We start from the raw sequence: 68,073 nt of genomic DNA on the forward strand, positions 1-68,073 counted from the left end.
ATAGCCTTAGTTTCTAATGCTCCATAAATCCAAAAACACACATGCTTAACACGAATCCATGGTGCTGCGCTGCACCATGCCTCATTGCCTGCTCTGCACTGGCATGTTTCACCCCATAATTTCAATATATGCCAGTCAGACTCTGCATACATTTTGAGTGTATGTGTCTGTTAAGACATTTTTAATTAAAAAAACACATACTCTGTGTGCGTGCGTGTGTGTGTGTGTGTGTGTGTACGTGAATAAACAGCTCTTGTCAGAGCTGCCTGTCGATGAGAGGGCACCGGGGTGAAAGCAGTTCGCTTTTTAACTGCGCGCTGAATATTAGGGAAGTTCTTCTTGCAGTTTTTTCAGTACACCGACAATGGTGCTGCAGAGTTTCGTTGCCATACATTGCAGATGTAATATGCGGTATTATTCGGTGGGTTTACAAGACAATGGTGCTGCAGAGTTTCGTTGCCATACATTGCAGATGTAATATGCGGTATTATTCGGTGGGTTTACAAGACAATGGTGCTGCAGAGTTTCGTTGCCATACATTGCAGATGTAATATGCGGTATTATTCGGTGGGTTTACAAGACAATGGTGCTGCAGAGTTTCGTTGCCATACATTGCAGATGTAATATCATATTAAAAATGTATGTATATGTTTGCATATCAAGAATATGTTATGTGATGCCGCCACTCTGCCAAAATAAGGGATTGTGGACCCGTCAAGCTGTCCAAGGACAGCTTTTTTTCCACAACCCCCCCATCTGTATTTGATGGCAAATAAAGATTTCATTTCATTTCATTTCAATATGCGGTATTATTTGGTGGGTTTACAAGACTGTTAGGGAGCGTGTAGTATGCTTTTCAATAGAGAGGCTGCTATCATCTTTGTATGCAGGCTTCATGAGGCGGAAAACTGAGTGTAGTACTCCCAGAACAGTGCCTTCACTTCACTGCTGTGTGCAGCTGCGGCATCAGCACTTTAAACTGGGCAATTGTGCTCGTGCTCGGTGCCTCAGCTCTTGACAGCATAAAGAGAATGAGGCTAAGCAAACGAAAGTGTCATTCTTTTTTGGTGCTTTTGTTCATCTTCTTGGCCTCAACTTGCACTTAGTGTTGCGTCAGCTCACCACCTTGTTCGAGTCGGCAAGGTGACATCGCTTTCACGGCACAGCAACCTGCCCGAGAGAAGCAAAAGAAAAATTTAAGATCTCACTTACATTCTGTACCACCTCTATAAGAAAACTGTAGCTGTGCTCACCGTTGACGCCGGTTTTGTGGCCGCGATACTCGGCCGAAGAAATCTCGAGCCTTCCGGTACTCCGGACGTGCGCGCCGGGTTTCGACAAGCGCGCCCGTGGCCCAGCCAAGGAGCGCCGGCGGCTGGCGTAGAGATGGCGCTACGCACGCAGGCGATTTATATAGTGAATTGCTCGGAGTAGCGTCTTTCCGTTTGCCCGAAAGTGCAGCAGCGGAAGTTCCGGTTACGTCACTTCAAACATAAATAGTAAGAAAACAAAAGTTACATCCTATATGTTTGTTAAAACGTATTGAAATTATGTTAAAACGTATTGTAATTATATGTAAACCAAAAACTTTTGTTTATAAAATGTTTTTGCTGCAATAAAACTTGCTCCCAGCAATCGACTTCCCACATCGGCTGCGTTTGTCGCGCCGCCTTTACTGCGTTGAAAAATAAAAGAAAAGCAGCAAGCAACTCGCGCGCGTTGTGGTGTGATTCACAAGGTTGGACCTTCTGTTGACAAAAAAGTTACTTTTACTATTCCTAGGGCATTTTCAGAATAAAGGTGGGAACAGCAGGCAGTGTTTGCAAACATCATAGGGGGCGTTCTAGAGTTGTCACTGTCGTCTGCTGCGGTACGCGTTTCGCTTTCGACCGCGCCATTTGTGAACTTTTCGCGTATAGATGTGTAGGTTGTCTAATTTGAATGATTGCATTAGCGAGTAAATCTGGCATACGCGGCAGCACTGGCAGCACGTCGGACTTTGAGAAGTTTGTGCAACACCCTGCAGGTGCAGGCGCCTGTTGGGAGCATGCCCGCAATCGCCACACATTCATCGTGACGTTTTAAAAAAAGATAGCTTCTAAATGACGTTACATACTCCGTAAAACTCTTCTCCAAAGCACTCGCCAACTGCTAACGAACGAGCGCCTTGATAGGTAGGATGTGAAATAAGAAAAATATCCCTGCAAGTTTTGTCTAAATGCGTCGCACTCCCGCCCGGTACCTCCTGCCAAAGCTGACTGCTGGGTACCGCTGTTTTAAAAATACATGCCAATGAAAATGAAGTTTCATATTTTCACGTTCATGTGAACTCGGGAGCGCTGTAAACATTTCTGAAAGCAGTACGTACCTTGTAGCATGTTTTCGATGCACTCGTGCAGGCAGGGCGCATTGATCGCCCATAACATTATTTTTCTGTGTCAATGTGATCACAGAATCGCTCAGGTATAGCCTACCTGACAAATGATAATTTCCAACCATGCTAGAAATTTAGCATAAGTAACCGCTGTGTTTTGCGTTGCAATAAGCCAACCACTGTGTTCCTATACATATGCACAAAACGAAATTTTTCTTTTTAGGCAGAGGAGGAGGAGGATTTATTGACGGGAAAGGCAGAGCCTATACCCTATTAATTCTCCTTTTCCTCTAAAGCTCCTAATCATTCCAACAGTTCACCGCCTGTGTCTTGGCCACTCCCCCGTAGTGGGTATGTGCCATTCTACTTGAGGCCAACCAACCAACCAACCAGAGAGGTTGGCCGGAAAAATGAATATCTGGCCTGCTACTCAAGATGAATGAATGAATGAATGAATGAATTCCAGAAGAGGGCAAATACGGGCTGGTTGGTACATGTTTTACGAATTGGAAAAACAGCGCAATCAAAGACGAGACACAAGAGAACGACAATCAATCGTCTTTGCGCTGTTTTTCCAATTCGTAAAAATGAATGAATGAATGAATGAATGAATGCTCCCGATGAAGACCTTAGCTTCGGTTGACAATGCCTCCGGGACGTTTCTGCTTCGACAACGGGCACTGTCGTTTTGCGAAGCGACATTCCCAGCGAAGAAAGGGCCTTGGAGTGGGTGAAATGTTACAGCGGTGCTACGAACACATTATGGATCATCTGCAGCGCCCAAAAGGAGGGAAAATGTCAAAAGTAGGTCTGCATTGTTTACTCCGCGCTTTCAGCAGTTTGGCACATTTTTGTGCGCTTATAGGTTAGCCGGTAAACGCATTAAAAAAAAAGAATCTCTTTAGCAGTTCATGAAAATCCTCTAAGGTAACAAACTGCCAGGCAATTTAATTGCTGCTCTCTGCAAATTATTTTAGTCAACGTTAACTGTCCAATCCAAACCTGAACAGTTAGCTAGAATCTAAATGTGCTGCCTTGCCCCCCCCCCCCCTTCTCAAGGTGGGGGGCATCGAACCGCAAGGTAGTTTGTATACACACTGCACATTTGTGGGCGAGCTACAGCTTTGCAGGAAAACAAGCTTGAAGTGACGAAATATGGTCTAAACAGCAGTAGTTCACAACCACGAGCTACCTTTCCCACAATTATTTCCCCATCTTGGTCGAATAGCATCTCAAGAGGTGCATTCCATAACTTCAAGGTACTTTTTGTTCAAAGAAAGTTCTCGCGACACGAAATCACGGTTAACATGCGATGCAGGAAAGCTACCTTATCTGGAACGAAAGTGCTGTTCAGAAAGAGGTTAATTATAACGTGGCCATTAGCATAAATTTGTTGCAGGCTAGACTTCAAACATGATTAATGATTTGTAGTTATATTCTTTTGACTAGTTTTTTGTGTCCTATAATTTAAGTTTGGAGAAAGTCACATGCATTGCCAGAGCGGTGTGGCAGGATACATACAAAAATAGCTTACACGATGCAGTTTTCAACAATGCTAGTGAAATATGCACACCTAACGTTAGTTTAGTCCACTGTATATCAATGTGCAGATTAGAAAATTGAAGAAAGCGGTGTGTTATAGGATGAACATGTGTCCTTTGCAGAATGGTGTGTCACAAAGTTTGGAGGTGCCACCTCCATCACCTCAACAAGAAAAAATCCTCCAAGCGAACAACAAACCGCAGGGCAATGATCGACATAAAGATAAAAAAAGTCAACTATAACACGCAGAAGAATGATGCATATCTGTGGAGAGACCTCCCGCTGTGTGCAGTGATCAAGTTGCACACTCTGCACAATTACGCAACACCAAGTGCAGCTGCTCTTCGCCTTCTGCGATGCAGTGAAGGCAACAAACAACTTTTCCATCAGTACTTCGCCGATGGACTTACCCCGGCTGATGCGATACGCCTTCACGAAGCATCTCTGTGTGTTGAAGGTGACACTGGAAGCCTGCTGAAACTTGCCAGTGGTGCACTTAACCAACCAAAAGGGTTGTTTACCGTATGTACGAGAGCTGGCGACAGGAGCATTACGGCACAGTTTCCGAACCACTGGGGAGGCTGCAGGAGAAAATTCCACAGCACGGGAGCATCCATGCACAATGCTGCTAAACTAGCAATACAGCAGGACCTCTTGTCTCTCATCACTAAAAGCAGGCCGAGTTGTGATGTCCTCCAGCAGTCTCTTATTCTGTGCCACTTCAACACAAACTGGCACACTCAGCACAAGTGCAGAGCTGAACTGAGAATCAATAATTGTGGACACAACATTAGACCATATGAGAACAAGAGAGAAGGTCGTCACTTTTGCCAGGTTGTGTTGTTGTAAGCAGACACATACTTAAAGCTAAATGCATTATTACTGCCCTGGAAGAAGTGAAACAAGTTCAAATATGTGTCTCATTAGCCTACTGAATGTACTGATGAGAGTGGACAATTAACAGCAACAATGTAGAAAGCATGATCGCTTTCTCGATTGCGACACATAGATACTGCTTAGCAATACCCCAGCTGGGAATTAAAAGCACCTATTAATAAAGAAGAGAACAATTTTCCAGCTCTCACCTTGTTTACACAAAGATGCCAAGAATGTTGCCTACCATAGAGCACCTTTAGCAATCTATTTAATGCCAAAAATTTATTCAGGCCTGTAATGTCAGGAGATAGCTTTCTTTAACACAACAAGTTAGAGACAAATATTTGTTCTGTGCACTACAAAAGCAATATGCCCTAAACTTTTGCAGCCAATTATTGTGCTTAGAGAAAACTACAATGTAGCACATCCACCTAGCAGGCAGTGAGCATAAATATGTGAACAAGCATATCTGGCTTGCATGGCTGAAGGCCCGACTGAAAACGAGTCCTTTCATAAAATGCTAGGATGACCTAATACAGCATGAAAATTTTGTTAGGGAAGTGGCCAGAAAATTTTAATACATGAGGAATGTTTTTGATGCCAAAAATGCAGTCTTGATTATAGGTGATAAAGCCATCACCTGAGCAGAGGCCACGGAAATGGCAACTTTAAAAAATATTTGCGCTGGAAAGGAATATTGCACGGCCACCAAACTTAGAGAACATACAATAGAAGTATGTTTTTTGTAAAAAAAAAAATTAGGAGTTAACAGTTGAGTATTTTTTGAGCATTTTGATAAAAACTTGCAACGGTGCTGATGACAATGTGTTGAGAGTTTTTAGTTTTATTTTGCACATTTAGCTGTCTTATTTTCCTGGTGAGATGAAAGTGGACAGCTAGTAGCGATACAAAAAGTTAGATTATTCAGGCACCTAACCCTTTGTTCTACAGAACAAAAAATCTCACCAGACAATACCCATCTCTCATTTTATTGTCCTTCCTACCACATACATATTTTGTTTTCATTGAAAATATGCTCTACGTCCACATAAGAGTAATCCATTGATGCAGGAAAACTTTAATTTGCTCTCAGTGTCTCATAAAGGTGATAATTTGTTTTGCAACACCAACTATGCTTTCATGTTATGCCATACTAAACCGTCAAAACCCGCTTTTTATGCAGGAGTTGATGTGAAGGTGCACTCAGAGGGAGGGGCAGGAAGCTGGGCAGTTCTCCTGGTAACTCCAATCATGAGGCGTGCCCAGCTGCTTGAATCATCCTCTGAAGTCATCTTCGTTGATTCCACGGCATCATGTGACTCAACAAGCAGCAGCGTGACAGTTATGCTGACAGCGACATCAGCTGGTGCTGTACCCATAGCAGTCATTGTGCACAGCAGCCAGACTACTGAGGGCTACTCAGCTGGCTTCGAGCTCCTGAAGCACAACTACCCCTTTTGCTTTGGAGGCTGTGAGGTGGGCACAGGAAAATTGCAAATTATACTTACTGCATGTTGTTTGAAAGAATGCCAGGTAATGCTAGATTACATGAGTTAGGCAACATTGGTTCAGAATATGGGTCTGCTCCAGCCTGTACTTTCTGCAAGCTCCAAGAGGCACTGCTTAACAATATCAGCATTGGCTACAAGCCATGCCTACAACTTTTAAGCTTCAACAGTTTGCTCCAAGAGGCGGTGTGACACTCTGCAAACCTTAAAATCTTGGACTTTTCATCTTGTTTGATAAAAAAAAAATTGAGTTAATGCAAGCCCATACCAATGCTGCCTAAACTCCTGCTTGCCCAACCTGTCAGGTCAGTAGCAGTCGATTTCATTTAAAATTTGAGCCACAAATGAACAAGCTGTAGAGCTGAAGTGTTTGACATGTGAACTACACTGTGTAAATGTCACCTCTACATTTAAATATCAAACTGAATATAGATTATGCATGCACAGAGTTAGGACCCATTCAGTAATGCCATCAAAACCGAAGTGAAAAATATCATCATAGCAACACAGGGTAATGTAGCAAGGTTATCTGGTTATCAACTTATCCGGCACCCGCAAACATCTGTCATGGGAATGACTTAGCTGTTGCATAGCTGTCAGTATGTGGCTGTTTCTTGTCTGCAGGCACCAGAGACTTTCATGACTGACAACAGTGCTGCTGAGAAAGCAGCAATTCTTGACAACTGGCCAGAAGCCAGGCAGCTCCTATGCCACTTTCATGTGGCACAGGCTGAGTGGCGGTGGCTGATTCTTGCCACGCATGGTGTCAGCCCAAGTGAAAGGAAGTCATTGATGGTCATTTTTCAAAAGGTATGGAATTTATTCATAATCAGTGATATAAAATTTGAATGCATACAGAAACAGCAGTGAGTGACTGATTCAGAAGAAAAAGTTTTATGGTTTTATGGGGGTTTAATGTCCCAAAGTGACTCAGACTATAAGGGACGCCACAGTGAAAGGCTCTGAAAATTTCGGCCACCTGGGGTTCTTTAACATGCACTGACGTTGAACAGCACACGGGCCTCTAGAATTTTGCCTCCATCTAAGTTTGGCCACCGCGGCCGGGATCGAACCCACATCTGATGGTTGGGTCAGCAGCCGAGCACCGTAACCGGTGAGCCACAGCGGTGGCAAGGCCAGGTACTGTGTCACTGATACTACGTCACAGGACAATGTCTCACAAGTCGCATAGTGCATGCATGCTGTGCAGGCCTATGGTATTTGGTTGAAGAATGGGTGCTATAGCATGTCCAGTGCATGACAACACAGCCAATGCATTGACCACTTCTGTTTCAGTTTGTAGGCATCATACACACACTAAGTAATTGCAAAAAGTACAGCCAAACACAGCAGAGCTTTTGCCTCTCAATTCAGCATATGAAAGATGCAATAAAAAAATTGTAGGGCTACTTATGCAGCACAGTAGCGGCAGCATAAGTATCAGTGACAAGCAAGCATAACAGGGACCATTTGCAACTGTGGCGAGAGACAATACTGGTCAGGTAAGGAGCTGCACTACACAACCTCATGATCGTAGACAGCGGTATACAGTAGAGCCCACTTATAATGAACTTGATGGTCATGTGGACTTACCCCATTACAGCGCAAAAATACAGCCAGAGAAAGGTGATGGTTATTTCTTTAAAAGGTCTGCTGTGCATGCCTGTTTCTTCGAAGCAGACCCTATCAAACCGCTTTCTAAGCTCTCCAGAACGGTCATGTGCTCCTGGCCAAGCCCTAAGCAGCAGACGAGCTGTTTCAATGACGTGGTAATACCGTTAGTAAATGAGGCGCTCACGGCAACTGGTGAAAGCCCTCGTCTTCAATCCTCAAAAACGTTGTCAGGGTGCAGCGACAAAGCTACTGCAGCGCATGAGCACTCATAATGTACAGTATACATGACTCTTCTGTAAAGCTCTCAAGTAACGCATAGAGCTCCAAATAAAGCTATAGCTTGCCGTGACTACTAGGGTCTTGAAGCAATCTTTCCACCAGAATACAGTCGAATAGGCCTATAAACCAGATGGGAAATAACACCTCACCAAAAAACAATCGCTACTACTTTCAATCATACGGTGCACATTGTTCGAGAGCTCTAAACAAGGGTGACACAAGCTATCTGCTGTCTACGAATTGCCTGGACGCGGCAGCCACGCAGAGAGCAGAGATCCGACTGGATAAGTGATGAATCACGTGACTGGGTGGGCCTGCAAGGCATACCTCGTGACTGGTATTCAAGCTTCTCAAATCGCTGTCATTGACTAGGCACCGGCCGTGTGCAGCAGTTTGCTTCCAACACTGCCCCTGTCTAGAGCTTACCATGCTTCTGTTTCCACTTTAAATGCTTTACCCAACAGGCGTGCACGCAAGCACTGACTGACCCTGTAGCCTGTTGGAGCACACCTGGCCGGTAGTTTAAGTTTCAAATCCACTTTTTTATTTATTTATTTGGGGGGGGGGGAGAGACAGCTACATTTTCTTTGGGAGATCACAATAGCTGGGAGGCTGTGGGAGTAGTGAGCTTACAGTGCCTCCTTGTTAGTTATAACAGAGTTATATAGCCAAGGTTGTTCGTTTTATCTAAGATGCAATGTCATAGCCCTAATGGATTTTTTGACGGTAGCTCTACCTCATTTGTAATAACTGTTAGTTATAACTGCAGTCGTTATATGTGGACTAGATTGTATTCATGATTTGTGAATTAATAGAAAACTTGAACAGATGGCTGGCATCAAATTATCCATAAAAACCAGCAAATTTGGAAAACGGAGCCTTGAAATGATTCAGTAGGCCTGTTAGGGTTATGTCTCCTGGTGCTGCAAAATGGCACAGTAGCAGGTGGAACTGACACTTTGTCCTTCTGGTGTCAGCTTTTTTTTACACAATCCCACCGATGCCAAGGAAAGTCCTGAACATGCACTTGACTTTACACTTGTCTCACCATTCTTGGCAAGTATGGACTCTGCCCAGAGAAGATGGCTGGTTTCTCTCAGGGTCATAAATGTAACACCAGGTAGCCCCAGCAGTGACCTGGAACAAAAAGTTTGTACATTTATGACAACCCTATGTAGCTCCATGCAGATGTCAATGCACTCCCTCCCAGTTCTAAAGAGTGGTCAGAATCTGGATCACAAATATGGAAATAAATGACCCATAACAAGAGTTAAAATCTGCTGCCGTGCTTGCAACCAATTCAAGAAGTTAAATTTTGGTAACAGCGTTTCATAGAGGTCTTGCAATCCCGCATGAATGCTTGCTCAATCATTGCCAAGGCCTTCATGAAACTTTTCCTAATGTGTGCCCAAAATTAACGCACCTACTCGTTCTTCCTGGGATCTGTAGGCCAAATTGACAAACTCAACATACGTTTGAATAATTGTAGTGTAAGATGGGTACTGGGATGGTTAGAGGTACTGGGCGCCGGCGGTAGACACAGAGGCACAGGCCACGTAGACACAGAGGTCGAGCACCGAGAGCCCACACACAAAGCGATGGCAATGCCGCTCAACACAACGGTCAGAAGTTCGTCGTCGTCTTCGCCTGAACAGGAACTTCTTCGTCGTTACAACTGCCCCCCGGGGAGGAGAGGAGCCATCCTGGCGACTTACGGCGTAGGTGAGATGGCCGGGTCATAATGCGGCTTTAGGCGCTGCACGTGAACAGTCTCGCGTTCGCGCCGGCGAAGATCAGGAGACGGCATCAGCGGTTCCACCACGTAATTAACAGGCGAGGTGCGTTCCACAACTCGGTAGGGGCCGTGAAACTTTGCAAGAAGTTTCGAGGAGAGGCCCGCAGTACTGGACGGAATCCAGAGCCACACGAGGCTACCAGAAGAAAAGTGCGGGGGCGTGTGATGGCTGTCGTGGCGGGATTTCCGACGGTATTGGGCCTCAGTTGTGAGAGAACGGGCGATTCGGCGACACTCTTCTGCGTGTCGTGCAGCTTGCGAAATAGGAGTACACTCAGATGCGTCAGGCTGGTATGGGAGAATGGTATCGAGTGGAGCAGAAGGGTGACGGCCGTAAAGAAGATAGAACGGGGAAAAGCCGGTAGCCGACTGCGTTGCGGTGTTGTTGGCGTATGTCACATACGGAAGGACGAGATCCCAGTTTGAATGGTCTGATGAGACGTATATAGAGAGCATATCGCCGAGGGTACGGTTAAATCTTTCTGTAAGGCCGTTAGTTTGCAGGTGATATATAGAGCTTGTTCAGTGAATGATGTTGCACCTGCGGAGCAAGGCTTTGACAACTTCCGATAAGAAAACGCGGCCTCTGTCACTCAGCAGTTCGCGCGGTGCGCCGTGGCGAAGAATGAACCGTCGCAAAATGAAGGAGGCTACGTCAGACGCTGAGGCGGATGGAAGGGCGGCGGTTTCTGCATACCTCGTCAAGTGGTCAACTGCGACGATAGCCCAACGGTTACCGGCTGCAGTGTAGGGAAGAGTGTAGGGAAGAGGTAGGTGACCACTGTGAAAAGTCGGAGCTGCTGGATAGGAGTTCTGTTAAAGGGGCAGCAATAGATGCAAAGTTTCGAATAAACCTACGAAAGTAGGAACACAGGACAAGGAAGCTGCGCAGTTCTTTGACAGATGTAGGCTTGGGAAAAGCAGCGACCGCACAAAGTTTGGCTGGGTCTGGAGAAACGTCTTCCTTGGAGACAACGTGCCCTAAGATAGTGAGTGTACGAGCGGCAAAATGGCATTTCTTCAAGTTTAGCTGCAAACCGGCGTCAGAAAGGCAGTTCAAGATGTGCCTCAGGCGATGGAGGTGGGTGTCAAAATCAGCAGAAAAGACCACGATGTCGTCGAGGTAGCAGAGGCATACCTTCCACTTTAATCCCCGCAAAATGGTGTCCATCATCCTCTCAAATGTTGCAGGCACATTACAAAAGCCGAATGGCATAACTGTAAATTCGTATAAGCCGTCGGGGGTTGCAAAAGCAGTTTTGGGGCGATCAGCCGCTTCCATGGGGACCTGCCAATATCCAGAACGAAGATCAAGGGAAGAAAATAGTTCGGCCCCTTGCAAACAGTCCACAGCGTCATCGATGCGGGGAAGAGGGTACACATCCTTCCGCGTAATCTTATTAAGGCGGCGGTAGTCGACACAAAATCGGATGGAGCCGTCTTTCTTCTTGACCAGCACAACAGGCGAAGCCCAAGGGCTACTGGAGGGCTGGATCACGCCATCTTGGAGCATTTTATCAACTTGCTCTTCGGTAGCATGGCGCTCGGTGGCAGATACACGATAGGGGCACTGCCGCACTGGTGCGTGGTTGCCGGTGTCGACACGATGGGTGACCGTGGAAGTTTGGCCCAAGGAACTCCGATGACAGTCGAAGGAGGAGCGGAACTGGTGAAGGAGGTTAAGAAGCTGCGTCCGTTGCGGGGAAGGAAGATCGGTGTCGATAGAGTGAAGGAACAGGTCTGTAGCGGAGGAATCAGGCGCAGAAGATGGAGGGCTCAGCGCAGTCATGGCTAGATGAGGCGAATCGGCGGGGTCCTCACAGGTGAGAATGGACGCAATAGATTGTATACTGCCGACACACGAGGCCAAAGACACGTCCGCAAAGACACGAGGCCACAACACCAACAACTATCGCCGACACCAACAGCCGCTATCGCCGAGCTGCTGCTGGAACGTCAACGGAGCCACGCCTACGCGGGTATATAACCAGGATCCCGTCAGCTGGACACTTCAGTGGACTTGGTGGCACCGACCGGATACCAATGCTCAAACACTTCGTTTTTGTCGTACAGGTTGGTGGCAAATACTCTGTTTCCTCAGTTAGAGACAATGATGTAACCCTGACGGTGCTACCAAGTCCACAATTTCTCCTGAGCATGCTTTGTGACTGTTATAGTGTCATTAGGCTTTTACTGTTGACATCTGGTGACATTGAACTCAACCCAGGCCCTAGCTCTGACTCTGACAGTCATCTTAACAATGAACTACTGAAAAAGATTCTGAAAGAACAAGCAAAAACAAACAAAACTTTGCAGGAGTTAGTTACAAACCTAAAACATGTCGAGAGAACGGTTGATAATATGAGGTTGAGAATTGAAACAATTGAAAACGACTTAGGTAGGTTGAAGAAATGCGAAGAAAGACTTGATGAAAGTGAAAGACTAACCAGAAGTACGAACAAACACATTCACGGTATAGCAGCAAAAATAGATGACTTGGAAAACCGAAGTCGACGCAACAACTTATTGATTTATGGTGTGACCGAGAAACCGGAGGAAGACGCTAAATCACTTGAGGAACACGTTAAGCAAGAAATCTTCAGAGACAAGCTGGGCATGGAAGTGAAATCGGCCGAAAGAATTCACAGGATAGGTAATCCTAAAGGCAAAACACCACGTCCAGTCATAGTTCGGTTCTTCAATTCCGCAGAGAAAACAGATATTATGTCAAGCTGTTTCAAACTAAAGGGCTCTAACATTTCCATATCTGAAGATTTTTCAAAAAGGGTACGAGACTTACGCACTAAGCTATGGCGCTCATCGGAGCGAGAGAGGGCGGCTGGGGCAAAGGTGTCGCTTTCCTTTGATAAGCTAAAGGTCAATGGCAAGGTTTTCATTTGGGATGAAACACAACAAACCAGGGTCGAAATAACAAGAAGGGCCGATGATGCAAGGCACACCCAGCCTAACTCAACTCCAGGAGCAGCAAGCTCGAACAGTAATCATATCTGACCGGCCAAAAACAAAACACTAAGAATCCTGTCATTCAATGCTAGAAGTATAGTAAACAAGTTAGGTCACCTCGAGCAGCTAATTCTGGGACACCATCCTCACATCATAATTATAACAGAAACATGGTTACAAGCAGGAGTACGTGATTCGGAAGTTGTTCCATCAACATATAAGTTGCTACGTAAAGATAGGGGTTCGCGAGGGGGTGGTGTAGCTATAGCTATTAAAAACAACATAAAATATTCAGTCCTGAAGGGTATTGATGACCACGAAAGTGTGTGGTGCAAAATAACATATTCCGGTAAATGTATATTACTGGGAGGCGTGTATCGACCCCCAAACGCCCCGCCAGATTATCTGGAAAAAATGAACGATTATCTGTCCCAGCACACTAACTCAAGATCTAAGTTGATTTTATCGGGGGACTTTAAATTTAATTGGGCGGACTTTTCACACGACGGAAAAGATGCCCAAAGCGCGGAAACGCTTTTATTTACAGCATTTAGTTTTTCCTTAGATCAGCTGGTTACCGATAACACCCGAGTTCTGTCGTCTTCCTCTTCACTTCTTGATTTAATTTTTGTTAGCAGTACACTTCCAGGGTGTTCAGTGCGCATCGAAGACGGCATATCTGACCACAAACTGCTAGTATTGTCATGCCCCATAGTAGTCACTTGCAAAAAGAAGAAAACACTGCCAACCTTTGTCAAGGACTATGAGCGTGCAGATGACCCTGCAATTCTAAATGCACTTGAGAACAGCTTTGCCGAATTCAGCGCACTGACCGATGTTCGTGAACTATTGTCCTGTTTCAAAAACATTGTAAATACTTGCGAAAAGAGATACGTTCCGCTTCGAAAAAAACGCATAAACAGGGAGTACCCGTGGATAACGCGCGAGATAATTCAACTTAAAAGAAAAATAAAACGACGGCGTAAAAAAGGAAACAAGAATGACATTGCAAGTCTTGTTAACTGCTTACAGAGCAAAATCCGAGACGCAAAAACTCGCTTCTTTGATTTGACGCTGCCTTCCTTCATGGCTCACAACCCTCATAAGTTTTGGCGCTACTTATCTGAAGAACAGTCAACTGGTTCCATCATTACAGATTTCAGCGACACCATAAGTAAACCTGATGACATTGCAAATGAATTCAATAAGTTTTTCCAGTCCGTTTTCACCAGAACAGCCTCTCACGCTTCTCTACCCGCATACACAATCAAGAAACCCATGACAGAACTAATCATTAGTGAAGATGGAATCCTTTCTCTTTTACAAACACTTGACACAAAAAAATCTCCGGGTCCTGATTCCATCTCGAACACATTTTTAGTCCGATACGCTGACTGGGTGTCTAAATACCTGCATAAAATTTACACAACATCTTTACAAACACTCGTAATTCCAGATGACTGGCGCTGTGCCAAAATAATTCCTATACACAAATCGGGTCCTAAAACTGAACTGAATAATTATCGTCCGATATCGTTAACAAGCACTAGTTGTAAAATGATGGAACACATTATTTTTAAAGCCATGATCTCATATCTAGAAAATAATAATCTCATTTATGAAAAACAACACGGTTTCAGAACAGGGCTTTCAACAGTAACGCAGCTTGCTGAAATTACTCACGACATCGCTAACACAATTAATGAAGGCTACCAGATAGATGCTATATTCTTAGACTTCTCTAAAGCGTTTGATGTTGTTCCTCACGATGACCTTGTAACAAAATTACTATCTTTTGGCATTGATCGCAACATTGTGTCATGGATTTCCTGCTATTTGCAGAACAGAAAACAATGCGTCAAAATAGGTGAATACGTTTCGCAAAACCTGGATGTGTATTCGGGTGTACCCCAGGGATCAGTACTTGCGCCTCTTTTGTTCCTCATTTATACAAATGATATTCATTCCTGTGTTAGTTCATCGATCCAGCTTCGCCTTTTTGCAGACGATTGTGTCGTATATATAGCTGTAAAAAAATCTGACGATCAAATTCTCCTTAACAATTCCCTAGAATCAATCCACGCTTGGTGTATGACCTGGGGAATGAAACTTAACGCAGATAAAACCAAAAGTATCACATTCACTAATAAGAAGCATCCTCTAAGTTTTACATACACACTTGGTGACGCACAGGTTAAAAAATATGATCAGGTGAAGTATCTGGGGCTCATCCTAACATCTAAAGTGCGTTGGGAGCCCTACATCAAATCCATTTGCTCTAAAGCTGAAGGTAAATTACATTATTTAAGGAGAAAGCTCCGTAACACGCCGGCCCATATTAAACTCAGTGCCTATAAAACTCTTATAAGACCTACCCTAGAATATGCGGATATAGTCTGGAGCCCCCATCAAAAAAGCTTAATCAACAAATTAGAGCGCATCCAAAAACTAGCAGTGAGGTTCGTCTATTCAAAGTATTCACGTCAAACTAGCGCTACCAGTCAAATTTACAAAGCCTGTCACAGAGAAGAATCATTTCCAGATTAAAGTTTTTGTTCCAACTTCTTCACGGTCACTTCAAAATAGCCAATTCACAATACTTACACCCGCCATTCAAACACTCGTCTAGAACAAACCATAGTAAAACACTTCGTCAACCAGTCAGCCGTGTAAATATCCACAGGTACTCCCTGTTTCCAGATGCTATATCATATTGGAATAAATTGCCTGAAGATGCGGTGAAGTGTACGTCCGTGGAACTATTTCTTAATTATATCGAAAAAATTGACTTTTCTGTTTAATTCTCTCCTAATCTTTTTGTGTTTGGGTCAGAGAACATCTCTGTATTTTTGAATTTTTGTTTTTACTCTGTTTGATCAATGATGCATTGTAAACACTCCTGCATGGGCCCGAAAAGGGCCTGCAGTATGTTCAAATAAATAAATAAATAAATAAATAAACTATTCAGAGGCCTCGATTAGGGTCCTAAAAGACATAATCCTGCATAGAACTAAAGCATTTAATGTTGTGGCCCTAGCTGAGTTCCTCTCTGTTGTGTGGGAAGAGTATTTCTTGCACAGAATACTTGACCATGCCCACTCACGTGTGACTGGGCACATGCTGCAATATGAGAGGCTTCTGAAGAAACTGCCAGAAGGTACCAAAAACAATATCAGGTGTGATGGAGATGGGCATTATGTCGTCCCAAGTGGCAGTCCAGAGAGCAAGTTTTACACAGTGTACTCTGACATCGGCCTGTGCACATGCCGCTCTGGACAGCACGGTGCATTTTGTAAACACCAGGCACCCGTGCACAAAGTGATTGGTGGGATCTTCCCAAATGCACCTCTGCAGACTAGAGAAGGTCGCTACAACCTTGGAAAGCTTGCGCTCGGAGACAACTGCCCCGGCATTGATTTCTTCGAAGGCCTCCATGAGAAGACACAAGCGCTGCAAAATGCTGTGTGCGGCGAGGCTCCCACCGATGTTCCTGACTGTTGGAACACTCCCTCTACCTCAACAGCTGCAACTAGCCAGTACAGCCCTCCAGAAAGTAGGGAAACCTGCAGTGCTCAACCACTGAACCAGGTTTGCTATGGCGCTATACATTTGCAAGACAAGTGACGGCAACTCTATGTTAGCCGGAGTCATTATAAACCATAGTCATTGATGACAAGTGACTACACTTTTTGTGGTGGAGAATTTAAAATTCTCTGAACTCATAAAGAAAAATGTGCAACATTTTGCCGGAAACATAACACACAAAATAAATACACGCTTATTTCTGAAACAACCCTTGTACTTCAAATGTACCTTCAGTAAAATAGCATGTGCTGGTTGTAGTTCACCATCAGGTAATACTTGGTATTCCCTCCACTTGAAGAATGGTGCTTGTTTGACAAAATGTCTCCCAGTGACTGATTTATCTCTCTAAGTCTGCCATGGTGCACAATCCTACACATGCTGTTGTGACCATGCATGCAAGCCAGGCACAGCCGTGCATTAGTCTGGCCTCGGACTTCCCTCACTCATTAATGTACAGCCTGGTACCACAGAAGATAAAAACCCAAGAATGGATGTTGAGTCGAAACTGGAAACTTTTTGCCACCACCATTAATGCTTATTTCGAGAGATGACAGTATCATGACTTTTCCTATACAGGACTGTGAACGCGTTGCCACTACAGCCGCCAAGCTTGACATGTTCACTTCCTTATGTATATGCAGAGGTCTAGCATGTCACAGCATCATCAAAACTGTGCAACAATATGCCGGCTTTCACGGGAATTAAAAAAAAAACAGTCACATTTTTATTATTCTCTCGCTCCGATTGGTGTCTGCAATAACAAAAACGAAATTGTGGTTACTAACAAGAATTCTGCAGAAATTCTCAATTATGAAATTTTCCCCCCAAAGCAAGCGGACCTAACAACAGTTCATGCCCATGGAGGAAGCAAATTTAAATTTAGTGGAGAGGCCAAGATGCCACTGTTTGTGAAGCCACCCCACGATCAGACGATGTGCTTGCACCATCTGCATGGGCTCATCATCCTACTCTCACATGCCTCTCTGTTGCCCATAGCAGCAACAGCCTGCAAACGCCGAATGGCATGCTGCCTCTTAGCAACCATGATTCTGTTGCTACTGGCACCATAAAGAAGGTTTATGAATAATATGTTACTTCTACCACATATGCATCACAAAACTTCGCTCATTTTTCAATGGAAGAAAGCTTAACAAACCGTATCATGCCAGTATCTTTGACAAGTATCAGAATCACACAGCTCAGCTTCCTCTTTGCATGCAAAAGATTATAACAATCAGCCCATTGGTAGGCAAACAGCAGCCTTTAAGCAAAAAATTTTTGGTTTTTTTGTGTGTGTTTCAGGAACTGGAGGAAGACCCTTTTGAAGCCCTCATAGAAGCCTTTCTGCACCTAAAGGCTGAAGTTAACAACGACCCGACATGCATGAAGCACACAGCCAGACTTGCGAAAAAACTGAAAAGCCTTCCAAACAAGCAGAGCTTTGTCACACCACTAATAAACATGTCAGCTGCAGTCTGCAGGGTTTCAAGGTGCCGAGGCAAGATAAATGTGCAGCCAACAAGCATTGCAAGGAGACGACCTGGCCTGCACAAAGGCTCGAAACGTGTCCCACCAGGCAGGCCATCAAAGAAGGCCAAGCGCAGTCATTCGCTGTGTCGCAGTGTGGCAGACAACGTCCCAGCTGCAAAGTGACTGTCGACTGCTACGTCAGTCTGAGTGTGCCTGTGCGTGTGTCACATATATTAGGAAATTGGAAACAGAAGTATGAACTAAAATCTGGAAAAGAAAAATGGGATGACGATAAGCATGACGTGTATTAATCCAAGAATAAAGAAGAGGAAGAAGAGGTACTCGGTGAGGTGGGAAGAGTTGATTGGTGGAGAAGATTTGATTTGATTTGATTTATTGGGGTTTAACGTCCCAAAGCGACTCAAGCTATGAGGGACGCCGTAGTGAAGGGCTCCGGAAATTTCGACCAACTGGGGTTCTTTAACGTGCACAGACATCGCACAGCACACCGGCCTCTAGAATTTTGCCTCCAACGAGATTCGACCGCCGCAGCCGGGATCGAACCCACGTCTTTCGGGTCAGCAGCCGAGCGCCGTAACCACTGAGACATCGCGGCAGGTATTGGTGGAGAAGAGAAGATGATGACGTGTACCAACGACAAGGCTATAAAAGCGCGAGGGATAGCGTGGCACGGGAGGGAAGAACAGAGAAGTGGAGGCTCCAGCGGGTCAGGAACACCTTAGCTGGAAGAGAGCAACACCGGCTACTGCTCCGGTGATGTCGACTTCTACGGCGTCGCACCGTAGACTTCCTGCCATTCCTAAGCTCATTCCGGGGAGTCAACGGCTGACGGAACCACAGCCAGGAGTGCCTCCAGCACTGTTGCCACCCATCCGGGTGGTGCAATCAATGCCAACATCGCTAGCAATGCCTCCACGGGCACTTCGACCGGGAGCTCGTACGACGACGCCAACGCCACCAGCCTGAGCACTTCGAAACGCCGCCTCGACGCCAGCTATCTAGATGCCACTGACTGTACCCATGCAACGCATCAGCAGCACCAAACCGTGAGCACATACGCCGAACACTAGCAGACTGGGTGTTGCCAGTTTGTGTGTTTCGGTAGTCTTTATGTTTTGTGTTAGCTTTGTTAGTTAGTTTTGTGTGCTAGGGTTTGTGTCGCGTAGGGTGTATTAAATGTGCGTCTGTGTAGGTAACCTGTCGCCTGGTCCATTCTTTCGGCCCGAGCGTTCTCGGGGAGATCCGTGACAGTGTGCCCATGGCAGAATCGTGTATACTGAAACCATACGACACAATATATATACGAGCGGGAAACAACAAAAACAACAACCTGCAGCGCGAGCTATATCTTGATCACGGATTAATCAAACCACCAAGCACATCCACAGTAGCAAGCAACAGTGCCCTTCCGTGGTGGCGAAAGCTACCGCCCGGTACAAAGGCTAAAGCCATTATCATCCATCCATCCATGTGCCCAGTGTCGAAGGTACTGCTACGCCCCGTTTCTATCGTTGTCCCAATGAGAACGAAGCTCCCAACATCTCAACCTTTAAATTAGCTCATTTAAGGCCAGTGCTTCCACTCTTTCGTTTCCATCCTATCCGCGACCAAACGACTGCCACAGCTAGTGCTTCGACATCGTATTTGTGGCGTGCAAGTTCAGACTGTTGCGCTTAGTTGGCACCCATTGTTGAAGAGACACCGTATATTTTAAGCGTTTAACATCATAAGAGACGCTGCCCAGTTTGCAGGAAATTCAATGCTTTAGATTTTCACACGGCTCTGTCGGGTTTTCTGACAGGTTACCTTTTCGCTGGTTGGTTATCGCCGTACCCTTGTCCCCAGACGCGTACACTTGAGTTGGACATGAACTGTGGTTTGAGGAAGCTGTCGTGGCGTCCCGGCGACGACGCTCACATGTCGTTCGAAGCGAAAAACTACGCTTCGTTCCGGGCATCTCTTGTGGTGGCGGGGCTCTTCGCTGCACGGAGGATGGAGTCCGCTGTGTGGGGCACATCGAGCCTACGTAGCTCGACTCGCTGATCGCAGTCGCCGAGGGTCAAACCGTGGTAAGCGTAAGTGTTTCATTAACTTACACAGCGTAACTTTGAAACAATAAAGACGGAAATAAATTAATTTTGCAGCGAACTTAAACCGACACTGCAAAACGCCAATACGATTCCACGATCGGATCGGATTGGATTGGATTGAATACATTCGGATTCTGACTTGATGGCAATCACGATGTTGCTGCCTCGCCAATTTCGTGATCGACGAAAAACTGGCACTAATCGTAATCCTATTTGTTCTACAGTTTTGCGAACTATTTTATTTTATACTTATTTTACAAGATGCACTACTTTGCGTGCATTTTTTGAAAAAAATTGTTCCAAAACTGCTTGTGTTATTACTCCGCCAAATTGGGCAGACCTTGCTTTGTTGGTTGGCCTGTTGGTGGAAGATGGCTGCCTCCAGGGTGGAAGATGCATTTCTTAAAAATTTTTATGCACATTGCTCAATGGCACATTGCTTGGCTGCACGTTCGCAGTCTTTCAGCAGCGATTTCTAGCAGTTCCCTTTGTAATATGACGAGGCGTTTCTTCTTAATGTGTGAAGTCAGCCCCGCAAATGCTTTCGTTGTACAGGCGCTTCATCGCATAGATTGTGTATTTCTGGAGGCATTGCGATTTCAGCGATACAGTCCGCCGCTGCTGGTCTGTCATTGCTTTATTTTTTACCCTCCAGTAGCAAACCTGTTGTGTGCTCTACTTCTGGTATTTGGTGACTTCTCATCACGACCTACTCTTTTCTGTATCCCTCATCAGATATCCACCGCAAAACACTACCGTCGTGATGTGGTGGCACGTAGTGGAAGCTGTGACGCCAAATAAGGTTTAGTGGACCATTGTCGAGGTGGATTAAATTTTGGTGTTGTTACATTGTCAGGACATGCTCAAGTGCCTAGCACGTGCATTGTGGTGAGATATTGGTACCGACTTCAAATTGGAGAACCGCAAAATGCTTTGGTCACCTTGTGCTGAAGAACGTGCTGTTTGGCTTGGTCGGATTTTTGCTGTGCTGTGGGCACGCAGTATGCAATACAAACGTCTTCTGGTTGTTTATCGCCAATTTATAAGCGTGTATGCTTTGAAATCTTTGCCACTCAGTAGACAAGTTGAAATGAGTTACCTGTCTGTGTTGCATATGTGCCTTCCCACTGTAGTTTTTCCTAACACTGGCACACTATGCATTCGACCAAATAAATGTTAGTGTACCAACCTCAAGAATGCGCACTTCACGAGAATCAAGTGTGTGTTAACTAAACACACACTTGATTCTCGTGAAGTGCACATTCTTCATGAACAGTATTATTTCGTGACTAAACTATGAACACTACAGATAGCAAAAACTTTCCTTGTTAAAGGGCATATGGGGTACTCATGCAAGCTGTCATCCAAAAAGCTGTGGCTATCCCATCTTTCAGCACAAGTTATAGGAAACACACAAAACTGCAATATTTCCGCATTGCGAGCTCAAAATAAAATTTTTGCTCATAACAGCACGAACAGCTCATGACAAATGCAATAACAGGAGGACTGGCATGTCCAGATGTGAGTTGCAGGCAGTGTAAGGTCTGCTAAGGGGTGTGCTCAGAGTTCACTTTGAAGCTAAGTGGTTGCATTATATTTCAATTCCTAACAGGCAACCTGTGATGAAGCCTACTGCGTTGATTGCAGTGCCGCAACACAGCCTAGCGAGAGGGGCAAGCATTTTGTAGGTGCACCTGTGGTGCTTTTCCATGCCACCTGCTCGTTTTTATAGGCATGAGCATGTGTGCTCTGTTGAAGCCACATGTAATGTATGCCAGCTGACTGCGCTAACATGAGAGCATCTAGGCAAGGGATGTTTTCAGCCAAACATACATATCTAATCATTCATGATGTGGTTGCTGCCAAAGCAGCTGACAGCAGCAGGCTTTAGATGCACCTTTAAACAATCTTCCTTTTTTCATGAGATGTGTCACCTTACAGGGAGGGCGTGAAAACTCGTCTGCCACCCTTAAAAATTTGTTGAAAACAAATGCACGTTGGTGCATTTGATTCCACAAGGTGCCAACTATGCCTGCGCCTGTCTTTAACATGAACTGCACTAGCACCGCTGAAGGTTTGTTTCCAACCTGTGAAGCAGCTCAAGGAGGCGAGATGCACGTGCGCAGAGCGGCCATGTGAAACAGCTGGATTGCAGTGCTGCCTGGGCACTGCAGGTTGCCCATGAACACAACGATGATGAGTGTTAAATCCTGAATGCACCCATTTCACCGAAGCGGTGGCCTTGTGGTAAAGCATCCGCGTCACATTCGGTAGTTGCGGGGTTCGATCCCCAGTGCCGCCGGGTACCCACCGGTTTCTTTGATGAGTACAAGATTTCCCCTGGCCTGGTGCTCAGCGCATGTGGGGTGAGATGCGTGGAAAAAGGGTCTAGGCCACAGCTGCCTTGAGGGATCAGAGATAAGTTCCCCCGTCAAGCAACCCTAAATCCGCCTCGTGTGGTAGAAGCCCGACTTGTGGCCCTTTTCTCATGAATGTGACTAAGTTTGCTTTGTACCTGTCTTCAAGCCCACAGTGACGGGATCTGAAGGCGCAGGCTCCTTTCCCAAGCAATGCAACCCTAGGAAGCCGAGCACCAGGCTGGGGCATGACTTGCACCCATTTTGAGAAAACTGGTGGGTACCCAGCCGGCAGCAGGGGTTGAACCTACCACCTCCCAAAGCCGAGGCGGGTGCTATGCCACGAGGCCACGGCCGCATCAACCACAAAATAATGCTAGCTAAGCTCAAGCACTGGGGTTTCCGTGGGCAGTTTCTTGGCATAATTCAGTCTTACTTGAGTAAAAATAAACAATGACTTATCTGATCCTAGGCACATCGTTTCAGGTGTACCGCAAAGTAGTATCTTGGGGCCATTGCTGTTTATTCTCTATGTTAACGACATTGTCTGTATTAGTAGACTTCCAATTTTCGTCATTTATGCTGACGACACCACTTTATTCTTTAGAGCTGCACAGTTGCCATATCTCGAAAAACAAGGCACAAAATGTTTGCAGTTGCTCCTAGAATGGTCTGAAAATAATTTATTAAATATAAACACTGCCAAAACGAAGGCTGTGCTTTTCAGGCCTTGAAATAAGTTGACAAATATGCCACCACTCTATTTAAGGATCGGTTAGTCACTTTATAGAAAGTCTCTGCGGTAAAAAGCTTTGGTGCTATTTTTAATGAAAACTTGAACTGGAATGATCACGTTGAAGTGGTGGTGAACAAGCTTTCAAATGTTGTCGGTATTTTGTGTCGACTGAAATCTTTCATGCCGAAGATTAAGAAAATGTTGTACAGTGCGTTGTTTTCTTCTGTTGTAAATTATTGCTTTTTGGTATGGGGTGCCACGTCTTTTACGAATATTAACCGCTTGTGCCTCCTTCAAAAGAAAGCTTTTCGAAATGTAATGAATGCTTCTCGGCTAGAACACTCCGAACCGATTTTCAATGAACTTAGACTTATACGTTTGCCACAGCTGTATGAAACTTTACTTCTATGGCAGTATAAAGCCCGTGTTGATAAAACTAATTGTCCAACGCTAAAGCTGTCAGCCTTGCAATGCGGAGAACAAAAATACCCTACGTGAGCGACATTAAAATGGTATGTACCAAGGATACTAACAAATTATGGTTGTCAAATGTTGAGCTGCACTCTCCCATGGCATTTAAGTAAGGAGTCCAAAATGATTAACACCTAATACCAGATTTGTTATTTCTGTTTCTTTTGTTTTCCAAAAGTGCCATGTTATGTACGACTGCAATGCCTCTGTAGGGCGTCGGCCTCGTCAAGCTTTTCCATTGGCTTTTTGTCGGCACACCCAACATCGTCATGATGTTAAATAAAATAATTCTGATTTCAAGTGTTTGTCAATGGAACTTTCAAGTCACCTCCAAAAGTAAATTATTGAGGTCGCTTAATTATTTTCATAAAGCAGTTAAAAGTATAAGAATAATTGCAGTATAGGTATTTGGAAGAAATTCCTCACCAATATTAATTACGATGATTTTTATGCATCAACGCAGCATCATGAAGAGTGCTTCACTGTTTCACGCTTTGTGCTCAGCGTTAGTATGCAATGACACACTACTTCATAGTGGTGCAAGTAGCTTCTTTATACAGTCATTGCTATATGGACATCAAATGCTCTCCTAGCTACTTTTGCTCTTCTGTGCTCACCTTCTCTGTCATTGGTCTCCTTGCCATGTCCGCTTCGTTTAACTAATTGAATGAAACCTTAAACGTGAACGGGCCTGTGTGGTAATGCAGCGGCAAAACCATTCTGTTGCACGAACCAGGATATAGGTTTGATTCCTGGTCTCACGTACATATTTGCATACATTTTTGCCCCCATCCTTTTTTGATATCTCTGTTCACTGTGTTTCAGCAAATATTCCCTATCCCTTTTATTTCCGCTGGTCACAGCCCAGCCATAGCTTAAGATAGCACATATAGCAATTGCTGCTGCAGGCATACATATTTTCCTACACTTTAACAACAACAGACTTGACTCCATTTTAGGGTGTTACATTAGGGACTGGGATTGACAAGATATAGGACATTGCAGCAGGCACAAAAGTGTGATGGGCAGAATATGGCGGCAATATGGTATGGCTATGATAGTGGTACGGATTTCTCTTGCAGACTAAGTACGAAAATCCCAGTCTGCACATAATTTTAAAGCACACCGAACAACTCCAGGTGAGAACATTGAGAGCAGCATAAACTGCATTGACTCTCTAAGCATGCTGAAAGCACTCCACTCCAAAAAATTCAGTAAAATTGTTATAGAAGATACCAAGCACCATACAGCAACAGCCACAACACATGGAAAACAATAAAATTATGCTGAGTCCCGAGCCAAGTCAGCATATGCAGTAGCAAAAGAGCTGAAGGGAGTGCTGCATGAGCATATGACGAGAAACTAGAAAAAGTAAATATTCCGCATAGATTGCTTGAAGCTGGTGGATAGTAAGCTACAAAAGAAATAGCGGACCACTTCAGATAATGCAATCAACAATAAGGTACACCTGGTAAAGCAGAACCTCGGGCAAATCAAAGTCACGTCGAAACCAAAGAATGCTTTATTGAACTTATGCCACCTCACATCAGACGTATGCACCTTACACATAACTTCAGGCCACCGTGGTGGCACAGTGGCTATGGTGCTCGGCTGCTGACCCGAAAGACGCAGTTTCCATACCAGTCGCAGCGGTTGCATTTCGATGGAGGCTAAATTCTAGAGGCCTGTGTACTGTGCTATGTCAGTGCACGTTAAAGATCCCCAGGTGGTCGAAATTATTCCCGAGACCTCCACTACGGCGTCCCTCATAGCGTGAGTCGCTTTGGGATGTTAAACCCCATGATCCACAACCCACATAACTTCATGCTAATAAAACAAGGAAAACCTGTTTGTGAATTAAATGCAAAATTGGTTACGGTAAGACATATTTTTTTATGCAGAAAGCCCGAAGAAGTAAAAAAAAAGCATTTTACAATTTCTACATAAAAATATCTGTTTGAATCTTAATTTACTGTTAGCAAAGATTGCCACAGCAGATTTACAGTGAGTTAAGTTCCTAAAAGAAGGAAATATCATAAACAAACTGCAGCACATTAAAAGCTAATGGTCTCTGACCGCAGCAACCACTTTTCAACCCTGTGCTTGGCACACAGATAGCCTTAGTTTCTAATGCTCCATAAATCCAAAAACACACATGCTTAACACGAATCCATGGTGCTGCGCTGCACCATGCCTCATTGCCTGCTCTGCACTGGCATGTTTCACCCCATAATTTCAATATATGCCAGTCAGACTCTGCATACATTTTGAATGTATGTGTCTGTTAAGACATTTTTAATTAAAAAAACACATACTCTGTGTGCGTGCGTGTGTGTGTGTGTGTGTGTGTACGTGAATAAACAGCTCTTGTCAGAGCTGCCTGTCGATGAGAGGGCACCGGGGTGAAAGCAGTTCGCTTTTTAACTGCGCGCTGAATATTAGGGAAGTTCTTCTTGCAGTTTTTTCAGTACACCGACAATGGTGCTGCAGAGTTTCGTTGCCATACATTGCAGATGTAATATGCGGTATTATTCGGTGGGTTTACAAGACAATGGTGCTGCAGAGTTTCGTTGCCATACATTGCAGATGTAATATGCGGTATTATTCGGTGGGTTTACAAGACAATGGTGCTGCAGAGTTTCGTTGCCATACATTGCAGATGTAATATGCGGTATTATTCGGTGGGTTTACAAGACAATGGTGCTGCAGAGTTTCGTTGCCATACATTGCAGATGTAATATCATATTAAAAATGTATGTATATGTTTGCATATCAAGAATATGTTATGTGATGCCGCCACTCTGCCAAAATAAGGGATTGTGGACCCGTCAAGCTGTCCAAGGACAGCTTTTTTTCCACAACCCCCCCATCTGTATTTGATGGCAAATAAAGATTTCATTTCATTTCATTTCAATATGTGGTATTATTTGGTGGGTTTACAAGACTGTTAGGGAGCGTGTAGTATGCTTTTCAATAGAGAGGCTGCTATCATCTTTGTATGCAGGCTTCATGAGGCGGAAAACTGAGTGTAGTACTCCCAGAACAGTGCCTTCACTTCACTGCTGTGTGCAGCTGCGGCATCAGCACTTTAAACTGGGCAATTGTGCTCGTGCTCGGTGCCTCAGCTCTTGACAGCATAAAGAGAATGAGGCTAAGCAAACGAAAGTGTCATTCTTTTTTGGTGCTTTTGTTCATCTTCTTGGCCTCAACTTGCACTTAGTGTTGCGTCAGCTCACCACCTTGTTCGAGTCGGCAAGGTGACATCGCTTTCACGGCACAGCAACCTGCCCGAGAGAAGCAAAAGAAAAATTTAAGATCTCACTTACATTCTGTACCACCTCTATAAGAAAACTGTAGCTGTGCTCACCGTTGACGCCGGTTTTGTGGCCGCGATACTCGGCCGAAGAAATCTCGAGCCTTCGGGTACTCCGGACGTGCGCGCCGGGTTTCGACAAGCGCGCCCGTGGCCCAGCCAAGGAGCGCCGGCGGCTGGCGTAGAGATGGCGCTACGCACGCAGGCGATTTATATAGTGAATTGCTCGGAGTAGCGTCTTTCCGTTTGCCCGAAAGTGCAGCAGCGGAAGTTCCGGTTACGTCACTTCAAACATAAATAGTAAGAAAACAAAAGTTACATCCTATATGTTTGTTAAAACGTATTGAAATTATGTTAAAACGTATTGTAATTATATGTAAACCAAAAACTTTTGTTTATAAAATGTTTTTGCTGCAATAAAGCTTGCTCCCAGCAATCGACTTCCCACATCGGCTGCGTTTGTCGCGCCGCCTTTACTGCGTTGAAAAATAAAAGAAAAGCAGCAAGCAACTCGCGCGCGTTGTGGTGTGATTCACAAGGTTGGACCTTCTGTTGACAAAAAAGTTACTTTTACTATTCCTAGGACATTTTCAGAATAAGGGTGGGAACAGCAGGCAGTGTTTGCAAACATCATAGGGGGCGTTCTAGGGTTGTCACTGTCGTCTGCTGCGGTACGCGTTTCGCTTTCGACCGCGCCATTTGTGAACTTTTCGCGTATAGATGTGTAGGTTGTCTAATTTGAATGATTGCATTAGCGAGTAAATCTGGCATACGCGGCAGCACTGGCAGCACGTCGGACTTTGAGAAGTTTGTGCAACACCCTGCAGGTGCAGGCGCCTGTTGGGAGCATGCCCGCAATCGCCACACATTCATCGTGACGTTTTAAAAAAAGATAGCTTCTAAATGACGTTACATACTCCGTAAAACTCTTCTCCAAAGCACTCGCCAACTGCTAACGAACGAGCGCCTTGATAGGTAGGATGTGAAATAAGAAAAATATCCCTGCAAGTTTTGTCTAAATGCGTCGCACTCCCGCCCGGTACCTCCTGCCAAAGCTGACTGCTGGGTACCGCTGTTTTAAAAATACATGCCAATGAAAATGAAGTTTCATATTTTCACGTTCATGTGAACTCGGGAGCGCTGTAAACATTTCTGAAAGCAGTACGTACCTTGTAGCATGTTTTCGATGCACTCGTGCAGGCAGGGCGCATTCATCGCCCATAACATTATTTTTCTGTGTCAATGTGATCACAGAATCGCTCAGGTATAGCCTACCTGACAAATGATAATTTCCAACCATGCTAGAAATTTAGCATAAGTAACCGCTGTGTTTTGCGTTGCAATAAGCCAACCACTGTGTTCCTATACATATGCACAAAACGAAATTTTTCTTTTTAGGCAGAGGAGGAGGAGGATTTATTGACGGGAAAGGCAGAGCCTATACCCTATTAATTCTCCTTTTCCTCTAAAGCTCCTAATCATTCCAACAGTTCACCGCCTGTGTCTTGGCCACTCCCCCGTAGTGGGTATGTGCCATTCTACTTGAGGCCAACCAACCAACCAACCAGAGAGGTTGGCCGGAAAAATGAATATCTGGCCTGCTACTCAAGATGAATGAATGAATGAATGAATTCCAGAAGAGGGCAAATACGGGCTGGTTGGTACATGTTTTACGAATTGGAAAAACAGCGCAATCAAAGACGAGACACAAGAGAACGACAATCAATCGTCTTTGCGCTGTTTTTCCAATTCGTAAAAATGAATGAATGAATGAATGAATGAATGAATGAATGAATGAATGAATGCTCCCGATGAAGACCTTAGATTCGGTTGACAATGCCTCCGGGACGTTTCTGCTTCGACAACGGGCACTGTCGTTTTGCGAAGCGACATTCCCAGCGAAGAAAGGGCCTTGGAGTGGGTGAAATGTTACAGCGGTGCTACGAACACATTATGGATCATCTGCAGCGCCCAAAAGGAGGGAAAATGTCAAAAGTAGGTCTGCATTGTTTACTCCGCGCTTTCAGCAGTTTGGCACATTTTTGTGCGCTTATAGGTTAGCCGGTAAACGCATTAAAAAAAAAGAATCTCTTTAGCAGTTCATGAAAATCCTCTAAGGTAACAAACTGCCAGGCAATTTAATTGCTGCTCTCTGCAAATTATTTTAGTCAACGTTAACTGTCCAATCCAAACCTGAACAGTTAGCTAGAATCTAAATGTGCTGCCTTGCCCCCCCCCCCCCCCCCCCTTCTCAAGGTGGGGGGCATCGAACCGCAAGGTAGTTTGTATACACACTGCACATTTGTGGGCGAGCTACAGCTTTGCAGGAAAACAAGCTTGAAGTGACGAAATATGGTCTAAACAGCAGTAGTTCACAACCACGAGCTACCTTTCCCACAATTATTTCCCCATCTTGGTCGAATAGCATCTCAAGAGGTGCATTCCATAACTTCAAGGTACTTTTTGTTCAAAGAAAGTTCTCGCGACACGAAATCACGGTTAACATGCGATGCAGGAAAGCTACCTTATCTGGAACGGAAGTGCTGTTCAGAAAGAGGTTAATTATAACGTGGCCTATAGCATAAATTTGTTGCAGGCTAGACTTCAAACATGATTAATGATTTGTAGTTATATTCTTTTGACTAGTTTTTTGTGTCCTATAATTTAAGTTTGGAGAAAGTCACATGCATTGCCAGAGCGGTGTGGCAGGATACATACAAAAATAGCTTACACGATGCAGTTTTCAACAATGCTAGTGAAATATGCACACCTAACGTTAGTTTAGTCCACTGTATATCAATGTGCAGATTAGAAAATTGAAGAAAGCGGTGTGTTATAGGATGAACATGTGTCCTTTGCAGAATGGTGTGTCACAAAGTTTGGAGGTGCCACCTCCATCACCTCAACAAGAAAAAATCCTCCAAGCGAACAACAAACCGCAGGGCAATGATCGACATAAAGATAAAAAAAGTCAACTATAACACGCAGAAGAATGATGCATATCTGTGGAGAGACCTCCCGCTGTGTGCAGTGATCAAGTTGCACACTCTGCACAATTACGCAACACCAAGTGCAGCTGCTCTTCGCCTTCTGCGATGCAGTGAAGGCAACAAACAACTTTTCCATCAGTACTTCGCCGATGGACTTACCCCGGCTGATGCGATACGCCTTCACGAAGCATCTCTGTGTGTTGAAGGTGACACTGGAAGCCTGCTGAAACTTGCCAGTGGTGCACTTAACCAACCAAAAGGGTTGTTTACCGTATGTACGAGAGCTGGCGACAGGAGCATTACGGCACAGTTTCCGAACCACTGGGGAGGCTGCAGGAGAAAATTCCACAGCACGGGAGCATCCATGCACAATGCTGCTAAACTAGCAATACAGCAGGACCTCTTGTCTCTCATCACTAAAAGCAGGCCGAGTTGTGATGTCCTCCAGCAGTCTCTTATTCTGTGCCACTTCAACACAAACTGGCACACTCAGCACAAGTGCAGAGCTGAACTGAGAATCAATAATTATGGACACAACATTAGACCATATGAGAACAAGAGAGAAGGTCGTCACTTTTGCCAGGTTGTGTTGTTGTAAGCAGACACATACTTAAAGCTAAATGCATTATTACTGCCCTGGAAGAAGTGAAACAAGTTCAAATATGTGTCTCATTAGCCTACTGAATGTACTGATGAGAGTGGACAATTAACAGCAACAATGTAGAAAGCATGATCGCTTTCTCGATTGCGACACATAGATACTGCTTAGCAATACCCCAGCTGGGAATTAAAAGCACCTATTAATAAAGAAGAGAAAAATTTTCCAGCTCTCACCTTGTTTACCCAAAGATGCCAAGAATGTTGCCTACCATAGAGCACCTTTAGCAATCTATTTAATGCCAAAAATTTATTCAGGCCTGTAATGTCAGGAGATAGCTTTCTTTAACACAACAAGTTAGAGACAAATATTTGTTCTGTGCACTACAAAAGCAATATGCCCTAAACTTTTGCAGCCAATTATTGTGCTTAGAGAAAACTACAATGTAGCACATCCACCTAGCAGGCAGTGAGCATAAATATGTGAACAAGCATATCTGGCTTGCATGGCTGAAGGCCCGACTGAAAACGAGTCCTTTCATAAAATGCTAGGATGACCTAATACAGCATGAAAATTTTGTTAGGGAAGTGGCCAGAAAATTTTAATACATGAGGAATGTTTTTGATGCCAAAAATGCAGTCTTGATTATAGGTGATAAAGCCATCACCTGAGCAGAGGCCACGGAAATGGCAACTTTAAAAAATATTTGCGCTGGAAAGGAATATTGCACGGCCACCAAACTTAGAGAACATACAATAGAAGTATGTTTTTTGTAAAAAAAAAAAATTAGGAGTTAACAGTTGAGTATTTTTTGAGCATTTTGATAAAAACTTGCAACGGTGCTGATGACAATGTGTTGAGAGTTTTTAGTTTTATTTTGCACATTTAGCTGTCTTATTTTCCTGGTGAGATGAAAGTGGACAGCTAGTAGCGATACAAAAAGTTAGATTATTCAGGCACCTAACCCTTTGTTCTACAGAACAAAAAATCTCACCAGACAATACCCATCTCTCATTTTATTGTCCTTCCTACCACATACATATTTTGTTTTCATTGAAAATATGCTCTACGTCCACATAAGAGTAATCCATTGATGCAGGAAAACTTTAATTTGCTCTCAGTGTCTCATAAAGGTGATAATTTGTTTTGCAACACCAACTATGCTTTCATGTTATGCCATACTAAACCGTCAAAACCCGCTTTTTATGCAGGAGTTGATGTGAAGGCGCACTCAGAGGGAGGGGCAGGAAGCTGGGCAGTTCTCCTGGTAACTCCAATCATGAGGCGTGCCCAGCTGCTTGAATCATCCTCTGAAGTCATCTTCGTTGATTCCACGGCATCATGTGACTCAACAAGCAGCAGCGTGACAGTTATGCTGACAGCGACATCAGCTGGTGCTGTACCCATAGCAGTCATTGTGCACAGCAGCCAGACTACTGAGGGCTACTCAGCTGGCTTCGAGCTCCTGAAGCACAACTACCCCTTTTGCTTTGGAGGCTGTGAGGTGGGCACAGGAAAATTGCAAATTATACTTACTGCATGTTGTTTGAAAGAATGCCAGGTAATGCTAGATTACATGAGTTAGGCAACATTGGTTCAGAATATGGGTCTGCTCCAGCCTGTACTTTCTGCAAGCTCCAAGAGGCACTGCTTAACAATATCAGCATTGGCTACAAGCCATGCCTACAACTTTTAAGCTTCAACAGTTTGCTCCAAGAGGCGGTGTGACACTCTGCAAACCTTAAAATCTTGGACTTTTCATCTTGTTTGATAAAAAAAAAATTGAGTTAATGCAAGCCCATACCAATGCTGCCTAAACTCCTGCTTGCCCAACCTGTCAGGTCAGTAGCAGTCGATTTCATTTAAAATTTGAGCCACAAATGAACAAGCTGTAGAGCTGAAGTGTTTGACATGTGAACTACACTGTGTAAATGTCACCTCTACATTTAAATATCAAACTGGATATAGATTATGCATGCACAGAGTTAGGACCCATTCAGTAATGCCATCAAAACCGAAGTGAAAAATATCATCATAGCAACACAGGGTAATGTAGCAAGGTTATCTGGTTATCAACTTATCCGGCACCCGCAAACATCTGTCATGGGAATGACTTAGCTGTTGCATAGCTGTCAGTATGTGGCTGTTTCTTGTCTGCAGGCACCAGAGACTTTCATGACTGACAACAGTGCTGCTGAGAAAGCAGCAATTCTTGACAACTGGCCAGAAGCCAGGCAGCTCCTATGCCACTTTCATGTGGCACAGACTGAGTGGCGGTGGCTGATTCTTGCCACGCATGGTGTCAGCCCAAGTGAAAGGAAGTCATTGATGGTCATTTTTCAAAAGGTATCGAATTAATTCATAATCAGTGATATAAAATTTGAATGCATACAGAAACAGCAGTGAGTGACTGATTCAGAAGAAAAAGTTTTATGGTTTTATGGGGGTTTAATTTACCAAAGTGACTCAGACTATAAGGGACGCCACAGTGAAAGGCTCTGAAAATTTCGGCCACCTGGGGTTCTTTAACATGCACTGACGTTGAACAGCACACGGGCCTCTAGAATTTTGCCTCCATCTAAGTTTGGCCACCGCGGCCGGGATCGAACCCACATCTGATGGTTGGGTCAGCAGCCGAGCACCGTAACCGGTGAGCCACAGCGGTGGCAAGGCCAGGTACTGTGTCACTGATACTACGTCACAGGACAATGTCTCACAAGTCGCATAGTGCATGCATGCTGTGCAGGCCTATGGTATTTGGTTGAAGAATGGGTGCTATAGCATGTCCAGTGCATGACAACACAGCCAATGCATTGACCACTTCTGTTTCAGTTTGTAGGCATCATACACACACTAAGTAATTGCAAAAAGTACAGCCAAACACAGCAGAGCTTTTGCCTCTCAATTCAGCATATGAAAGATGCAATAAAAAAATTGTAGGGCTACTTATGCAGCACAGTAGCGGCAGCATAAGTATCAGTGACAAGCAAGCATAACAGGGACCATTTGCAACTGTGGCGAGAGACAATACTGGTCAGGTAAGGAGCTGCACTACACAACCTCATGATCGTAGACAGCGGTATACAGTAGAGCCCACTTGTAATGAACTTGATGGTCATGTGGACTTACCCCATTACAGCGCAAAAATACAGCCAGAGAAAGGTGATGGTTATTTCTTTAAAAGGTCTGCTGTGCATGCCTGTTTCTTCGAAGCAGACCCTATCAAACCGCTTTCTAAGCTCTCCAGAACGGTCATGTGCTCCTGGCCAAGCCCTAAGCAGCAGACGAGCTGTTTCAATGACGTGGTAATACCGTTAGTAAATGAGGCGCTCACGGCAACTGGGGAAAGCCCTCGTCTTCAATCCTCAAAAACGTTGTCAGGGTGCAGCGACAAAGCTACTGCAGCGCATGAGCACTCATAATGTACAGTATACATGACTCTTCTGTAAAGCTCTCAAGTAACGCATAGAGCTCCAAATAAAGCTATAGCTTGCCGTGACTACTAGGGTCTTGAAGCAATCTTTCCACCAGAATACAGTCGAATAGGCCTATAAACCAGATGGGAAATAACACCTCACCAAAAAACAATCCCTACTACTTTCAATCATACGGTGCACATTGTTCGAGAGCTCTAAACAAGGGTGACACAAGCTATCTGCTGTCTACGAATTGCCTGGACGCGGCAGCCACGCAGAGAGCAGAGATCCGACTGGATAAGTGATGAATCACGTGACTGGGTGGGCCTGCAAGGCATACCTCGTGACTGGTATTCAAGCTTCTCAAATCGCTGTCATTGACTAGGCACCGGCCGTGTGCAGCAGTTTGCTGCACACGGCCCCTGTCTAGAGCCCCTGTCTAGAGCTTACCATGCTTCTGTTTCCACTTTAAATGCTTTACCCAACAGGCGTGCACGCAAGCACTGACTGACCCTGTAGCCTGTTGGAGCACACCTGGCCGGTAGTTTAAGTTTCAAATCCACTTTTTTATTTATTTATTTGGGGGGGGGGAGAGACAGCTACATTTTCTTTGGGAGATCACAATAGCTGGGAGGCTGTGGGAGTAGTGAGCTTACAGTGCCTCCTTGTTAGTTATAACAGAGTTATATAGCCAAGGTTGTTCGTTTTATCTAAGATGCAATGTCATAGCCCTAATGGATTTTTTGACGGTAGCTCTACCTCATTTGTAATAACTGTTAGTTATAACTGCAGTCGTTATATGTGGACTAGATTGTATTCATGATTTGTGAATTAATAGAAAACTTGAACAGATGGCTGGCATCAAATTATCCATAAAAACCAGCAAATTTGGAAAACGGAGCCTTGAAATGATTCAGTAGGCCTGTTAGGGTTATGTCTCCTGGTGCTGCAAAATGGCACAGTAGCAGGTGGAACTGACACTTTGTCCTTCTGGTGTCAGCTTTTTTTTACACAATCCCACCGATGCCAAGGAAAGTCCTGAACATGCACTTGACTTTACACTTGTCTCACCATTCTTGGCAAGTATGGACTCTGCCCAGAGAAGATGGCTGGTTTCTCTCAGGGTCATAAATGTAACACCAGGTAGCCCCAGCAGTGACCTGGAACAAAAAGTTTGTACATTTATGACAACCCTATGTAGCTCCATGCAGATGTCAATGCACTCCCTCCCAGTTCTAAAGAGTGGTCAGAATCTGGATCACAAATATGGAAATAAATGACCCATAACAAGAGTTAAAATCTGCTGCCGTGCTTGCAACCAATTCAAGAAGTTAAATTTTGGTAACAGCGTTTCATAGAGGTCTTGCAATCCCGCATGAATGCTTGCTCAATCATTGCCAAGGCCTTCATGAAACTTTTCCTAATGTGTGCCCAAAATTAACGCACCTGCTCGTTCTTCCTGGGATCTGTAGGCCAAATTGACAAACTCAACATACGTTTGAATAATTGTAGTGTAAGATGGGTACTGGGATGGTTAGAGGTACTGGGCGCCGGCGGTAGACACAGAGGCACAGGCCACGTAGACACAGAGGTCGAGCACCGAGAGCCCACACACAAAGCGATGGCAATGCCGCTCAACACAACGGTCAGAAGTTCGTCGTCGTCTTCGCCTGAACAGGAACTTCTTCGTCGTTACAACTGCCCCCCGGGGAGGAGAGGAGCCATCCTGGCGACTTACGGCGTAGGTGAGATGGCCGGGTCATAATGCGGCTTTAGGCGCTGCACGTGAACAGTCTCGCGTTCGCGCCGGCGAAGATCAGGAGACGGCATCAGCGGTTCCACCACGTAATTAACAGGCGAGGTGCGTTCCACAACTCGGTAGGGGCCGTGAAACTTTGCAAGAAGTTTCGAGGAGAGGCCCGCAGTACTGGACGGAATCCAGAGCCACACGAGGCTACCAGAAGAAAAGTGCGGGGGCGTGTGATGGCTGTCGTGGCGGGATTTCCGACGGTATTGGGCCTCAGTTGTGAGAGAACGGGCGATTCGGCGACACTCTTCTGCGTGTCGTGCAGCTTGCGAAATAGGAGTACACTCAGATGCGTCAGGCTGGTATGGGAGAATGGTATCGAGTGGAGCAGAAGGGTGACGGCCGTAAAGAAGATAGAACGGGGAAAAGCCGGTAGCCGACTGCGTTGCGGTGTTGTTGGCGTATGTCACATACGGAAGGACGAGATCCCAGTTTGAATGGTCTGATGAGACGTATATAGAGAGCATATCGCCGAGGGTACGGTTAAATCTTTCTGTAAGGCCGTTAGTTTGCGGGTGATATATAGAGCTTGTTCAGTGAATGATGTTGCACCTGCGGAGCAAGGCTTTGACAACTTCCGATAAGAAAACGCGGCCTCTGTCACTCAGCAGTTCGCGCGGTGCGCCGTGGCGAAGAATGAACCGTCGCAAAATGAAGGAGGCTACGTCAGACGCTGAGGCGGATGGAAGGGCGGCGGTTTCTGCATACCTCGTCAAGTGGTCAACTGCGACGATAGCCCAACGGTTACCGGCTGCAGTGTAGGGAAGAGTGTAGGGAAGAGGTAGGTGACCACTGTGAAAAGTCGGAGCTGCTGGATAGGAGTTCTGTTAAAGGGGCAGCAATAGATGCAAAGTTTCGAATAAACCTACGAAAGTAGGAACACAGGACAAGGAAGCTGCGCAGTTCTTTGACAGATGTAGGCTTGGGAAAAGCAGCGACCGCACAAAGTTTGGCTGGGTCTGGAGAAACGTCTTCCTTGGAGACAACGTGCCCTAAGATAGTGAGTGTACGAGCGGCAAAATGGCATTTCTTCAAGTTTAGCTGCAAACCGGCGTCAGAAAGGCAGTTCAAGATGTGCCTCAGGCGATGGAGGTGGGTGTCAAAATCAGCAGAAAAGACCACGATGTCGTCGAGGTAGCAGAGGCATACCTTCCACTTTAATCCCCGCAAAATGGTGTCCATCATCCTCTCAAATGTTGCAGGCACATTACAAAAGCCGAATGGCATAACTGTAAATTCGTATAAGCCGTCGGGGGTTGCAAAAGCAGTTTTGGGGCGATCAGCCGCTTCCATGGGGACCTGCCAATATCCAGAACGAAGATCAAGGGAAGAAAATAGTTCGGCCCCTTGCAAACAGTCCACAGCGTCATCGATGCGGGGAAGAGGGTAGACATCCTTCCGCGTAATCTTATTAAGGCGGCGGTAGTCGACACAAAATCGGATGGAGCCGTCTTTCTTCTTGACCAGCACAACAGGCGAAGCCCAAGGGCTACTGGAGGGCTGGATCACGCCATCTTGGAGCATTTTATCAACTTGCTCTTCGGTAGCATGGCGCTCGGTGGCAGATACACGATAGGGGCACTGCCGCACTGGTGCGTGGTTGCCGGTGTCGACACGATGGGTGACCGTGGAAGTTTGGCCCAAGGAACTCCGATGACAGTCGAAGGAGGAGCGGAACTGGTGAAGGAGGTTAAGAAGCTGCGTCCGTTGCGGGGAAGGAAGATCGGTGTCGATAGAGTGAAGGAACAGGTCTGTAGCGGAGGAATCAGGCGCAGAAGATGGAGGGCTCAGCGCAGTCATGGCTAGATGAGGCGAATCGGCGGGGTCCTCACAGGTGAGAATGGACGCAATAGATTGTATACTGCCGACACACGAGGCCAAAGACACGTCCGCAAAGACACGAGGCCACAACACCAACAACTATCGCCGACACCAACAGCCGCTATCGCCGAGCTGCTGCTGGAACGTCAACGGAGCCACGCCTACGCGGGTATATAACCAGGATCCCGTCAGCTGGACACTTCAGTGGACTGGGTGGCACCGACCGGATACCAATGCTCAAACACTTCGTTTTTGTCGTACAGGTTGGTGGCAAATACTCTGTTTCCTCAGTTAGAGACAATGATGTAACCCTGACGGTGCTACCAAGTCCACAATTTCTCCTGAGCATGCTTTGTGACTGTTATAGTGTCATTAGGCTTTTACTGTTGACATCTGGTGACATTGAACTCAACCCAGGCCCTAGCTCTGACTCTGACAGTCATCTTAACAATGAACTACTGAAAAAGATTCTGAAAGAACAAGCAAAAACAAACAAAACTTTGCAGGAGTTAGTTACAAACCTAAAACATGTCGAGAGAACGGTTGATAATATGAGGTTGAGAATTGAAACAATTGAAAACGACTTAGGTAGGTTGAAGAAATGCGAAGAAAGACTTGATGAAAGTGAAAGACTAACCAGAAGTACGAACAAACACATTCACGGTATAGCAGCAAAAATAGATGACTTGGAAAACCGAAGTCGACGCAACAACTTATTGATTTATGGTGTGACCGAGAAACCGGAGGAAGACGCTAAATCACTTGAGGAACACGTTAAGCAAGAAATCTTCAGAGACAAGCTGGGCATGGAAGTGAAATCGGCCGAAAGAATTCACAGGATAGGTAATCCTAAAGGCAAAACACCACGTCCAGTCATAGTTCGGTTCTTCAATTCCGCAGAGAAAACAGATATTATGTCAAGCTGTTTCAAACTAAAGGGCTCTAACATTTCCATATCTGAAGATTTTTCAAAAAGGGTACGAGACTTACGCACTAAGCTATGGCGCTCATCGGAGCGAGAGAGGGCGGCTGGGGCAAAGGTGTCGCTTTCCTTTGATAAGCTAAAGGTCAATGGCAAGGTTTTCATTTGGGATGAAACACAACAAACCAGGGTCGAAATAACAAGAAGGGCCGATGATGCAAGGCACACCCAGCCTAACTCAACTCCAGGAGCAGCAAGCTCGAACAGTAATCATATCTGACCGGCCAAAACCAAAACACTAAGAATCCTGTCATTCAATGCTAGAAGTATAGTAAACAAGTTAGGTCACCTCGAGCAGCTAATTCTGGGACACCATCCTCACATCATAATTATAACAGAAACATGGTTACAAGCAGGAGTACGTGATTCGGAAGTTGTTCCATCAACATATAAGTTGCTACGTAAAGATAGGGGTTCGCGAGGGGGTGGTGTAGCTATAGCTATTAAAAACAACATAAAATATTCAGTCCTGAAGGGTATTGATGACCACGAAAGTGTGTGGTGCAAAATAACATATTCCGGTAAATGTATATTACTGGGAGGCGTGTATCGACCCCCAAACTCCCCGCCAGATTATCTGGAAAAAATGAACGATTATCTGTCCCAGCACACTAACTCAAGATCTAAGTTGATTTTATCGGGGGACTTTAAATTTAATTGGGCGGACTTTTCACACGACGGAAAAGATGCCCAAAGCGCGGAAACGCTTTTATTTACAGCATTTAGTTTTTCCTTAGATCAGCTGGTTACCGATAACACCCGAGTTCTGTCGTCTTCCTCTTCACTTCTTGATTTAATTTTTGTTAGCAGTACACTTCCAGGGTGTTCAGTGCGCATCGAAGACGGCATATCTGACCACAAACTGCTAGTATTGTCATGCCCCATAGTAGTCACTTGCAAAAAGAAGAAAACACTGCCAACCTTTGTCAAGGACTATGAGCGTGCAGATGACCCTGCAATTCTAAATGCACTTGAGAACAGCTTTGCCGAATTCAGCGCACTGACCGATGTTCGTGAACTATTGTCCTGTTTCAAAAACATTGTAAATACTTGCGAAAAGAGATACGTTCCGCTTCGAAAAAAACGCATAAACAGGGAGTACCCGTGGATAACGCGCGAGATAATTCAACTTAAAAGAAAAATAAAACTACGGCGTAAAAAAGGAAACAAGAATGACATTGCAAGTCTTGTTAACTGCTTACAGAGCAAAATCCGAGACGAAAAAACTCGCTTCTTTGATTTGACGCTGCCTTCCTTCATGGCTCACAACCCTCATAAGTTTTGGCGCTACTTATCTGAAGAACAGTCAACTGGTTCCATCATTACAGATTTCAGCGACACCATAAGTAAACCTGATGACATTGCAAATGAATTCAATAAGTTTTTCCAGTCCGTTTTCACCAGAACAGCCTCTCACGCTTCTCTACCCGCATACACAATCAAGAAACCCATGACAGAACTAATCATTAGTGAAGATGGAATCCTTTCTCTTTTACAAACACTTGACACAAAAAAATCTCCGGGTCCTGATTCCATCTCGAACACATTTTTAGTCCGATACGCTGACTGGGTGTCTAAATACCTGCATAAAATTTACACAACATCTTTACAAACACTCGTAATTCCAGATGACTGGCGCTGTGCCAAAATAATTCCTATACACAAATCGGGTCCTAAAACTGAACTGAATAATTATCGTCCGATATCGTTAACAAGCACTAGTTGTAAAATGATGGAACACATTATTTTTAAAGCCATGATCTCATATCTAGAAAATAATAATCTCATTTATGAAAAACAACACGGTTTCAGAACAGGGCTTTCAACAGTAACGCAGCTTGCTGAAATTACTCACGACATCGCTAACACAATTAATGAAGGCTACCAGATAGATGCTATATTCTTAGACTTCTCTAAAGCGTTTGATGTTGTTCCTCACGATGACCTTGTAATAAAATTACTATCTTTTGGCATTGATCGCAACATTGTGTCATGGATTTCCTGCTATTTGCAGAACAGAAAACAATGCGTCAAAATAGGTGAATACGTTTCGCAAAACCTGGATGTGTATTCGGGTGTACCCCAGGGATCAGTACTTGCGCCTCTTTTGTTCCTCATTTATATAAATGATATTCATTCCTGTGTTAGTTCATCGATCCAGCTTCGCCTTTTTGCAGACGATTGTGTCGTATATATAGCTGTAAAAAAATCTGACGATCAAATTCTCCTTAACAATTCCCTAGAATCAATCCACGCTTGGTGTATGACCTGGGGAATGAAACTTAACGCAGATAAAACCAAAAGTATCACATTCACTAATAAGAAGCATCCTCTAAGTTTTACATACACACTTGGTGACGCACAGGTTAAAAAATATGATCAGGTGAAGTATCTGGGGCTCATCCTAACATCTAACCTGCGTTGGGAGCCCTACATCAAATCCATTTGCTCTAAAGCTGAAGGTAAATTACATTATTTAAGGAGAAAGCTCCGTAACACGCCGGCCCATATTAAACTCAGTGCCTATAAAACTCTTATAAGACCTACCCTAGAATATGCGGATATAGTCTGGAGCCCCCATCAAAAAAGCTTAATCAACAAATTAGAGCGCATCCAAAAACTAGCAGTGAGGTTCGTCTATTCAAAGTATTCACGTCAAACTAGCGCTACCAGTCTAATAGTTCAGTCAAATTTACAAAGCCTGTCACAGAGAAGAATCATTTCCAGATTAAAGTTTTTGTTCCAACTTCTTCACGGTCACTTCAAAATAGCCAATTCACAATACTTACACCCGCCATTCAAACACTCGTCTAGAACAAACCATAGTAAAACACTTCGTCAACCAGTCAGCCGTGTAAATATCCACAGGTACTCCCTGTTTCCAGATGCTATATCATATTGGAATAAATTGCCTGAAGATGCGGTGAAGTGTACGTCCGTGGAACTATTTCTTAATTATATCGAAAAAATTGACTTTTCTGTTTAATTCTCTCCTAATCTTTTTGTGTTTGGGTCAGAGAACATCTCTGTATTTTTGAATTTTTGTTTTTACTCTGTTTGATCAATGATGCATTGTAAACACTCCTGCATGGGCCCGAAAAGGGCCTGCAGTATGTTCAAATAAATAAATAAATAAATAAATAAATAAACTATTCAGAGGCCTCGATTAGGGTCCTAAAAGACATAATCCTGCATAGAACTAAAGCATTTAATGTTGTGGCCCTAGCTGAGTTCCTCTCGGTTGTGTGGGAAGAGTATTTCTTGCACAGAATACTTGACCATGCCCACTCACGTGTGACTGGGCACATGCTGCAATATGAGAGGCTTCTGAAGAAACTGCCAGAAGGTACCAAAAACAACATCAGGTGTGATGGAGATGGGCATTATGTCGTCCCAAGTGGCAGTCCAGAGAGCAAGTTTTACACAGTGTACTCTGACATCGGCCTGTGCACATGCCGCTCTGGACAGCACGGTGCATTTTGTAAACACCAGGCACCCGTGCACAAAGTGATTGGTGGGATCTTCCCAAATGCACCTCTGCAGACTAGAGAAGGTCGCTACAACCTTGGAAAGCTTGCGCTCGGAGACAACTGCCCCGGCATTGATTTCTTCGAAGGCCTCCATGAGAAGACACAAGCGCTGCAAAATGCTGTGTGCGGCGAGGCTCCCACCGATGTTCCTGACTGTTGGAACACTCCCTCTACCTCAACAGCTGCAACTAGCCAGTACAGCCCTCCAGAAAGTAGGGAAACCTGCAGTGCTCAACCACTGAACCAGGTTTGCTATGGCGCTATACATTTGCAAGACAAGTGACGGCAACTCTATGTTAGCCGGAGTCATTATAAACCATAGTCATTGATGACAAGTGACTACACTTTTTGTGGTGGAGAATTTAAAATTCTCTGAACTCATAAAGAAAAATGTGCAACATTTTGCCGGAAACATAACACACAAAATAAATACACGCTTATTTCTGAAACAACCCTTGTACTTCAAATGTACCTTCAGTAAAATAGCATGTGCTGGTTGTAGTTCACCATCAGGTAATACTTGGTATTCCCTCCACTTGAAGAATGGTGCTTGTTTGACAAAATGTCTCCCAGTGACTGATTTATCTCTCTAAGTCTGCCATGGTGCACAATCCTACACATGCTGTTGTGACCATGCATGCAAGCCAGGCACAGCCGTGCATTAGTCTGGCCTCGGACTTCCCTCACTCATTAATGTACAGCCTGGTACCACAGAAGATAAAAACCCAAGAATGGATGTTGAGTCGAAACTGGAAACTTTTTGCCAACACCATTAATGCTTCTTTCGAGAGATGACAGTATCATGACTTTTCCTATACAGGACTGTGAACGCGTTGCCACTACAGCCGCCAAGCTTGACATGTTCACTTCCTTATGTATATGCAGAGGTCTAGCATGTCACAGCATCATCAAAACTGTGCAACAATATGCCGGCTTTCACGGGAATTAAAAAAAAAACAGTCACATTTTTATTATTCTCTGCCTGACTGCCTCTTCCTGTGCCTGCCCCTGCCTGCCTCTGCCTCTGCCTGCCTGCCTCTGCCTGCCTCTGCCTGCCTCTGCCTGCCTCTGCCTGCCTGCCTGCCTCTGCCTGCCTGCCTGCCTCTGCCTGCCTGCCTCTGCCTGCCTGCCTCTGCCTGCCTACCTGCCTGCCTGCCTCTGCCTCTGCCTGCCTGCCTCTGCCTCTGCCTGCCTGCCTGCCTCTGCCTGCCTGCCTCTGCCTCTGCCTGCCTCTGCCTGCCTCTGCCTCTGCCTGCCTCTGCCTGCCTGCCTCTGCCTGCCTGCCTCTGCCTGCCTCTGCCTGCCTGCCTGCCTCTGCCTCTGCCTGCCTCTTCCTGCCTTTGCCTGCCTCTGCCTCTGCCTGCCTCTGCCTCTGCCTGCCTCTGCCTGACTGCCTCTTCCTCTGCCTGCCCCTGCCTGCCTGCCTCTGCCTCTGCCTGCCTCTGCCTGCCTGCCTCTGTTTGCTTCTGCCTGCCTGCCTGCCTCTGCCTCTGCCTGCCTGCGTGCCTGCCTTTGCCTCTGCCTGCCTGCCTGCCTCTGCTTGCCTCTGCCTGCCTGCCTCTGCCTCTGCCTCTGCAAGCCTCTGGCTGCCTATGCCTGCCTGCCTGCCTTTGCCTCTGCCTGCCTGCCTCTGCCTCTGCCTGCCTGCCTGCCTCTGCATCTGCCTGCCTGCCTGCCTCTGCCACTGCTTCTGCCTGCCTGCCTGCCTGCCTGCCTCTGCCTCTGCCTGCCTGCCTCTTCCTCAGCCTGCCTACCTCTGCCTGCCTGCCTCTGCCTGTGCCTGCCTCTGCCTCTGCCTCTGCCTGCCTCTGCCTGCCTCTGCCTGCCTCTGCCTGCCTGCCTCTGCCTCTGCCTGCCTCTGCCTGCCTCTGCCTGCCTGCCTCTGCCTCTGCCTGCCTCTGCCTGCCTGCCTTCCTCTGCCTCTGATTGCCTCTGCCTGCCTGCCTCTGCCTCTGGCTGCCTCTACCTGCCTGCCTCTGCCTGCCTGCCTCTGCCTCTGCCTGCCTGCCTCTGCCTCTCCCTGCCTCTGCCTCTGCCTGCCTCTGCCTCTACCTGCCTCTGCCTGCCTCTGCGTCTGCCTGCCTCTGCCTCAGCCTGCCTCTGCCTCTGCCTCTACCTGCCTGCCTCTGCCTGCCTCTGCCTCTACCTGCCTCTGCCTCTGCCTGCCTCTGCCTGCCTCTGCCTGCCTCTGCGTCTGCCTGCTTCTGCCTCTGCCTCTGCCTCAGCCTCTGCCTCTGCCTGCCTGCCTCTGCCTCTGCCTGCCTGCCTGCCTTTGCCTCTGCCTCTCCCTGCCTGCCTCTGCCTCTGCCTGCCTGCCTGCCTCCCTGCCTGCCTGCCTCTGCCTGCCTGCCTGCCTGCCTCTGCCTGCCTGCCTGCCCCTGTCTGCCTGTCTGCCTGCCTGCCTGCCTGCCTCTGCCTGCCTGCCTGCCTCTGCCTGCCAGCCTGCCTCTGCCTGCCTGGCTGCCTCTGCCTGCCTGCCTGCCTCTGCCTGCCTGCCTGCCTGCCTCTGCCTGCCTCCGCCTGCCTGTGCTTGCCTCTGCCTCTGCCTCTGCCTGCCTCTGCCTGCCTCTGCCTCTGCCTGCCTCTGCCTGCCTCTGTCTCTGCCTGCCTCTGCCTGCCTCTGCCTGCCTCTGCCTGCCTCTGCCTGCCTGCCTGCCTGCCTCTGCCTGCGTGCCTCTGCCTCTGCGTGCCTCTGCCTGCCTCTGCCTGCCTCTGCCTGCCTCTGCCTGCCTCTGCCTGCCTCTGCTTGCCTCTGCCTGCCTCTGCCTGTGCCTGCCTGCCTCTGCCTCTGCCTGCCTCTGCCTGACTGCCTCTTCCTCTGCCTGCCCCTGCCTGCCTGCCTGCCTCTGCCTCTGCCTCTGCCTGCCTGCCTCTGCCTCTGCCTGCCTCTGCCTGCCTGCCTCTGCCTCAGCCTCTGCCTCTGCCTACCTGACTCTGCCTCTGCCTGCCTGCCTCTGCCCCTGCCTGCCTCTGCCTGCCTCTGCCTGCCTCTGTTTGCTTCTGCCTGCCTGCCTCTGCCTCTGCCTGCCTGCCTCTGCCTCAGCCTCTGCCTCTGCCTGCCTGCCTCTGCCTCAGCCTCTGCCTCTGCCTACCTGACTCTGCCTCAGCCTCTGCCTCTGCCTACCTGACTCTGCCTCTGCCTGCCTGCCTCTGCCTCTACCTGCCTGCCTCTGCCTGCTTGGCTCTGCCTCTGCCTCTACCTGCCTGCCTCTGCCTCTGCCTGCCTGCCTGCCTCTGCCTCTGCCTGCCTGCCTCTGCCTCTGCCTGCCTGCCTGCCTGCCTCTACCTGCCTGCCTGCCTGCCTCTGCCTGCCTGCCTGCCTCTGTCTGCCTGTCTGCCTGCCTGCCTGCGGCCTGCCTGCCTGCCTGCCTCTGCCTGCCTGCCTGCCTCTGCCTGCCTGCCTGCCTGCCTCTGCCTGCCTGCCTGCCTGCCTCTGCCTGCCTCTGCCTGCCTGCCTGCCTCTGCCTGCCTCTGCCTGCCTCTGCCTGCCTCTGCCTGCCTCTGCCTCTGCCTCTGCCTGCCTCTGCCTGCCTCTGCCTGCCTGCCTGCCTCTGCCTCTGCCTGCCTCTTCCTGCCTCTGCCTGCCTCTGCCTCTGCCTGCCTCTGCCTCTGCCTGCCTCTGCCTGACTGCCTCTTCCTCTGCCTGCCCCTGCCTGCCTGCCTCTGCCTCTGCCTGCCTCTGCCTGCCTGCCTCTGTTTGCTTCTGCCTGCCTGCCTGCCTCTGCCTCTGCCTGCCTGCGTGCCTGCCTTTGCCTCTGCCTGCCTGCCTGCCTCTGCTTGCCTCTGCCTGCCTGCCTCTGCCTCTGCCTCTGCAAGCCTCTGGCTGCCTATGCCTGCCTGCCTGCCTTTGCCTCTGCCTGCCTGCCTCTGCCTCTGCCTGCCTGCCTGCCTCTGCATCTGCCTGCCTGCCTGCCTCTGCCACTTCCTCTGCCTGCCTGCCTGCCTCTGCCTCTGCCTGCCTGCCTCTTCCTCAGCCTGCCTATCTCTGCCTGCCTGCCTCTGCCTGTGCCTGCCTCTGCCTCTGCCTCTGCCTGCCTCTGCCTGCCTGCCTCTGCCTCTGCCTGCCTCTGCCTGCCTCTGCCTGCCTGCCTTCCTCTGCCTCTGATTGCCTCTGCCTGCCTGCCTCTGCCTCTGGCTGCCTCTACCTGCCTGCCTCTGCCTGCCTGCCTCTGCCTCTGCCTGCCTGCCTCTGCCTCTCCCTGCCTCTGCCTCTGCCTGCCTCTGCCTGTCTCTGCCTCTACCTGCCTCTGCCTGCCTCTGCGTCTGCCTGCCTCTGCCTCAGCCTGCCTCTGCCTCTGCCTCTACCTGCCTGCCTCTGCCTGCCTCTGCCTCTACCTGCCTCTGCCTCTGCCTGCCTCTGCCTGCCTCTGCCTGCCTCTGCGTCTGCCTGCTTCTGCCTCTGCCTCAGCCTCAGCCTCTGCCTCTGCCTGCCTGCCTCTGCCTCTGCCTCTGCCTGCCTGCCTGCCTTTGCCTCTGCCTCTCCCTGCCTGCCTCTGCCTCTGCCTGCCTGCCTGCCTCCCTGCCTGCCTGCCTCTGCCTGCCTGCCTGCCTCTGCCTGCCTGCCTGCCCCTGTCTGCCTGTCTGCCTGCCTGCCTGCCTGCCTCTGCCTGCCTGCCTGCCTCTGCCTGCCAGCCTGCCTCTGCCTGCCTGGCTGCCTCTGCCTGCCTGCCTGCCTCTGCCTGCCTGCCTGCCTGCCTCTGCCTGCCTCTGCCTGCCTCTGCCTGCCTCTGCCTGCCTCTGCTTGCCTCTGCCTCTGCCTCTGCCTGCCTCTGCCTGCCTCTGCCTCTGCCTGCCTCTGCCTGCCTCTGTCTCTGCCTGCCTCTGCCTGCCTCTGGCTGCCTCTGCCTGCCTGCCTGCCTGCCTCTGCCTGCCTGCCTCTGCCTCTGCGTGCCTCTGCGTGCCTCTGCCTGCCTCTGCCTGCCTCTGCCTGCCTCTGCTTGCCTCTGCCTGCCTCTGCCTGTGCCTGCCTGCCTCTGCCTCTGCCTGCCTCTGCCTGACTGCCTCTTCCTCTGCCTGCCCCTGCCTGCCTGCCTCTGCCTCTGCCTCTGCCTGCCTGCCTCTGCCTCTGCCTGCCTCTGCCTGCCTGCCTCTGCCTCAGCCTCTGCCTCTGCCTGCCTGCCTCTGCCCCTGCCTGCCTCTGCCTGCCTCTGCCTGCCTCTGTTTGCTTCTGCCTGCCTGCCTCTGCCTCTGCCTCTGCCTCTGCCTGCCTGCCTCTGCCTCAGCCTCTGCCTCTGCCTGCCTGCCTCTGCCTCAGCCTCTGCCTCTGCCTACCTGACTCTGCCTCTGCCTGCCTGCCTCTGCCTCTACCTGCCTGCCTCTGCCTGCTTGGCTCTGCCTCTGCCTCTACCTGCCTGCCTCTGCCTCTGCCTGCCTGCCTGCCTTTGCCTCTGCCTCTGCCTGCCTGCCTCTGCCTCTGCCTCTGCCTGCCTGCCTCTGCCTCTGCCTGCCTGCCTCTGCCTGCCTGCCTGCCTGCCTGCCTCTGCCTGCCTGCCTGCCTGCCTGCCTCTGCCTGCCTGCCTGCCTCTGTCTGCCTGTCTGCCTGCCTGCCTGCGGCCTGCCTGCCTGCCTGCCTCTGCCTGCCTGCCTGCCTCTGCCTGCCTGGCTGCCTCTGCCTGCCTGCCTGCCTGCCTCTGCCTGCCTGCCTGCCTGCCTCTGCCTGCCTCTGCCTGCCTCTGCCTGCCTGCCTGCCTCTGCCTGCCTCTGCCTGCCTCTGCCTGCCTCTGCCTCTTCCTGCCTCTGCCTGCCTCTGCCTCTGCCTGCCTCTGCCTGCCTGCCTCTGCCTCTACCTGCCTGCCTCTGCCTGGCTCTGCCTGCCTCTGCCTCTGCCTGCCTCTGCCTGCCTCTGCGTCTGCCTGCCTCTGCCTCAGCCTGCCTCAGCCTGCCTCTGCCTCTGCCTGCCTGCCTCTGCCTCTGCCTCAGCCTCTGCCTCTGCCTGCCTGACTCTGCCTCTGCCTCTGCCTGCCTGCCTCTGCCTGTGCCTCTACCTGCCTGCCTTTGCCTCTGCCTCTGCCTGCCTGCCTCTGCCTCTGCCTGCCTGCTTGCCTGCCTCTGTCTGCCTGTCTGCCTGCCCTCTGCCTGCCTGCGGCCTGCCTGCGGCCTGCCTGCCTGCCCCTACCTGCCTGCCTGCCTGCCTGCCTCTGCCTGCCAGCCTGCCTCTGCCTCTACCTGCCTCTGCCTCTGCCTGCCTCTGCCTGCCTCTGCGTCTGCCTGCCTCTGCCTCAGCCTGCCTCTGCCTCTGCCTCTGCCTGCCTCTGCCTGCCTCTGCCTCTACCTGCCTCTGCCTCTACCTGCCTCTGCCTGCCTCTGCGTCTGCCTGCTTCTGCCTCTGCCTCAGCCTGCCTCTGCCTCAGCCTGCCTCTGCCTGCCTCTGCCTCTGCCTGCCTGCCTCTGCCTCTGCCTGCCTGCCTTTGCCTCTGCCTCTGCCTGCCTGCCTCTGTCTCTGCCTGCCTGCCTGCCTCTGCCTGCCTGCCTGCCTCTGCCTGCCTGCCTGCCCCTGTCTGCCTGTCTGTCTGCCTGCCTGCCTGCCTCTGCCTGCCTGCCTGCCTCTGCCTGCCAGCCTGCCTCTGCCTGCCTGGCTGCCTCTGCCTGCCTGCCTGCCTCTGCCTGCCTCTGCCTGCCTCTGCTTGCCTCTGCCTCTGCCTGCCTCTGCCTGCCTCTGCCTGCCTCTGCCTGCCTGCCTCTGCCTCTGCCTCTGCCTGCCTGCCTGCCTCCCTGCCTGCCTGCCTCTGCCTGCCTGCCTGCCTCTGCCTGCCTGCCTGCCCCTGTCTGCCTGTCTGCCTGCCTGCCTGCCTGCCTCTGCCTGCCTGCCTGCCTCTGCCTGCCAGCCTGCCTCTGCCTGCCTGGCTGCCTCTGCCTGCCTGCCTGCCTCTGCCTGCCTGCCTGCCTGCCTCTGCCTGCCTCTGCCTGCCTCTGCCTGCCTCTGCCTGCCTCTGCCTGCCTCTGCTTGCCTCTGCCTCTGCCTCTGCCTGCCTCTGCCTGCCTCTGCCTCTGCCTGCCTCTGCCTGCCTCTGTCTCTGCCTGCCTCTGCCTGCCTCTGCCTGCCTCTGCCTGCCTGCCTGCCTGCCTCTGCCTGCCTGCCTCTGCCTCTGCGTGCCTCTGCGTGCCTCTGCCTGCCTCTGCCTGCCTCTGCCTGCCTCTGCTTGCCTCTGCCTGCCTCTGCCTGTGCCTGCCTGCCTCTGCCTCTGCCTGCCTCTGCCTGACTGCCTCTTCCTCTGCCTGCCCCTGCCTGCCTGCCTCTGCCTCTGCCTCTGCCTGCCTGCCTCTGCCTCTGCCTGCCTCTGCCTGCCTGCCTCTGCCTCAGCCTCTGCCTCTGCCTGCCTGCCTCTGCCCCTGCCTGCCTCTGCCTGCCTCTGCCTGCCTCTGTTTGCTTCTGCCTGCCTGCCTCTGCCTCTGCCTCTGCCTCTGCCTGCCTGCCTCTGCCTCAGCCTCTGCCTCTGCCTGCCTGCCTCTGCCTCAGCCTCTGCCTACCTGACTCTGCCTCTGCCTGCCTGCCTCTGCCTCTACCTGCCTGCCTCTGCCTGCTTGGCTCTGCCTCTGCCTCTACCTGCCTGCCTCTGCCTCTGCCTGCCTGCCTGCCTTTGCCTCTGCCTCTGCCTGCCTGCCTCTGCCTCTGCCTCTGCCTGCCTGCCTCTGCCTCTGCCTGCCTGCCTCTGCCTGCCTGCCTGCCTGCCTCTGCCTGCCTGCCTGCCTGCCTGCCTCTGCCTGCCTGCCTGCCTCTGTCTGCCTGTCTGCCTGCCTGCCTGCGGCCTGCCTGCCTGCCTGCCTCTGCCTGCCTGCCTGCCTCTGCCTGCCTGGCTGCCTCTGCCTGCCTGCCTGCCTGCCTCTGCCTGCCTGCCTGCCTGCCTCTGCCTGCCTCTGCCTGCCTCTGCCTGCCTGCCTGCCTCTGCCTGCCTCTGCCTGCCTCTGCCTGCCTCTGCCTCTTCCTGCCTCTGCCTGCCTCTGCCTCTGCCTGCCTCTGCCTGCCTCTGCCTGCCTCTGCCTCTGCCTGCCTCTGCCTGCCTCTGCCTGCCTGCCTCTGCCTCTGCCTGCCTCTGCCTGCCTGCCTTCCTCTGCCTCTGATTGCCTCTGCCTGCCTGCCTCTGCCTCTGGCTGCCTCTACCTGCCTCTGCCTGCCTGCCTCTGTTTGCTTCTGCCTGCCTGCCTGCCTCTGCCTCTGCCTGCCTGCGTGCCTGCCTTTGCCTCTGCCTGCCTGCCTGCCTCTGCTTGCCTCTGCCTGCCTGCCTCTGCCTCTGCCTCTGCAAGCCTCTGGCTGCCTATGCCTGCCTGCCTGCCTTTGCCTCTGCCTGCCTGCCTCTGCCTCTGCCTGCCTGCCTGCCTCTGCATCTGCCTGCCTGCCTGCCTCTGCCACTGCTTCTGCCTGCCTGCCTGCCTGCCTGCCTCTGCCTCTGCCTGCCTGCCTCTTCCTCAGCCTGCCTACCTCTGCCTGCCTGCCTCTGCCTGTGCCTGCCTCTGCCTCTGCCTCTGCCTGCCTCTGCCTGCCTCTGCCTGCCTCTGCCTGCCTGCCTCTGCCTCTGCCTGCCTCTGCCTGCCTCTGCCTGCCTGCCTCTGCCTCTGCCTGCCTCTGCCTGCCTCTGCCTGCCTGCCTTCCTCTGCCTCTGATTGCCTCTGCCTGCCTGCCTCTGCCTCTGGCTGCCTCTACCTGCCTGCCTCTGCCTGCCTGCCTCTGCCTCTGCCTGCCTGCCTCTGCCTCTCCCTGCCTCTGCCTCTGCCTGCCTCTGCCTCTACCTGCCTCTGCCTGCCTCTGCGTCTGCCTGCCTCTGCCTCAGCCTGCCTCTGCCTCTGCCTCTACCTGCCTGCCTCTGCCTGCCTCTGCCTCTACCTGCCTCTGCCTCTGCCTGCCTCTGCCTGCCTCTGCCTGCCTCTGCGTCTGCCTGCTTCTGCCTCTGCCTCTGCCTCAGCCTCTGCCTCTGCCTGCCTGCCTCTGCCTCTGCCTGCCTGCCTGCCTTTGCCTCTGCCTCTCCCTGCCTGCCTCTGCCTCTGCCTGCCTGCCTGCCTCCCTGCCTGCCTGCCTCTGCCTGCCTGCCTGCCTGCCTCTGCCTGCCTGCCTGCCCCTGTCTGCCTGTCTGCCTGCCTGCCTGCCTGCCTCTGCCTGCCTGCCTGCCTCTGCCTGCCAGCCTGCCTCTGCCTGCCTGGCTGCCTCTGCCTGCCTGCCTGCCTCTGCCTGCCTGCCTGCCTGCCTCTGCCTGCCTCCGCCTGCCTGTGCTTGCCTCTGCCTCTGCCTCTGCCTGCCTCTGCCTGCCTCTGCCTCTGCCTGCCTCTGCCTGCCTCTGTCTCTGCCTGCCTCTGCCTGCCTCTGCCTGCCTCTGCCTGCCTCTGCCTGCCTCTGCCTGCCTGCCTGCCTGCCTCTGCCTGCGTGCCTCTGCCTCTGCGTGCCTCTGCCTGCCTCTGCCTGCCTCTGCCTGCCTCTGCCTGCCTCTGCCTGCCTCTGCTTGCCTCTGCCTGCCTCTGCCTGTGCCTGCCTGCCTCTGCCTCTGCCTGCCTCTGCCTGACTGCCTCTTCCTCTGCCTGCCCCTGCCTGCCTGCCTGCCTCTGCCTCTGCCTGCCTGCCTCTGCCTCTGCCTGCCTCTGCCTGCCTGCCTCTGCCTCAGCCTCTGCCTCTGCCTACCTGACTCTGCCTCTGCCTGCCTGCCTCTGCCCCTGCCTGCCTCTGCCTGCCTCTGCCTGCCTCTGTTTGCTTCTGCCTGCCTGCCTCTGCCTCTGCCTGCCTGCCTCTGCCTCAGCCTCTGCCTCTGCCTGCCTGCCTCTGCCTCAGCCTCTGCCTCTGCCTACCTGACTCTGCCTCTGCCTGCCTGCCTCTGCCTCTACCTGCCTGCCTCTGCCTGCTTGGCTCTGCCTCTGCCTCTACCTGCCTGCCTCTGCCTCTGCCTGCCTGCCTGCCTCTGCCTCTGCCTGCCTGCCTCTGCCTCTGCCTGCCTGCCTGCCTGCCTCTACCTGCCTGCCTGCCTGCCTCTGCCTGCCTGCCTGCCTCTGTCTGCCTGTCTGCCTGCCTGCCTGCGGCCTGCCTGCCTGCCTGCCTCTGCCTGCCTGCCTGCCTCTGCCTGCCTGCCTGCCTGCCTCTGCCTGCCTGCCTGCCTGCCTCTGCCTGCCTCTGCCTGCCTGCCTGCCTCTGCCTGCCTCTGCCTGCCTCTGCCTGCCTCTGCCTCTGCCTCTGCCTGCCTCTGCCTGCCTCTGCCTGCCTGCCTGCCTCTGCCTCTGCCTGCCTCTTCCTGCCTCTGCCTGCCTCTGCCTCTGCCTGCCTCTGCCTCTGCCTGCCTCTGCCTGACTGCCTCTTCCTCTGCCTGCCCCTGCCTGCCTGCCTCTGCCTCTGCCTGCCTCTGCCTGCCTGCCTCTGTTTGCTTCTGCCTGCCTGCCTGCCTCTGCCTCTGCCTGCCTGCGTGCCTGCCTTTGCCTCTGCCTGCCTGCCTGCCTCTGCTTGCCTCTGCCTGCCTGCCTCTGCCTCTGCCTCTGCAAGCCTCTGGCTGCCTATGCCTGCCTGCCTGCCTTTGCCTCTGCCTGCCTGCCTCTGCCTCTGCCTGCCTGCCTGCCTCTGCATCTGCCTGCCTGCCTGCCTCTGCCACTGCCTCTGCCTGCCTGCCTGCCTCTGCCTCTGCCTGCCTGCCTCTTCCTCAGCCTGCCTATCTCTGCCTGCCTGCCTCTGCCTGTGCCTGCCTCTGCCTCTGCCTCTGCCTGCCTCTGCCTGCCTGCCTCTGCCTCTGCCTGCCTCTGCCTGCCTCTGCCTGCCTGCCTTCCTCTGCCTCTGATTGCCTCTGCCTGCCTGCCTCTGCCTCTGGCTGCCTCTACCTGCCTGCCTCTGCCTGCCTGCCTCTGCCTCTGCCTGCCTGCCTCTGCCTCTCCCTGCCTCTGCCTCTGCCTGCCTCTGCCTGTCTCTGCCTCTACCTGCCTCTGCCTGCCTCTGCGTCTGCCTGCCTCTGCCTCAGCCTGCCTCTGCCTCTGCCTCTACCTGCCTGCCTCTGCCTGCCTCTGCCTCTACCTGCCTCTGCCTCTGCCTGCCTCTGCCTGCCTCTGCCTGCCTCTGCGTCTGCCTGCTTCTGCCTCTGCCTCAGCCTCAGCCTCTGCCTCTGCCTGCCTGCCTCTGCCTCTGCCTCTGCCTGCCTGCCTGCCTTTGCCTCTGCCTCTCCCTGCCTGCCTCTGCCTCTGCCTGCCTGCCTGCCTCCCTGCCTGCCTGCCTCTGCCTGCCTGCCTGCCTCTGCCTGCCTGCCTGCCCCTGTCTGCCTGTCTGCCTGCCTGCCTGCCTCTGCCTGCCTGCCTGCCTCTGCCTGCCAGCCTGCCTCTGCCTGCCTGGCTGCCTCTGCCTGCCTGCCTGCCTCTGCCTGCCTGCCTGCCTGCCTCTGCCTGCCTCTGCCTGCCTCTGCCTGCCTCTGCCTGCCTCTGCCTGCCTCTGCCTGCCTCTGCTTGCCTCTGCCTCTGCCTCTGCCTGCCTCTGCCTGCCTCTGCCTCTGCCTGCCTCTGCCTGCCTCTGTCTCTGCCTGCCTCTGCCTGCCTCTGCCTGCCTCTGCCTGCCTGCCTGCCTGCCTCTGCCTGCCTGCCTCTGCCTCTGCGTGCCTCTGCGTGCCTCTGCCTGCCTCTGCCTGCCTCTGCCTGCCTCTGCTTGCCTCTGCCTGCCTCTGCCTGTGCCTGCCTGCCTCTGCCTCTGCCTGCCTCTGCCTGACTGCCTCTTCCTCTGCCTGCCCCTGCCTGCCTGCCTCTGCCTCTGCCTCTGCCTGCCTGCCTCTGCCTCTGCCTGCCTCTGCCTGCCTGCCTCTGCCTCAGCCTCTGCCTCTGCCTGCCTGCCTCTGCCCCTGCCTGCCTCTGCCTGCCTCTGCCTGCCTCTGTTTGCTTCTGCCTGCCTGCCTCTGCCTCTGCCTCTGCCTCTGCCTGCCTGCCTCTGCCTCAGCCTCTGCCTCTGCCTGCCTGCCTCTGCCTCAGCCTCTGCCTCTGCCTACCTGACTCTGCCTCTGCCTGCCTGCCTCTGCCTCTACCTGCCTGCCTCTGCCTGCTTGGCTCTGCCTCTGCCTCTACCTGCCTGCCTCTGCCTCTGCCTGCCTGCCTGCCTTTGCCTCTGCCTCTGCCTGCCTGCCTCTGCCTCTGCCTCTGCCTGCCTGCCTCTGCCTCTGCCTGCCTGCCTCTGCCTGCCTGCCTGCCTGCCTGCCTCTGCCTGCCTGCCTGCCTGCCTGCCTCTGCCTGCCTGCCTGCCTCTGTCTGCCTGTCTGCCTGCCTGCCTGCGGCCTGCCTGCCTGCCTGCCTCTGCCTGCCTGCCTGCCTCTGCCTGCCTGGCTGCCTCTGCCTGCCTGCCTGCCTGCCTCTGCCTGCCTGCCTGCCTGCCTCTGCCTGCCTCTGCCTGCCTCTGCCTGCCTGCCTGCCTCTGCCTGCCTCTGCCTGCCTCTGCCTGCCTCTGCCTCTTCCTGCCTCTGCCTGCCTCTGCCTCTGCCTGCCTCTGCCTGCCTGCCTCTGCCTCTACCTGCCTGCCTCTGCCTGGCTCTGCCTGCCTCTGCCTCTGCCTGCCTCTGCCTGCCTCTGCGTCTGCCTGCCTCTGCCTCAGCCTGCCTCAGCCTGCCTCTGCCTCTGCCTGCCTGCCTCTGCCTCTGCCTCAGCCTCTGCCTCTGCCTGCCTGACTCTGCCTCTGCCTCTGCCTGCCTGCCTCTGCCTGTGCCTCTACCTGCCTGCCTTTGCCTCTGCCTCTGCCTGCCTGCCTCTGCCTCTGCCTGCCTGCTTGCCTGCCTCTGTCTGCCTGTCTGCCTGCCCTCTGCCTGCCTGCGGCCTGCCTGCGGCCTGCCTGCCTGCCCCTACCTGCCTGCCTGCCTGCCTGCCTCTGCCTGCCAGCCTGCCTCTGCCTCTACCTGCCTCTGCCTCTGCCTGCCTCTGCCTGCCTCTGCGTCTGCCTGCCTCTGCCTCAGCCTGCCTCTGCCTCTGCCTCTGCCTGCCTCTGCCTGCCTCTGCCTCTACCTGCCTCTGCCTCTACCTGCCTCTGCCTGCCTCTGCGTCTGCCTGCTTCTGCCTCTGCCTCAGCCTGCCTCTGCCTCTGCCTCAGCCTGCCTCTGCCTGCCTCTGCCTCTGCCTGCCTGCCTCTGCCTCTGCCTGCCTGCCTTTGCCTCTGCCTCTGCCTGCCTGCCTCTGTCTCTGCCTGCCTGCCTGCCTCTGCCTGCCTGCCTGCCTCTGCCTGCCTGCCTGCCCCTGTCTGCCTGTCTGTCTGCCTGCCTGCCTGCCTCTGCCTGCCTGCCTGCCTCTGCCTGCCAGCCTGCCTCTGCCTGCCTGGCTGCCTCTGCCTGCCTGCCTGCCTCTGCCTGCCTCTGCCTGCCTCTGCTTGCCTCTGCCTCTGCCTGCCTCTGCCTGCCTCTGCCTGCCTCTGCCTGCCTGCCTCTGCCTCTGCCTCTGCCTGCCTGCCTGCCTTTGCCTCTGCCTCTCCCTGCCTGCCTCTGCCTCTGCCTGCCTGCCTGCCTCCCTGCCTGCCTGCCTCTGCCTGCCTGCCTGCCTCTGCCTGCCTGCCTGCCCCTGTCTGCCTGTCTGCCTGCCTGCCTGCCTGCCTCTGCCTGCCTGCCTGCCTCTGCCTGCCAGCCTGCCTCTGCCTGCCTGGCTGCCTCTGCCTGCCTGCCTGCCTCTGCCTGCCTGCCTGCCTGCCTCTGCCTGCCTCTGCCTGCCTCTGCCTGCCTCTGCCTGCCTCTGCCTGCCTCTGCCTGCCTCTGCTTGCCTCTGCCTCTGCCTCTGCCTGCCTCTGCCTGCCTCTGCCTCTGCCTGCCTCTGCCTGCCTCTGTCTCTGCCTGCCTCTGCCTGCCTCTGCCTGCCTCTGCCTGCCTGCCTGCCTGCCTCTGCCTGCCTGCCTCTGCCTCTGCGTGCCTCTGCGTGCCTCTGCCTGCCTCTGCCTGCCTCTGCCTGCCTCTGCTTGCCTCTGCCTGCCTCTGCCTGTGCCTGCCTGCCTCTGCCTCTGCCTGCCTCTGCCTGACTGCCTCTTCCTCTGCCTGCCCCTGCCTGCCTGCCTCTGCCTCTGCCTCTGCCTGCCTGCCTCTGCCTCTGCCTGCCTCTGCCTGCCTGCCTCTGCCTCAGCCTCTGCCTCTGCCTGCCTGCCTCTGCCCCTGCCTGCCTCTGCCTGCCTCTGCCTGCCTCTGTTTGCTTCTGCCTGCCTGCCTCTGCCTCTGCCTCTGCCTCTGCCTGCCTGCCTCTGCCTCAGCCTCTGCCTCTGCCTGCCTGCCTCTGCCTCAGCCTCTGCCTACCTGACTCTGCCTCTGCCTGCCTGCCTCTGCCTCTACCTGCCTGCCTCTGCCTGCTTGGCTCTGCCTCTGCCTCTACCTGCCTGCCTCTGCCTCTGCCTGCCTGCCTGCCTTTGCCTCTGCCTCTGCCTGCCTGCCTCTGCCTCTGCCTCTGCCTGCCTGCCTCTGCCTCTGCCTGCCTGCCTCTGCCTGCCTGCCTCTGCCTGCCTGCCTGCCTGCCTGCCTCTGCCTGCCTGCCTGCCTGCCTCTGCCTGCCTGCCTGCCTCTGTCTGCCTGTCTGCCTGCCTGCCTGCGGCCTGCCTGCCTGCCTGCCTCTGCCTGCCTGCCTGCCTCTGCCTGCCTGGCTGCCTCTGCCTGCCTGCCTGCCTGCCTCTGCCTGCCTGCCTGCCTGCCTCTGCCTGCCTCTGCCTGCCTCTGCCTGCCTGCCTGCCTCTGCCTGCCTCTGCCTGCCTCTGCCTGCCTCTGCCTCTTCCTGCCTCTGCCTGCCTCTGCCTCTGCCTGCCTCTGCCTGCCTGCCTCTGCCTCTACCTGCCTGCCTCTGCCTGGCTCTGCCTGCCTCTGCCTCTGCCTGCCTCTGCCTGCCTCTGCGTCTGCCTGCCTCTGCCTCAGCCTGCCTCAGCCTGCCTCTGCCTCTGCCTGCCTGCCTCTGCCTCTGCCTCAGCCTCTGCCTCTGCCTGCCTGACTCTGCCTCTGCCTCTGCCTGCCTGCCTCTGCCTGTGCCTCTACCTGCCTGCCTTTGCCTCTGCCTCTGCCTGCCTGCCTCTGCCTCTGCCTGCCTGCTTGCCTGCCTCTGTCTGCCTGTCTGCCTGCCCTCTGCCTGCCTGCGGCCTGCCTGCGGCCTGCCTGCCTGCCCCTACCTGCCTGCCTGCCTGCCTGCCTCTGCCTGCCAGCCTGCCTCTGCCTCTACCTGCCTCTGCCTCTGCCTGCCTCTGCCTGCCTCTGCGTCTGCCTGCCTCTGCCTCAGCCTGCCTCTGCCTCTGCCTCTGCCTGCCTCTGCCTGCCTCTGCCTCTACCTGCCTCTGCCTCTACCTGCCTCTGCCTGCCTCTGCGTCTGCCTGCTTCTGCCTCTGCCTCAGCCTGCCTCTGCCTCTGCCTCAGCCTGCCTCTGCCTGCCTCTGCCTCTGCCTGCCTGCCTCTGCCTCTGCCTGCCTGCCTTTGCCTCTGCCTCTGCCTGCCTGCCTCTGCCTCTGCCTGCCTGCCTGCCTCTGCCTGCCTGCCTGCCTCTGCCTGCCTGCCTGCCCCTGTCTGCCTGTCTGTCTGCCTGCCTGCCTGCCTCTGCCTGCCTGCCTGCCTCTGCCTGCCAGCCTGCCTCTGCCTGCCTGGCTGCCTCTGCCTGCCTGCCTGCCTCTGCCTGCCTCTGCCTGCCTCTGCTTGCCTCTGCCTCTGCCTGCCTCTGCCTGCCTCTGCCTGCCTCTGCCTGCCTGCCTCTGCCTCTGCCTCTGCCTGCCTCTGCCTGCCTCTGCCTGCCTCTGCCTGCCTGCCTCTGCCTCTGCCTGCCTCTGCCTCTGCCTGCCTGCCTGCCTCTGCCTGCCTGCCTGCCTGCCTGCCTCTGCCTCTGCCTGCCTGCCTCTGCCTCGGCCTGCCTGCTTCTGCCTCTGTGTGCCTCTGCCTCTGCCTGCCTCTGCCTCTGCCTGCCTCTGCATCTGCCTGCCTCTGCCTGCCTCTGCCTCAACCTGCCTCTGCCTCTGCCTGCCTCTGCCTCTGCCTGCCTCTGCCTGCCTCTACCTCTGCCTGCCTCTGCCTGCCTCTGTCTCTGCCTGCCTCTGCCTCTGCCTGCCTCTGCCTGCCTCTGCCTGCCTCTGCCTGCCTGCCTGCCTGCCTGCCTCTGCCTGCCTGCCTCTGCCTCTGCGTGCCTCTGCCTGCCTCTGCCTGCCTCTGCCTGCCTCTGCTTGCCTGTGCCTGCCTCTGCCTGTGCCTGCCTGCCTCTGCCTCTGCCTGCCTCTGCCTGACTGCCTCTTCCTCTGCCTGCCCCTGCCTGCCTGCCTCTGCCTCTGCCTGCCTGCCTCTGCCTCTGCCTCTGCCTGCCTGCCTGCCTCTGCCTCTGCCTGCCTGCCTCTTCCTCTGCCTGCCTACCTCTGCCTGCCTGCCTCTGCCTGTGCCTGCCTCTGCCTGCCTCTGCCTTCCTCTGCCTGCCTGCCTCTGCTTCTGCCTGCCTCTGCCTGCCTCTGCCTGCCTGCCTGCCTCTGTCTCTGAGTGCCTCTGCCTGCCTGCCTCTGCCTCTAGCTGCCTCTGCCTGCCTGCCTCTGCCTCTGCCTGCCTCTGCTTGCCTGCCTCTCCCTCTGCCTGCCTCTGCCTGACTGCCTCTTCCTGTGCCTGCCCCTGCCTGCCTCTGCCTCTGCCTGCCTGCCTCTGCCTGCCTCTGCCTGCCTCTGCCTGCCTCTGCCTGCCTGCCTCTGCCTGCCTGCCTGCCTCTGCCTGCCTGCCTCTGCCTGCCTGCCTCTGCCTGCCTACCTGCCTGCCTGCCTCTGCCTCTGCCTCTGCCTGCTTGCCTCTGCCTCTGCCTGCCTGCCTCTGCCTGCCTGCCTCTGCCTCTGCCTGCCTCTGCCTGCCTCTGCCTCTGCCTGCCTCTGCCTCTGCCTGCCTCTGCCTGCCTCTGCCTGCCTCTGCCTCTGCCTCTGCCTGCCTCTGCCTGCCTCTGCCTGCCTCTGCCTGCCTCTGCCTCTGCCTGCCTCTGCCTGCCTGCCTCTGCCTGCCTGCCTGCCTCTGCCTCTGCCTGCCTCTTCCTGCCTCTGCCTGCCTCTGCCTCTGCCTGCCTCTGCCTGACTGCCTCTTCCTCTGCCTGCCCCTGCCTGCCTGCCTCTGCCTCTGCCTGCCTCTGCCAGCCTCTGCCTGCCTCTGCCTGCCTCTGCCTGCCTGCCTCTGTTTGCTTCTGCCTGCCTGCCTGCCTCTGCCTCTGCCTGCCTGCGTGCCTGCCTTTGCCTCTGCCTGCCTGCCTGCCTCTGCTTGCCTCTGCCTGCCTGCCTCTGCCTCTGCCTCTGCAAGCCTCTGGCTGCCTATGCCTGCCTGCCTGCCTTTGCCTCTGCCTGCCTGCCTCTGCCTCTGCCTGCCTGCCTGCCTCTGCATCTGCCTGCCTGCCTGCCTGCCTCTGCCACTGCCTGCCTGCCTCTTCCTCAGCCTGCCTACCTCTGCCTGCCTGCCTCTGCCTGTGCCTGCCTCTGCTTCTGCCTCTGCCTGCCTCTGCCAGCCTCTGCCTGCCTGCCTCTGCCTCTGCCTGCCTCTGCCTGCCTGCCTCTGCCTCTGCCTGCCTCTGCCTGCCTGCCTTCCTCTGCCTCTGATTGCCTCTGCCTGCCTGCCTCTGCCTCTGGCTGCCTCTACCTGCCTGCCTCTGCCTCTGCCTGCCTCTGCCTCTGCCTGCCTGCCTCTACCTGCCTCTGCCTGCCTCTGCGTCTGCCTGCCTCTGCCTCAGCCTGCCTCTGCCTCTACCTGCCTGCCTCTGCCTCTACCTGCCTCTGCCTCTGCCTGCCTCTGCCTGCCTCTGCCTGCCTCTGCGTCTGCCTGCTTCTGCCTCTGCCTCTGCCTGCCTGCCTGCCTTTGCCTCTGCCTCTCCCTGCCTGCCTCTGCCTCTGCCTGCCTGCCTGCCTCCCTGCCTGCCTGCCTCTGCCTGCCTGCCTGCCCCTGTCTGCCTGTCTGCCTGCCTGCCTGCCTCTGCCTGCCTGCCTGCCTCTGCCTGCCAGCCTGCCTCTGCCTGCCTGGCTGCCTCTGCCTGCCTGCCTGCCTCTGCCTGCCTGCCTGCCTGCCTCTGCCTGCCTCTGCCTGCCTCTGCTTGCCTCTGGCTCTGCCTCTGCCTGCCTCTGCCTGCCTCTGCCTCTGCCTGCCTCTGCCTGCCTCTGCCTGCCTCTGCCTGCCTCTGCCTCTGCCTGCCTCTGCCTGCCTCTGCCTGCCTCTGCCTGCCTCTGCCTGCCTCTGCCTGCCTGCCTGCCTGCCTCTGCCTGCCTGCCTCTGCCTCTGCGTGCCTCTGCCTGCCTCTGCCTGCCTCTGCCTGCCTCTGCCTGCCTCTGCTTGCCTCTGCCTGCCTCTGCCTGTGCCTGCCTGCCTCTGCCTCTGCCTGCCTCTGCCTGACTGCCTCTTCCTCTGCCTGCCCCTGCCTGCCTGCCTCTGCCTCTGCCTGCCTGCCTCTGCCTCTGCCTGCCTCTGCCTGCCTGCCTCTGCCTCAGCCTCTGCCTCTGCCTACCTGACTCTGCCTCTGCCTGCCTGCCTCTGCCCCTGCCTGCCTCTGTTTGCTTCTGCCTGCCTGCCTCTGCCTCTGCCTCTGCCTGCCTGCCTCTGCCTCAGCCTCTGCCTCTGCCTGCCTGCCTCTGCCTCAGCCTCTGCCTCTGCCTACCTGACTCTGCCTCTGCCTGCCTGCCTCTGCCTCTACCTGCCTGTCTCTGCCTGCCTCTGCCTGCTTGGCTCTGCCTCTGCCTCTACCTGCCTGCCTCTGCCTCTGCCTGCCTGCCTGCCTGCCTTTGCCTCTGCCTCTGCCTGCCTGCCTCTGCCTCTGCCTGCCTGCCTCTGCCTCTGCCTGCCTGCCTCTGCCTCTGCCTGCCTGCCTGCCTGCCTCTGTCTGCCTGCCTGCCTGCCTCTGCCTGCCTGCCTGCCTCTGTCTGCCTGTCTGCCTGCCTGCCTGCGGCCTGCCTGCCTGCCTGCCTCTGCCTGCCTGCCTGCCTCTGCCTGCCTGGCTGCCTCTGCCTGCCTGCCTGCCTGCCTCTGCCTGCCTGCCTGCCTCTGCCTGCCTCTGCCTGCCTGCCTGCCTCTGCCTGCCTCTGCCTGCCTCTGCCTCTTCCTGCCTCTGCCTGCCTCTGCCTGCCTCTGCCTCTGCCTGCCTCTGCCTGCCTGCCTCTGCCTCTACCTGCCTGCCTCTGCCTGCCTCTGCCTGCCTCTGCCTGCCTCTGCCTCTGCCTGCCTCTGCCTCTGCCTGCCTGCCTGCCTCTGCCTGCCTGCCTGCCTGCCTGCCTCTGCCTCTGCCTGCCTGCCTCTGCCTCGGCCTGCCTGCTTCTGCCTCTGTGTGCCTCTGCCTCTGCCTGCCTCTGCCTCTGCCTGCCTCTGCATCTGCCTGCCTCTGCCTGCCTCTGCCTCAACCTGCCTCTGCCTCTGCCTGCCTCTGCCTCTGCCTGCCTCTGCCTGCCTCTACCTCTGCCTGCCTCTACCTCTGCCTGCCTCTGCCTGCCTCTGTCTCTGCCTGCCTCTGCCTCTGCCTGCCTCTGCCTGCCTCTGCCTGCCTCTGCCTGCCTGCCTGCCTGCCTGCCTCTGCCTGCCTGCCTCTGCCTCTGCGTGCCTCTGCCTGCCTCTGCCTGCCTCTGCCTGCCTCTGCTTGCCTGTGCCTGCCTCTGCCTGTGCCTGCCTGCCTCTGCCTCTGCCTGCCTCTGCCTGACTGCCTCTTCCTCTGCCTGCCCCTGCCTGCCTGCCTCTGCCTCTGCCTGCCTGCCTCTGCCTCTGCCTCTGCCTGCCTGCCTGCCTCTGCCTCTGCCTGCCTGCCTCTTCCTCTGCCTGCCTACCTCTGCCTGCCTGCCTCTGCCTGTGCCTGCCTCTGCCTGCCTCTGCCTTCCTCTGCCTGCCTGCCTCTGCTTCTGCCTGCCTCTGCCTGCCTCTGCCTGCCTGCCTGCCTCTGTCTCTGAGTGCCTCTGCCTGCCTGCCTCTGCCTCTAGCTGCCTCTGCCTGCCTGCCTCTGCCTCTGCCTGCCTCTGCTTGCCTGCCTCTCCCTCTGCCTGCCTCTGCCTGACTGCCTCTTCCTGTGCCTGCCCCTGCCTGCCTCTGCCTCTGCCTGCCTGCCTCTGCCTGCCTCTGCCTGCCTCTGCCTGCCTCTGCCTGCCTGCCTCTGCCTGCCTGCCTGCCTCTGCCTGCCTGCCTCTGCCTGCCTGCCTCTGCCTGCCTACCTGCCTGCCTGCCTCTGCCTCTGCCTCTGCCTGCTTGCCTCTGCCTCTGCCTGCCTGCCTCTGCCTGCCTGCCTCTGCCTCTGCCTGCCTCTGCCTGCCTCTGCCTCTGCCTGCCTCTGCCTCTGCCTGCCTCTGCCTGCCTCTGCCTGCCTCTGCCTCTGCCTCTGCCTGCCTCTGCCTGCCTCTGCCTGCCTCTGCCTGCCTCTGCCTCTGCCTGCCTCTGCCTGCCTGCCTCTGCCTGCCTGCCTCTGCCTGCCTGCCTGCCTCTGCCTCTGCCTGCCTCTTCCTGCCTCTGCCTGCCTCTGCCTCTGCCTGCCTCTGCCTGACTGCCTCTTCCTCTGCCTGCCCCTGCCTGCCTGCCTCTGCCTCTGCCTGCCTCTGCCAGCCTCTGCCTGCCTCTGCCTGCCTCTGCCTGCCTGCCTCTGTTTGCTTCTGCCTGCCTGCCTGCCTCTGCCTCTGCCTGCCTGCGTGCCTGCCTTTGCCTCTGCCTGCCTGCCTGCCTCTGCTTGCCTCTGCCTGCCTGCCTCTGCCTCTGCCTCTGCAAGCCTCTGGCTGCCTATGCCTGCCTGCCTGCCTTTGCCTCTGCCTGCCTGCCTCTGCCTCTGCCTGCCTGCCTGCCTCTGCATCTGCCTGCCTGCCTGCCTGCCTCTGCCACTGCCTCTGCCTGCCTGCCTGCCTCTGCCTCTGCCTGCCTGCCTCTTCCTCAGCCTGCCTACCTCTGCCTGCCTGCCTCTGCCTGTGCCTGCCTCTGCTTCTGCCTCTGCCTGCCTCTGCCAGCCTCTGCCTGCCTGCCTCTGCCTCTGCCTGCCTCTGCCTGCCTGCCTCTGCCTCTGCCTGCCTCTGCCTGCCTGCCTTCCTCTGCCTCTGATTGCCTCTGCCTGCCTGCCTCTGCCTCTGGCTGCCTCTACCTGCCTGCCTCTGCCTCTGCCTGCCTCTGCCTCTGCCTGCCTGCCTCTACCTGCCTCTGCCTGCCTCTGCGTCTGCCTGCCTCTGCCTCAGCCTGCCTCTGCCTCTACCTGCCTGCCTCTGCCTCTACCTGCCTCTGCCTCTGCCTGCCTCTGCCTGCCTCTGCCTGCCTCTGCGTCTGCCTGCTTCTGCCTCTGCCTCTGCCTGCCTGCCTGCCTTTGCCTCTGCCTCTCCCTGCCTGCCTCTGCCTCTGCCTGCCTGCCTGCCTCCCTGCCTGCCTGCCTCTGCCTGCCTGCCTGCCCCTGTCTGCCTGTCTGCCTGCCTGCCTGCCTCTGCCTGCCTGCCTGCCTCTGCCTGCCAGCCTGCCTCTGCCTGCCTGGCTGCCTCTGCCTGCCTGCCTGCCTCTGCCTGCCTGCCTGCCTGCCTCTGCCTGCCTCTGCCTGCCTCTGCTTGCCTCTGGCTCTGCCTCTGCCTGCCTCTGCCTGCCTCTGCCTCTGCCTGCCTCTGCCTGCCTCTGCCTGCCTCTGCCTGCCTCTGTCTCTGCCTGCCTCTGCCTCTGCCTGCCTCTGCCTGCCTCTGCCTGCCTCTGCCTGCCTCTGCCTGCCTCTGCCTGCCTCTGCCTGCCTGCCTGCCTGCCTCTGCCTGCCTGCCTCTGCCTCTGCGTGCCTCTGCCTGCCTCTGCCTGCCTCTGCCTGCCTCTGCCTGCCTCTGCTTGCCTCTGCCTGCCTCTGCCTGTGCCTGCCTGCCTCTGCCTCTGCCTGCCTCTGCCTGACTGCCTCTTCCTCTGCCTGCCCCTGCCTGCCTGCCTCTGCCTCTGCCTGCCTGCCTCTGCCTCTGCCTGCCTCTGCCTGCCTGCCTCTGCCTCAGCCTCTGCCTCTGCCTACCTGACTCTGCCTCTGCCTGCCTGCCTCTGCCCCTGCCTGCCTCTGTTTGCTTCTGCCTGCCTGCCTCTGCCTCTGCCTCTGCCTGCCTGCCTCTGCCTCAGCCTCTGCCTCTGCCTGCCTGCCTCTGCCTCAGCCTCTGCCTCTGCCTACCTGACTCTGCCTCTGCCTGCCTGCCTCTGCCTCTACCTGCCTGTCTCTGCCTGCCTCTGCCTGCTTGGCTCTGCCTCTGCCTCTACCTGCCTGCCTCTGCCTCTGCCTGCCTGCCTGCCTGCCTTTGCCTCTGCCTCTGCCTGCCTGCCTCTGCCTCTGCCTGCCTGCCTCTGCCTCTGCCTGCCTGCCTGCCTGCCTCTGTCTGCCTGCCTGCCTGCCTCTGCCTGCCTGCCTGCCTCTGTCTGCCTGTCTGCCTGCCTGCCTGCGGCCTGCCTGCCTGCCTGCCTCTGCCTGCCTGCCTGCCTCTGCCTGCCTGGCTGCCTCTGCCTGCCTGCCTGCCTGCCTCTGCCTGCCTGCCTGCCTCTGCCTGCCTCTGCCTGCCTGCCTGCCTCTGCCTGCCTCTGCCTGCCTCTGCCTCTTCCTGCCTCTGCCTGCCTCTGCCTGCCTCTGCCTGCCTGCCTCTGCCTCTACCTGCCTGCCTCTGCCTGCCTCTGCCTGCCTCTGCCTGCCTCTGCCTCTGCCTGCCTCTGCCTGCCTCTGCGTCGGCCTGCCTCTGCCTCAGCCTGCCTCTGCCTGCCTGCCTCTGCCTCTGCCTCAGCCTCTGCCTGCCTGACTCTGCCTCTGCCTCTGCCTGCCTGCCTCTGCCTGTGCCTCTACCTGCCTGCCTTTGCCTCTGCCTCTGCCTGCCTGCCTCTGCCTCTGCCTGCCTGCCTGCCTGCCTCTGTCTGCCTGTCTGCCTGCCCTCTGCCTGCCTGCGGCCTGCCTGCCTGCCCCTACCTGCCTGCCTGCCTGCCTGCCTCTGCCTGCCAGCCTGCCTCTGCCTCTACCTGCCTCTGCCTCTGCCTGCCTCTGCCTGCCTCTGCGTCTGCCTGCCTCTGCCTGCCTCTGCCTCTACCTGCCTCTGCCTGCCTCTGCCTGCCTCTGCGTCTGCCTGCTTCTGCCTCTGCCTCAGCCTGCCTCTGCCTCTGCCTCTGCCTCAGCCTGCCTCTGCCTCTGCCTCTGCCTGCCTGCCTCTGCCTCTGCCTGCCTGCCTGCCTTTGCCTCTGCCTCTGCCTGCCTGCCTCTGCCTCTGCCTGCCTGCCTGCCTCTGCCTGCCTGCCTGCCTCTGCCTGCCTGCCTGCCCCTGTCTGCCTGTCTGTCTGCCTGCCTGCCTGCCTCTGCCTGCCTGCCTGCCTCTGCCTGCCAGCCTGCCTCTGCCTGCCTGGCTGCCTCTGCCTGCCTGCCTGCCTCTGCCTGCCTCTGCTTGCCTCTGCCTCTGCCTGCCTCTGCCTGCCTCTGCCTGCCTGCCTCTGCCTCTGCCTCTGCCTGCCTCTGCCTGCCTCTGCCTGCCTGCCTCTGCCTCTGCCTGCCTCTGCCTCTGCCTCTGCCTGCCTGCCTGCCTCTGCCTGCCTGCCTGCCTGCCTGCCTCTGCCTCTGAATGCCTGCCTCTGCCTCTGCCTGCCTGCCTCTGCCTCGGTCTGCCTGCTTCCGCCTCTGTCTGCCTCTGCCTCTGCCTGCCTCTGCCTGCCTCTGCCTCTGCCTGCCTCTGCCTGCCTCTGCCTCAACCTGCCTCTGCCTCTGCCTGCCTCTGCCTGCCTCTGCCTGCCTCTACCTCTGCCTGCCTCTGCCTGTCTCTGCCTGCCTGCCTCTGCCTCTGCCTGCCTCTGCCTGCCCGCCTCTGCCTCTGGCTGCCTCTGCCTCTGCCTCTGCCTGCCTGCCTCCGCCTCTGCCTGCCTGCCTGCCTGCCTCTGCCTGCCTGCCTGCCTCTGCCTGCCTGCCTGCCTCTGTCTGCCTGTCTGCGTGCCTGACTGCCTCTGCCTGCCTGCCTGCCTCTGCCTGCCTGCCTGCCTCTGCCTCTGCTTGCCTGCCTGCCTCTGCCTCTGCCTGCCTGCCTGCCTGCCTGCCTCTGCCTCTGCCTGCCTGCCTCTGCCTCTGCCTGCCTGCCTCTTCCTCTGCCTGCCTACCTCTGCCTGCCTGCCTCTGCCTGTGCCTGCCTCTGCCTGCCTCTGCCTTCCTCTGCCTGCCTGCCTCTGCTTCTGCCTGCCTCTGCCTGCCTGCCTCTGCCTCTGCCTGCCTCTGCCTGCCTGCCTCTGCCTCTGCCTGCCTCTGCTTGCCTGCCTCTCCCTCTGCCTGCCTCTGCCTGACTGCCTCTTCCTCTGCCTGCCTCTGCCTGACTGCCTCTTCCTGTGCCTGCCCCTGCCTGCCTCTGCCTCTGCCTGCCTGCCTCTGCCTGCCTCTGCCTGCCTCTGCCTGCCTCTGCCTGCCTGCCTCTGCCTGCCTGCCTGCCTCTGCCTGCCTGCCTCTGCCTGCCTGCCTCTGCCTGCCTACCTGCCTGCCTGCCTCTGCCTCTGCCTCTGCCTGCCTGCCTCTGCCTCTGCCTGCCTGCCTCTGCCTGCCTCTGCCTGCCTGCCTCTGCCTCTGCCTGCCTCTGCCTGCCTCTGCCTCTGCCTGCCTCTGCCTGCCTCTGCCTCTGCCTGCCTCTGCCTGCCTGCCTCTGCCTGCCTGCCTCTGCCTGCCTGCCTGCCTCTGCCTCTGCCTGCCTCTTCCTGCCTCTGCCTGCCTCTGCCTCTGCCTGCCTCTGCCTGACTGCCTCTTCCTCTGCCTGCCCCTGCCTGCCTGCCTCTGCCTCTGCCTGCCTCTGCCAGCCTCTGCCTGCCTCTGCCTGCCTCTGCCTGCCTGCCTCTGTTTGCTTCTGCCTGCCTGCCTGCCTCTGCCTCTGCCTGCCTGCGTGCCTGCCTTTGCCTCTGCCTGCCTGCCTGCCTCTGCTTGCCTCTGCCTGCCTGCCTCTGCCTCTGCCTCTGCAAGCCTCTGGCTGCCTATGCCTGCCTGCCTGCCTTTGCCTCTGCCTGCCTGCCTCTGCCTCTGCCTGCCTGCCTGCCTCTGCATCTGCCTGCCTGCCTGCCTCTGCCACTGCCTCTGCCTGCCTGCCTGCCTCTGCCTCTGCCTGCCTGCCTCTTCCTCAGCCTGCCTACCTCTGCCTGCCTGCCTCTGCCTGTGCCTGCCTCTGCTTCTGCCTCTGCCTGCCTCTGCCAGCCTCTGCCTGCCTGCCTCTGCCTCTGCCTGCCTCTGCCTGCCTGCCTCTGCCTCTGCCTGCCTCTGCCTGCCTGCCTTCCTCTGCCTCTGATTGCCTCTGCCTGCCTGCCTCTGCCTCTGGCTGCCTCTACCTGCCTGCCTCTGCCTGCCTGCCTCTGCCTCTGCCTGCCTGCCTCTGCCTCTCCCTGCCTCTGCCTCTGCCTGCCTCTGCCTGCCTCTGCCTGCCTCTGCCTCTACCTGCCTCTGCCTGCCTCTGCGTCTGCCTGCCTCTGCCTCAGCCTGCCTCTGCCTCTACCTGCCTGCCTCAGCCTCTACCTGCCTCTGCCTCTGCCTGCCTCTGCCTGCCTCTGCCTGCCTCTGCGTCTGCCTGCTTCTGCCTCTGCCTCTGCCTGCCTGCCTGCCTTTGCCTCTGCCTCTCCCTGCCTGCCTCTGCCTCTGCCTGCCTGCCTGCCTCCCTGCCTGCCTGCCTCTGCCTGCCTGCCTGCCCCTGTCTGCCTGTCTGCCTGCCTGCCTGCCTCTGCCTGCCTGGCTGCCTCTGCCTGCCTGCCTGCCTCTGCCTGCCTGCCTGCCTGCCTCTGCCTGCCTCTGCCTGCCTCTGCTTGCCTCTGGCTCTGCCTCTGCCTGCCTCTGCCTGCCTCTGCCTCTGCCTGCCTCTGCCTGCCTCTGTCTCTGCCTGCCTCTGCCTCTGCCTGCCTCTGCCTGCCTCTGCCTGCCTCTGCCTGCCTCTGCCTGCCTCTGCCTGCCTGCCTGCCTGCCTCTGCCTCTGCGTGCCTCTGCCTGCCTCTGCCTGCCTCTGCCTGCCTCTGCCTGCCTCTGCCTGCCTCTGCCTCTGCCTGCCTCTGCCTGACTGCCTCTTCCTCTGCCTGCCCCTGCCTGCCTGCCTCTGCCTCTGCCTGCCTGCCTCTGCCTCTGCCTGCCTCTGCCTGCCTCTGCCTGCCTGCCTCTGCCTC

The 68,073-nt window shown here is 53.5% G+C and overlaps 4 protein-coding genes and 1 long non-coding RNA gene across 6 annotated transcripts; 4 read left to right on the forward strand and 1 right to left on the reverse strand.

Annotated features, from left to right (window-relative positions):
- The first annotated feature begins 5,686 nt into the window (after window positions 1-5,686).
- LOC149338174 (uncharacterized) lies at window positions 5,687-18,271 on the forward strand. 2 transcript variants are annotated; one of them, XM_089547540.1, is made up of 3 exons: window positions 5,687-6,268; window positions 6,925-7,110; window positions 17,840-18,271. In XM_089547540.1, the coding sequence occupies exons 1-3, from the start codon at window positions 5,858-5,860 to the stop codon at window positions 18,188-18,190; spliced, it is 948 nt and encodes a 315-aa protein (XP_089403666.1). In that variant the 5' UTR covers window positions 5,687-5,857; the 3' UTR covers window positions 18,191-18,271. The 2 variants fall into 2 exon arrangements, with proteins under 2 accessions (XP_089403666.1, XP_089403667.1); XM_089547541.1 differs by lacking the exons at window positions 5,687-6,268; window positions 6,925-7,110 and adding an exon at window positions 16,055-16,540.
- On the reverse strand, window positions 7,097-19,933 carry LOC149338175 (uncharacterized). The gene is made up of 2 exons (XR_016283408.1): window positions 19,835-19,933; window positions 7,097-9,330 (listed from the first exon to the last, which is right to left on the reverse strand). It is a non-coding gene; the product is annotated as an uncharacterized LOC149338175 (long non-coding RNA).
- On the forward strand, window positions 11,439-13,000 carry LOC149338176 (uncharacterized). The gene has a single exon (XM_089549983.1). The coding sequence runs from the start codon at window positions 12,032-12,034 to the stop codon at window positions 12,998-13,000; it is 969 nt and encodes a 322-aa protein (XP_089406109.1). The 5' UTR covers window positions 11,439-12,031.
- An 11,909-nt stretch (window positions 19,934-31,842) lies between the features above and the next one.
- LOC149338177 (uncharacterized) lies at window positions 31,843-42,429 on the forward strand. Its single transcript, XM_089550115.1, has 3 exons — window positions 31,843-32,087; window positions 32,744-32,894; window positions 41,836-42,429. Exons 1-3 carry the CDS (start codon window positions 31,863-31,865, stop codon window positions 42,420-42,422), a joined length of 963 nt encoding a protein of 320 aa, XP_089406241.1. The 5' UTR covers window positions 31,843-31,862; the 3' UTR covers window positions 42,423-42,429.
- LOC149338178 (uncharacterized) lies at window positions 37,861-38,960 on the forward strand. The gene has a single exon (XM_089550280.1). The coding sequence runs from the start codon at window positions 37,861-37,863 to the stop codon at window positions 38,827-38,829; it is 969 nt and encodes a 322-aa protein (XP_089406406.1). The 3' UTR covers window positions 38,830-38,960.
- Window positions 42,430-68,073: the final 25,644 nt, after the last annotated feature.

The sequence above is a fragment of the Amblyomma mixtum genome, chromosome 6, assembly GCF_055824585.1.
Source record: "Amblyomma mixtum isolate Tamu chromosome 6, ASM5582458v1, whole genome shotgun sequence".
Classification (NCBI taxonomy): Eukaryota; Metazoa; Arthropoda; class Arachnida; order Ixodida; family Ixodidae; genus Amblyomma; species Amblyomma mixtum.

Coding starts and splice junctions, on each gene's coding strand:
- LOC149338174 (XM_089547540.1), top strand. CDS start 5,858: ATGCAGGAAAACTTTAATTTGCTCTCAGTGTCTCATAAAGGTGATAAT. Junction 6,269..6,924: donor TTTGCTTTGGAGGCTGTGAG/GTGGGCACAGGA, acceptor TCTTGTCTGCAG/GCACCAGAGACTTTCATGAC. Junction 7,111..17,839: donor TGATGGTCATTTTTCAAAAG/GTATGGAATTTA, acceptor TGTGTGTTTCAG/GAACTGGAGGAAGACCCTTT.
- LOC149338176 (XM_089549983.1), top strand. CDS start 12,032: ATGCTCAAACACTTCGTTTTTGTCGTACAGGTTGGTGGCAAATACTCT.
- LOC149338177 (XM_089550115.1), top strand. CDS start 31,863: ATGAGGCGTGCCCAGCTGCTTGAATCATCCTCTGAAGTCATCTTCGTT. Junction 32,088..32,743: donor TTTGCTTTGGAGGCTGTGAG/GTGGGCACAGGA, acceptor TCTTGTCTGCAG/GCACCAGAGACTTTCATGAC. Junction 32,895..41,835: donor CACGCATGGTGTCAGCCCAA/GTGAAAGGAAGT, acceptor TTGTGGCCCTAG/CTGAGTTCCTCTCGGTTGTG.
- LOC149338178 (XM_089550280.1), top strand. CDS start 37,861: ATGCTCAAACACTTCGTTTTTGTCGTACAGGTTGGTGGCAAATACTCT.